The 72,089-nt window shown below is 38.2% G+C and overlaps 1 long non-coding RNA gene across 1 annotated transcript; it reads right to left on the bottom strand.

Moving 5' to 3' along the window:
* Positions 1-62,609: 62,609 nt before the first annotated feature.
* Positions 62,610-71,309, bottom strand: LOC133561397 (uncharacterized). Its single transcript, XR_009808674.1, has 3 exons — positions 71,248-71,309; positions 65,960-66,044; positions 62,610-65,579 (listed from the first exon to the last, which is right to left on the bottom strand). It is a non-coding gene; the product is annotated as an uncharacterized LOC133561397 (long non-coding RNA).
* Positions 71,310-72,089: the final 780 nt, after the last annotated feature.

Genomic DNA, 72,089 nt, shown 5'->3' with positions numbered 1-72,089 from the left:
GTAAACAAAATAAAAATATCACCAAAATACTGTAAATATGACAGAAAATACATGTAAACCAACATTTTAATATTAACAAAACACTGTAATTTTGCCATAAAATACATGTAACCAAAAATAAAAATAACAACCAAATGTTGTAAATATGACAGAAAATACTTGGAAACCAGAATTTTAATATTAACAAAATATTGTAATTATGGCAGAAGATAAATGTAAACAAAAAATATACATTAACGAAATACTGTAATTATGGCAGAAAATCCTTGTTAACCAAAATAATAATAATAATAACAAAATATTGTACTTAAGACTGAAAATGCACACAAACAAAATAAAAAATATCAAAATACTGTAAATGACAGAAAACACATGTAAATCAAAAAAATATACATTTGCAAAATACTGTAATTATGGCAGAAAATAAATGTTTACCAAAATAATGATAATAATAATATCAACAAAATACTGTAAATGTGACAGAAAATACATGTAAAACAAAATTTGAATATCAACAGCACACTGTAATTTTGGCCTAACTTACATGTAACCTAAAATAAAAATAACTACAAAATCTTGTAAATATGACAGAAAATACCTGTAATACCTACTTTTTAATATTAACAAAATACTGTAATTATGGCAGAAGATACATGTAAACAAAAAAATATATTAACAAAATACTGTAATTATGGCAGAAAATACATGTTAACCAAAATAATAATAATATTAACAAAATATTGTACTTAAGACGGAAAATACATGTAAACAAAATAAAACATATCACCAAAATACTGTAAATATGACAGAAAATACATTTAAACCAACATTTTAATATTTACAAAACACTGTAATTTTGCCATAAAATACATGTAACCAAAAATAAAAATAACAACAAAAAGTTGTAAATATGACAGAAAATACTTGGAAACCAGAATTTTAATATTGACAAAAATATTGTTATTATGGCAGAAGATACATGTTAACCAAAATAATAATAATATTAACAAAATATTGTACTTAAGACTGAAAATACATGTAAACAAAATAAAAAATATCAAAATACTGTAAATGACAGAAATTACATGTAAACCAACATTTTATTATTAACAAAACACTGTAATTTTGCCATAAAACACATGTAACCAAAAATAAAAATAACCAAATGTTGTAAATATGACAGAAAATACTTGGAAACCAGAATTTTAATATTAACGAAAATATTGTAATTATGGCAAAAGATACATGTAAACAAAAGATATATATTAACGAAATACTGTAATTATGGCAGAAAATACTTGTTAACCAAAATAATAATAATATTAACAAAATATTGTACTTAAGACTGAAAATACACGCAAACTAAATAAAAAATATCAAAATACTGTAAATGACAGAAATAACATGTAAACCAAAATTTTAATATTAACAAAATACTGTAATTTTGCCATAAAATACATGTAACCAAAAATAAAAATAACAACAACATATTGTAAATATGACAGAAAATACTTGGAAACTAGAATTTTAATATTAACAAAATATTGTAATTATGGCAGAAGATACATGTAAACAAAAAATATACATTAACGAAATACTGTAATTATGGCAGAAAATACTTGTTAACCAAAATAATAATAATAATGACAAAATATTGTACTTAAGACAGAAAATACATGTAAACAAAATAAAAAATATCACCAAAATACTGTAAATTTGACAGAAAATGCATGTAAACCAAAATTTTAATATTAACAAAACACTGTAATTTTGCCATAAAATATATGTAACCCAAAAAAAAAATAACAACAAAATGTTGTCAATATGACAGAAAATACTTGGAAACCAGAATTTTAATATTAGCATAACATTGTAATTATGGCAAAAGATACATGTAAACAAAAAATATACATTAACGAAATACTGTAAATATGGCGGAAAATACTTGCTAACCAAAATAATAATAATATTAACAAAATATTGTACTTAAGACAGAAAATACATGTAAACAAAATAAAAAATATCACCAAAATACTGTAAATTTGACAGAAAATGCATGTAAACCAAAATTTTAATATTAACAAAACACTGTAATTTTGCCATAAAATATATGTAACCCAAAAAAAAAATAACAACAAAATGTTGTCAATTTGACAGAAAATACTTGGAAACCAGAATTTTAATATTAGCATAACATTGTAATTATGGCAAAAGATACATGTAAACAAAAAATATACATTAATGAAATACTGTAAATATGGCGGAAAATACTTGCTAACCAAAATAATAATAATATTAACAAAATATTGTACTTAAGACGGAAAATACATGTAAACAAAATAAAACATATCACCAAAATACTGTAAATACATTTAAACCAACATTTTAATATTTACAAAAGACTGTAATTTTGCCATAAAATACATGTAACCAAAAATAAAAATAACAACAAAATGTTGTAAATATGACAGAAAATACTTGGAAACCAGAATTTTAATATTGACAAAAATATTGTTATTATGGCAGAAGATACATGTTAACCAAAATAATAATAATATTAACAAAATATTGTACTTAAGACTGAAAATACATGTAAACAAAATAAAAAATATCAAAATACTGTAAATGACAGAAATTACATGTAAACCAACTTTTTATTATTAACAAAACACTGTAATTTTGCCATAAAACACATGTAACCAAAAATAAAAATAACCAAATGTTGTAAATATGACAGAAAATACTTGGAAACCAGAATTTTAATATTAACGAAAATATTGTAATTATGGCAGAAGATACATGTAAACAAAAGATATATATTAACGAAATACTGTAATTATGGCAGAAAATACTTGTTAACCAAAATAATAATAATATTAACAAAATATTGTACTTAAGACTGAAAATACACGCAAACTAAATAAAAAATATCAAAATACTGTAAATGACAGAAATAACATGTAAACCAAAATTTTAATATTAACAAAATACTGTAATTTTGCCATAAAATACATGTAACCAAAAATAAAAATAACAACAACATATTGTAAATATGACAGAAAATACTTGGAAACTAGAATTTTAATATTAACAAAATATTGTAATTATGGCAGAAGATACATGTAAACAAAAAATATACATTAACGAAATACTGTAATTATGGCAGAAAATACTTGTTAACCAAAATAATAATAATAATGACAAAATATTGTACTTAAGACAGAAAATACATGTAAACAAAATAAAAAATATCACCAAAATACTGTAAATTTGACAGAAAATGCATGTAAACCAAAATTTTAATATTAACAAAACACTGTAATTTTGCCATAAAATATATGTAACCCAAAAAAAAAATAACAACAAAATGTTGTCAATATGACAGAAAATACTTGGAAACCAGAATTTTAATATTAGCATAACATTGTAATTATGGCAAAAGATACATGTAAACAAAAAATATACATTAACGAAATACTGTAAATATGGCGGAAAATACTTGCTAACCAAAATAATAATAATATTAACAAAATATTGTACTTAAGACAGAAAATACATGTAAACAAAATAAAAAATATCACCAAAATACTGTAAATTTGACAGAAAATGCATGTAAACCAAAATTTTAATATTAACAAAACACTGTAATTTTGCCATAAAATATATGTAACCCAAAAAAAAATAACAACAAAATGTTGTCAATTTGACAGAAAATACTTGGAAACCAGAATTTTAATATTAGCATAACATTGTAATTATGGCAAAAGATACATGTAAACAAAAAATATACATTAATGAAATACTGTAAATATGGCGGAAAATACTTGCTAACCAAAATAATAATAATATTAACAAAATATTGTACTTAAGACTGAAAATACATGTAAACAAAATAAAAATATCACCAAAATACTGTAAATATGACAGAAAATGCATGTAAACCAAAATTTTAATATTAACAAAAAACTGTAATTTTGGTATAACATACATGTAACCAAAAATAAAAATACCTACAAAATCTTGTAAATATGACAGAAAATACCTGGAAACCTACTATTTAATATTAACAAAATACTGTAATTATGGCAGAAAATACATGTAAACAAAAAATATATATTAACAAAATACTGTGATTATGGTAGAAAATACATGTTAACCAAAATAATAATAATATTAACAAAATATTGTACTTAAGACTGAAATTACATGTAAACAAAATAAAAAATATCACCAAAATACTGTAAATATGACAGAAAATACATGTAAACCAACATTTTAATATTAACAAAACACTGTAATTTTGCCATAAAATACATGTAACCAAAAATAAAAATAACAACCAAATGTTGTAAATATGACAGAAAATACTTGGAAACCAGAATTTTAATATTAACAAAATATTGTAATAATGGCAGAAGATACATGTAAACAAAAAAATATACATTAACGAAATCCTGTAATTATGGTAGAAAATACTTGTTAACCAAAATAATAATAATGTTAACAAAATATTGTATTTGAGACAGAAAATACATGTCAATTAAAAAAAAATATCACCAAAATACTGTAAATATGACAGAAAATACATGTAAACCAAAATTTTTATATTAACAAAACACTGTAATTTTGGTATAACATACATGTAACCAAAAATAAAAATACCTACAAAATCTTGTAAATATGACAGAAAATACCTGGAAACCTACTATTTAATATTAACAAAATACTGTAATGATGGCAGAAGATACATGTAAACAAAAAATATATATTAACAAAATACTGTTATTATGGCAGAAAATACATGTTAACCAAAATAATAATAATATTAACAAAATATTGTACTTAAGACTGAAAATACATGTAAACAAAATAAAAAATATCACCAAAATACTGTAAATATGACAGAAAATACATGTAAACCAAAATTTTAATATTAACAAAACACTGTAATTTTGCCATAAAATACATGTAACCAAAAATAAAAATAACAACAAAATGTTGTAAGTATGACAGAAAATACTTGGAATTCAGAATTTTAATATTAACAAAATATTGTAATTATGGCAGAAAAAACATGTAAACAAAAAATATACATTAACGAAATACTGTAATTATACTAGAAAATACTTGTTAACCAAAATAATAATAATGTTAACAAAATATTGTACTTAGATAGAAAATGCAGGTAAACAAAATCAAAAATATCAACAAAAAAACTGTAAATATGACAGAAAATACATGTAAACCAAATTGAAAATACTAACAAAATATTGTAATTTTGGCAGAAAAACATGTAAATAAAAATAACAACAAAATATTCTAAATATGACGGAAAAAACATGGAAACCAACATTTTAATATTAACAAAAATAACAAAAAATAAATATTGTACTTAAGACAGAAAATACACGCAAACAAAAATAAAAAATATCAAAAAAAATTGTAAAAATGACAGAAAATACATGTAAACAAAAAAATAGTAACACACAATACTATAAATATGGCAGAAAATACATGTAAACAAAATAAAAATAACAACAAAATGTTTAATTATGACAGAAAGTATATGTATACCGAAATAAATATATCAACAGAATACTGTACTTATGACAGAAATTACATGTAAACCGAAATAAAAATATTAACAAAATACTGTAATTATGGCAGAAAACACATGTAAACAAAAATATAAATAACACAATATCTTAATTATGACACAAAATACGTGTAAACCAATATATATGTATATATATATATATATATATATATATTTCAAAACAGATGGCGGCGCCCGGACGGGCTGCGCTCTCGAGGAGCTCCTGCTAAAGATGGAACATTTGGCAGAAATACCGGACAATTCCACAAACTTTATGGCTGGCTCACATCGTGGTCACTCCGTGATCACGTACGACCGCCAGACACTTCTGGATGTGGACACATCGGGCCGTTTTGGACCGATAGACACTTGCGTGCTAGACTTGCTAACTAGCATGGGATTACATCGGCGGCTACATCCAGCGGCCTGTGAAGCAGGGGAGTCTAGTAGCAGCGGGGGCCGTCTACGGAGCAGACGCCAGCGGTGTGATCGGAAACGCGGATGCCGAGCGGGGCTAAAAACAAAGCAGAAGGCTAATCCCCACAGAACACCACTTTCCTCCATCCCGAAGACGGATTTAGATGGAAAATGCGCGACTACTGGTCTGGGTAAGGAGTCTGTTAAATTAGAACAAGTTGTTTCTGCTTTGAGTGTTTCAGAGTTGGACATGTGTTTTACTGAGGTGGCTAACTATGATGCGTGCAGTTTATCAAAGCAACAAACAAACAATCGGAAAATCCCCGTTACTGAGGTGGCTAACCATGATGCGTGCAGTTTATCAAAGCAACAAACAAACAATCGGAAAATCCCCGTTACTGAGGTGGCTAACCATGATGCGTGCAGTTTATCAAAGCAACAATCAAACAATCGGAAAATTCCTGTCGTATCAATTCCTAGATATGGTCGTAACTATACTAAATGCACTGGGCATAATAAACACAACATTATTAATATTGCTACTACGGAAAATTTGATCAAAAACTCCCTAAAACAGCCCACTACCTATAATGTAGGTTTTTTAAACATAAGATCATTGTCTCCCAAAACGTTGTTAGTTAATGATATTATCAGAGACAACAATCTTAACGTCATCGGTCTCAGCGAAACCTGGCTTAAACCAAACGACTTTTTTGCGCTAAATGAGGCATGTCCTCCTAACTTTACACATGCGCATATTGCCCGTCCGCTCAAAAGGGGTGGGGGGGTCGCACTAATATACAACGAAAACTTTAACCTTAGTCCTAACATAAATAATAAATATAAATCGTTTGAGGTGCTTACTATGAGGTCTGTCACACCGCTGCCTCTACACCTGGCTGTTATCTACCGCCCCCCAGGGCCCTATTCGGACTTTATTAATGAATTCTCAGAGTTCGTTGCTGATCTAGTGACACACGCCGATAATATAATCATAATGGGGGACTTTAATATCCATATGAATACCCCATCGGACCCACCGTGCGTAGCGCTCCAGACTGTAATTGATAGCTGTGGTCTCACACAAATAATAAATGAACCCACGCATCGCAACGGTAATACGATAGACCTAGTGCTTGTCAGGGGCATCACCGTTTCCAAAGTTACGATACTCCCGTATACTAAAGTATTGTCCGATCATTACCTTATAAAATTCGAGGTTCAGACGCATGTTCGTCAAACTAATAATAATAATAACTGCTATAGCAGCCGCAACATTAATACAGCCACAACGACAACTCTTGCGGACCTACTGCCCTCGGTAATGGCACCATTCCCAAAGTATGTGGGCTCTATTGATAACCTCACTAACAACTTTAACGACGCCCTGCGCGAAACCATTGATAACATAGCACCGCTAAAGTTAAAAAAGGCTCCAAAAAAGCGCACCCCGTGGTTTACAGAAGAAACTAGAGCTCAGAAATTATTATGCAGAAAGCTGGAACGCAAATGGCGCACGACTAAACTTGAGGTGCACCATCAAGCATGGAGTGATGGTTTAATAACTTATAAACGCATGCTTACCTTAGCTAAAGCTAAATATTACTCAAATCTCATCCACCGTAATAAAAACGATCCTAAATTTTTGTTTAGTACGGTAGCATCGCTAACCCAACAAGGGACTCCTTCCAGTAGCTTAACCCACTCAGCTGATGACTTTATGCAATTCTTTAGTAAGAAAATTGAAGTCATTAGAAAGGAGATTAAAGACAATGCGTCCCAGCTACAACGGGGTTCTATTAACACTGACACGATTGCATATACGGCGGATACTGCCCTCCAAAATAGTTTCTCTCGTTTTGAGGAAATAACATTAGAGGAATTGTTACAACGTGTTAAGGGAATAAAACAGACAACATGTTTACTTGACCCTCTTCCTGGGAAACTGATCAAGGAACTCTTTGTATTATTAGGTCCATCAGTGCTAAATATTATAAACTTATCACTCTCCTCGGGCACTGTTCCCCTAGCATTCAAAAAAGCGGTTATTCATCCTCTTCTTAAAAGACCTAACCTCGATCCTGACCTCATGGTAAATTACCGACCGGTGTCTCACCTTCCCTTTATTTCAAAAATCCTTGAAAAAATTGTTGCGGAGCAGTTAAATGAACACTTAGCGTCTAACAATCTATGTGAAACCTTTCAATCCGGTTTCAGGGCAAATCACTCGACGGAGACAGCCCTCGCAAAAATGACTAATGATCTATTGCTAACGATGGATTCTGATGCGTCATCTATGTTGCTGCTCCTCGATCTTAGCGCTGCTTTCGATACCGTCGATCATAATATTTTATTAGAACGTATCAAAACACGAATTGGTATGTCAGACTTAGCCCTGTCTTGGTTTAACTCTTATCTTACTGATAGGATGCAGTGTGTCTCCCATAACAATGTGACCTCGGACTACGTTAAGGTAACGTGTGGAGTTCCCCAGGGTTCGGTCCTTGGCCCTGCACTCTTCAGCATCTACATGCTGCCGCTAGGTGACATCATACGCAAATACGGTGTTAGCTTTCACTGTTATGCTGATGACACCCAACTCTACATGCCCCTAAAGCTGACCAACACGCCGGATTGTAGTCAGCTGGAGGCGTGTCTTAATGAAATTAAACAATGGATGTCCGCTAACTTTTTGCAACTCAACGCCAAAAAAACGGAAATGCTGATTATCGGTCCTGCTAGACACCGAACTCTATTTAATAATACAACTCTAACATTTGACAACCAAACAATTAAACAAGGCGACACGGTAAAGAATCTGGGTATTATCTTCGACCCAACTCTCTCCTTTGAGGCACACATTAAAAGCGTTACTAAAACGGCCTTCTTTCATCTCCGTAACATCGCTAAAATTCGCTCCATTCTGTCCACTAAAGACGCTGAGATCATTATCCATGCGTTTGTTACGTCTCGCCTCGACTACTGTAACGTATTATTTTCGGGTCTCCCCATGTCTAGCATTAAAAGATTACAGTTGGTACAAAATGCGGCTGCTAGACTTTTGACAAGAACAAGAAAGTTTGATCACATTACGCCTGTACTGGCTCACCTGCACTGGCTTCCTGTGCACTTAAGATGTGACTTTAAGGTTTTACTACTTACGTATAAAATACTACACGGTCTAGCTCCATCTTATCTTGCCGATTGTATTGTACCATATGTCCCGGCAAGAAATCTGCGTTCAAAGGATTCCGGCTTATTAGTGATTCCCAAAGCCCAAAAAAAGTCTGCGGGCTATAGAGCATTTTCCGTTCGGGCTCCAGTACTCTGGAATACCCTCCCGGTAACAGTTCGCGATGCTACCTCAGTAGAAGCATTTAAGTCTCACCTTAAAACTCATTTGTATACTCTAGCCTTTAAATAGACTCCCTTTTTAGACCAGTTGATCTGCCGTTTCTTTTCTTTTTCTTCTATGTCCCACTCTCCCGTGTGGAGGGGGTCCAGTCCGATCCGGTGGCCATGTACTGCTTGCCTGTGTATCGGCTGGGGACATCTCTGCGCTGCTGGTCCGCCTACGCTTGGGATGGTTTCCTGCTGGCTCCGCTGTGAACGGGACTCTCGCTGCTGTGTCTTGGATCCTCTTTGGACTGGACTCCCGCGACTGTGTTGTATCCATTGTGGATTGAACTTTCACAGTATCATGTTAGACCCGCTCGACATCCATTGCTTTCCTCCTCTCTAAGGTTCTCATAGTCATCATTGTCACCGACGTCCCACTGGGTCATTATTGTCACCAATGTCCCACTGGGTGTGAGTTTTCCTTGCCCTTATGTGGGCCTACCGAGGATGTCGTGGTGGTTTGTGCAGCCCTTTGAGACACTAGTGATTTAGGGCTATATAAGTAAACATTGATTGATTGATTGATATATATATATATATATATATATATATATATATATATATATATATATATATATATATATATATATAAACAAAATATTTGACTTATGACAGAAATTACACGTAAACTAAAATAAAAATACAGTAATTATTGCAGAAAATATATGTTAACCATAAAAATTATATTAATAAAATATTGTAATTGTGACAGAAAATACATGTATACCGAAATTCAAATAATAACAAAATATTGTTATTATGGCAGAAAATAAATGTAAACAAAAAAAATACTGTAAATATGACAGAAAATACAGGTAAACTGAAATTAAAATATTAACAAAATACTGTAATTATGACAGAAAATGTGTGTAAACCAAAAAATAGATCCATCCATTTATTCCCTTTTGGGGTCGCGGGGGGCGCTGGGGCCTATCTCAGCTACAATCGGGCTGAAGGTGGGGTACACCCTGGACAAGTCGCCACCTCATCGCAGGGCCAACACAGATAGACAGACAACATTCACACTCACATTCACACACTAGGGCCAATTTAGTGTTGCCAATCAACCTTTACAAAATATTGTATTTATGACAGAAAATACATTTAAATTAAAATGAAAATATTAACAAAAATACTATAATTCAGTCAGAAAATACATGTTACCAAAAAAAAAAAATATTATAAAAAATGTTTAAATATGACAGAAAATACATGTAAAAAAATTAAAATAAAAAAATACTGTAATTATGACAGAAGATATATGTAAACCAAAACAAAAATATTAACACAATACTATAAATATGGCATAAAATACATGTAAACAAAAATTAATGTAATGGACAACATCAAAATGATGCTGGTATGGTCTTCATTTAGAAGAAGCACATGTGTTGTTCACTGTAATGGACATCATCAAACCGACACTGGTACGGTCTTCACTTAGAAGAAGTACATGTGTTGTCCACTGTAATGGACATCATCAAACCGACACTGGTACGGTCTTCACTTAGAAGAAGTACATGTGTTGTCCACTGTAATGGACATCATCAAACCGACACTGGTACGGTCTTTTCTTAAAAGTCGTACATTTGTTGTCCACTGTAATGGACATCATCAAACCGACACTGGTATGGTCTTCACTTAGAAGTCGTACATTTGTTGTCCACTGTAATGGACATCATCAAGTCGACAGTTTGTATGGTCTCTACTTAGAAATAGTACATGTGTTGTCCACTGTAATGGACATCATCAAGTCGACAGTGGTATGGTCTCTACTTAGAAATAGTACATGTGTTGTCCACTGTAATGGACATCATCAAACCGACACTGGTACGGTCTTCACTTAGAAGAAGTACATGTGTTGTCCACTGTAATGGACATCATCAAACCGACACTGGTACGGTCTTTTCTTAAAAGTCGTACATTTGTTGTCCACTGTAATGGACATCATCAAACCGACACTGGTATGGTCTTCACTTAGAAGTCGTACATTTGTTGTCCACTGTAATGGACATCATCAAGTCGACAGTTTGTATGGTCTCTACTTAGAAATAGTACATGTGTTGTCCACTGTAATGGACATCATCAAGTCGACAGTGGTATGGTCTCTACTTAGAAATAGTACATGTGTTGTCCACTGTAATGGACATCATCAGACCGACACTGGTACGGTCTTCACTTAAAAGTCGTACATTAGTTGTCCACTGTAATGGACATCATCAAACCGACACTGGTACGGTCTTCACTTAGAAGTACATGTGTTGTCCACTGTAGTGGACATCATCAAAGCGACACTGGTATGGTCTTCACTTAGAAGTGGTACATGTGTTGTCCACTGTAATGGACATCATCAAGTCGACACTGGTACGGTCTTCACTTAGAGTCGTACATTTGTTGTCCACTGTAATGGACATCATCAAGTCGACACTGGTATGGTCTCTACTTAGAAATAGTGCATGTGTTGTCCACTGTAATGGACATCACCAAACCAACACTCGTATGGTCTTCACTTAGAAGAAGTACATGTGTTGTCCACTGTAATGGACATCATCAAACCGACACTGGTACGGTCTTTTCTTAAAAGTCGTACATTTGTTGTCCACTGTAATGGACATCATCAAACCGACACTGGTATGGTCTTCACTTAGAAGTCGTACATTTGTTGTCCACTGTAATGGACATCATCAAGTCGACAGTTTGTATGGTCTCTACTTAGAAATAGTACATGTGTTGTCCACTGTAATGGACATCATCAAGTCGACAGTGGTATGGTCTCTACTTAGAAATAGTACATGTGTTGTCCACTGTAATGGACATCATCAAACCGACACTGGTACGGTCTTCACTTAGAAGAAGTACATGTGTTGTCCACTGTAATGGACATCATCAAACCGACACTGGTACGGTCTTTTCTTAAAAGTCGTACATTTGTTGTCCACTGTAATGGACATCATCAAACCGACACTGGTATGGTCTTCACTTAGAAGTTGTACATTTGTTGTCCACTGTAATGGACATCATCAAGTCGACAGTTTGTATGGTCTCTACTTAGAAATAGTACATGTGTTGTCCACTGTAATGGACATCATCAAGTCGACAGTGGTATGGTCTCTACTTAGAAATAGTACATGTGTTGTCCACTGTAATGGACATCATCAGACCGACACTGGTACGGTCTTCACTTAAAAGTCGTACATTAGTTGTCCACTGTAATGGACATCATCAAACCGACACTGGTACGGTCTTCACTTAGAAGTACATGTGTTGTCCACTGTAGTGGACATCATCAAAGCGACACTGGTATGGTCTTCACTTAGAAGTGGTACATGTGTTGTCCACTGTAATGGACATCATCAAGTCGACACTGGTACGGTCTTCACTTAGAGTCGTACATTTGTTGTCCACTGTAATGGACATCATCAAGTCGACACTGGTATGGTCTCTACTTAGAAATAGTGCATGTGTTGTCCACTGTAATGGACATCACCAAACCAACACTCGTATGGTCTTCACTTAGAAGAAGTACATGTGTTGTCCACTGTAATGGACATCATCAAACCGACACTGGTACGGTCTTTTCTTAAAAGTCGTACATTTGTTGTCCACTGTAATGGACATCATCAAACCGACACTGGTATGGTCTTCACTTAGAAGTCGTACATTTGTTGTCCACTGTAATGGACATCATCAAGTCGACAGTTTGTATGGTCTCTACTTAGAAATAGTACATGTGTTGTCCACTGTAATGGACATCATCAAGTCGACAGTGGTATGGTCTCTACTTAGAAATAGTACATGTGTTGTCCACTGTAATGGACATCATCAAACCGACACTGGTACGGTCTTCACTTAGAAGAAGTACATGTGTTGTCCACTGTAATGGACATCATCAAACCGACACTGGTACGGTCTTTTCTTAAAAGTCGTACATTTGTTGTCCACTGTAATGGACATCATCAAACCGACACTGGTATGGTCTTCACTTAGAAGTCGTACATTTGTTGTCCACTGTAATGGACATCATCAAGTCGACAGTTTGTATGGTCTCTACTTAGAAATAGTACATGTGTTGTCCACTGTAATGGACATCATCAAGTCGACAGTGGTATGGTCTCTACTTAGAAATAGTACATGTGTTGTCCACTGTAATGGACATCATCAGACCGACACTGGTACGGTCTTCACTTAAAAGTCGTACATTAGTTGTCCACTGTAATGGACATCATCAAACCGACACTGGTACGGTCTTCACTTAGAAGTACATGTGTTGTCCACTGTAGTGGACATCATCAAAGCGACACTGGTATGGTCTTCACTTAGAAGTGGTACATGTGTTGTCCACTGTAATGGACATCATCAAGTCGACACTGGTACGGTCTTCACTTAGAGTCGTACATTTGTTGTCCACTGTAATGGACATCATCAAGTCGACACTGGTATGGTCTCTACTTAGAAATAGTGCATGTGTTGTCCACTGTAATGGACATCACCAAACCAACACTCGTATGGTCTTCACTTAGAAGAAGTACATGTGTTGTCCACTGTAATGGACATCATCAAACCGACACTGGTACGGTCTTCACTTAGAAGTCGTACATTTGTTGTCCACTGTAATGGACATCATCAAGTCGACAGTGGTATGGTCTCTACTTAGAAATAGTACATGTGTTGTCCAACGTAATGGACATCATCAGACCGACACTGGTACGGTCTTCACTTAGAAGTACATGTGTTATCCACTGTATTGGACATCATCAAACCGACACTGGTATGGTCTCCACTTAGAAATATATGTGTTGTCCACTGTAATGGACATCATCAAAGCGACACTGGTATGGTCTCTACTTAGAAATAGTACATGTGTTGTCCACTGTAATGGACATCATCAAACCGACACTGGTATGGTCTTCAATTAGAGGAAGTACATGTGTTGTCCACTGTAATGGACATCATCAAAGCGACACTGGTATGGTCTTCACTTAGAAGTAGTACGTGTTGTCCACTGTAATGGACATCATCAAACTGACACTGGTATGGTCTACACATAGAAGTGTTGTCCACTTTAATGGACACCATCAAACCGACACTGGTATGGTCTTCACTTAGAAGAAGTACATGTGTTGTCCACTGTAATGGACATCATCAAACAGAAACTGGTATGGTCTTCACTTGGAAGTACAGTACATGTGTTGTCCACTGTAATGGATATCATCAAACAGAAACTGGTATGGTCTTCACTTAGAAGTAATACATGTGGTGTCCATTGTAATGGACATCATCAAGTCGACACTGGTATGGTCTTCACTTAGAAGTGGTGTCCACTTTAATGGACATCATCAAATCGACACTGGTATGGTCTCTACTTAGAAATAGTACATGAGTTGTCCATTATAATGGACATCATCAACGCGACACTGGTATGGTCTCTACTTAGAAATAGTACATATGTTGTCCATTGTAATGGACATCATCAAAGCGACACTGGTATGGTCTTTCTTTGTCGGAAGCCGCGTGATTGTTTCACTTTCTGACACGCGTGCTCTTTAATGATGTCCGGAACGACCATCGTTAATACCAAAACCTCCAAAGCGGCGTAGACTTGCTGGGTGGGCCTTCGGGGGCGTTGGCACCGGTTAGTTGAAAAGTTTCCATTGAAGCGTTCAACCTGTGGTCATGTGACTCAGCCGCCATTCTCTTCTTCATTCCTGAACGACTGGGAAAACAGCGACAGTTGCCGCAGGGAAAACACACACACACACGCTCAGTAATGAGATAGCGGCAAAGCGACACGTGGCCACAAATGGGTCCTGCTGTCACCGCCAGGGTGGGCCGACAGCAACACTGAGGGTCACATGACCCTCTCCTGATGACATCATCACCAAACAGACGGTAATAAAAGATGTCATAACCGACGTTGTTTGCAATAAAATGTTCCACACAAGCAAGTCATATATTTGTGACGACGACATAAAAATAAATTAATCTCTGAATCAATCTAAAACACAACATGTGGCTGCAATGCATTCTGGGAATAAGTCGCACTCAATGGAAGTCAACCTCGACCCCTACAGGCGGACATCGGTGGTGCAACTTGTTGTGTTTTGGTACATTTTCCAACCGATATTCTACAACACAACAACGTTGAAACAACATGCTTTTTGAGGATGTTTACTCAAAGTCGGGTTCTGGCGATGATTTGACCATTGAAATTTGATACATTTTCCTACCATTGATTGATTGAAACTTTTATTAGTGGATTGCACAGTTCAGTACATATTCCGTACCAAAACACAACATTAAAACAACATGTTTTGACAACCTTTAATCATTGATATTCTGTCGTTTTTTCCAACCAAAATTCTACAAAACAAATACAACATTAAAAAAAACCACGCTATTTAAGGACAGTTAATCAATGTCGGGTTCTGACGTTAATTTTACCATTGGAATTTGGTAATTTTCCCAACCAATATTCTACAACACTAATACAACAATAAAAGAACCTGCTCTATGAGGACGTTTAATTAATGTCGGGTTCTGACTATGATTTGACCATTGATATTTGGTAATTTTTCCAACCAATATTCTACTACACAAATACAGCGTTAAAACAAAATGCTTTTTGACGACCTTTAATCATTGATATTTGGTCATTTTTCCAACCAATCTTCTACAACACAAATACAACCTTGAAACAAAATGCTTTTTGACGACGTTTAATCAATGTTGGGTTCTGACGATGACTTTACTATTGAATTTTGGTAATTTTTCCAACCAATATTCCAGAACACAAATACAACGTTAAAACAACATACTTTTTGATGACGTTTAATCATTGCCGGGTTCTGACGTTGATTTGATCATTGGAATTTGGTCACTTTTCCCAAACAGTATTCTACAACACAAACACAATGTTGAAACAACATACTTTTTGAGGGTGTTTAATCAATGTCGGGTTCTGACGTTGATTTAAACCGTTGAAATTTGGTACTTTTGCCTGCCAATATTCTAGAACACAAATCCAACGTTACAAAAACATGCTATTTAGGGATGTTTAATCAATGCCGGGTTCTGACGTTGATTTGACCATTGAAATTTGTTCATTTTTCCAACCCATATTCTACAACATAAATACAACATTCAAACAGTATGTTTTTTTACGACGTTTTATTAATGTCTGATTCTGACTTTGATTTGACCACTGAAATGTGGTCATTTTCCCAATCAATATTCTACAACACAAATACAACCTTGAAACAACATGCTTTTTGACGACGTTTAATCAATGTTGGGTTCTGACGATGACTTTACTATTGAATTTTGGTCATTTTTCCAACCAATATTCCAGAACACAAATACAACGTTAAAACAGCATACTTTTTGATGACGTTTAATCATTGTCGGGTTCTGACGTTGATTTGATCATTGGAATTTGGTCAATTTTCCCAAACAGTATTCTACAACACAAATACAATGTTAAAACAACATACTTTTTGAGGATGTTTAATCAATGTCGGGTTCTGACGTTGATTTAAACCGTTGAATTTGGGTCATTTTGCCTGCCAATATTCTACAACACAAATACAACGTTAAAAAAACATGCTATTTAGGGATGTTTAATCAATGCCGGGTTCTGACGTTGATTTGACAATCGAAATTTGGTCATTTTTCCAACCACTATTCTACAACATAAATACAACATTCAAACAATATGTTTTTTTACGACGTTTCATTAATGTCGGATTATGACGTTGATTTGACCACTGAAATTTGGGCATTTTCCCAACCAATATTCTACAACACAAATACAACCCTGAAACAACATGCTTTTTGACGACGTTTAATCAATGTTGGGTTCTGACGATGACTTTACAATTGAATTTTGGTCATTTTTCCAACCAATATTCTACAACACAAACACAACGTTAACACAACATACTTTTTGATGGCGTTTAATCAATGTCGGGTTCTGACGTTGATTTGATCATTGGAATTTGGTCAATTTTCCCAACCATTATTCTACAACACAAATACAATGTTGAAACAACATACTTTTTGAGGATGTTTAATCAATGTCGGGTTCTGACGTTGATTTAAACCGTTGAAATTTGGTCATTTTGCCTGCCAATATTCTACAACACAAATACAACGTTAAAAAAACATGCTTTTTAAGGGATGTTTAATCAATGCCGGGTTCTGACGTTGATTTGACCATTGAAATTTGGTAATTTTTCCAACCCATATTCTACTACATAAATACAACATTCAAACAATATGTTTTTTTACGACGTTTTATTAATGTTGGATTCTGACGTCGATTTGACCATTGAAATTTGGGCATTTTCCCAACCAATATTGTACAACACAAATACAACCTTGAAACAACATGCTTTTTGACGACATTTAATCAATGTTGGGTTCTGACGATGACTTTACTATTGAATTTTTGTCATTTTTCCAACCAACATTCTACAACAGAAATACAACGTTAAAAAAACATACTTTTTGATGACGTTTAATCAATGTCGGGTTCTGACGTCGATTTGACCATTGAAATTCGTTCATTTTTCCAACCCATATTCTACAACATAAATACAACATTCAAACAATATGTTTTTTTACGACGTTTTATTAATGTTGGATTCTGACGTCGATTTGACCACTGAAATTTGGGCATTTTCCCAACCAATATTGTACAACAGAAATACAACCTTGAAACAACATGCTTTTTGACGACGTTTAATCAATGTTGGGTTCTGACGATGACTTTACTATTGAATTTTTGTCATTTTTCCAACCAACATTCTACAACACAAATACAACATTGAAACAACATACTTTTTGACTACCTTTAATCAATGTTGGGGTCTGACAATGATTTATTTGACCATTGATATTTGGTAATTTTTCCAACCAATATTCTACCACACAAATACAACGTTGAAAAAACATGCTTGGCTGTCCCCCCCACGCCCAAACTTCAACACACCCACCCCCTCCCGCCTGAAAACACAGATTTTACTCAACAGACCAGCAACGATGCGAAAAATATCGCCCATTTTAATAATAATTTCGCTCACAAATACGCCTCCTTGTGTAATGGATGCCAGTCAATTTCAAGTAAGACTGTCTGTGCTTTTAGCTCAGTAGTAGTAGGAAGAAAAAACATCCACGAACACCAATCATTGCATTCCGCCGTCAAAATCGGGGGCCCATGCATTAAGACGGCCTTGGTTGGGAAACAACTTATTTATTTATTTTTTTTTAATTGACTCGATCATTGACTTGATTGTCGGCGTCACACGCAACAGCGTGGCGAGGGCCTTAAAGGGCCGGAGCGTAAATCTTCGGACGGCCACACTTTTCTCCTTATGGCCGACAACTGTGCAGGGAGATCACACGGCTCGCTCGGCATTCCTCGCATTGCGGAGATGTTAAAGGTGTGCGCCATTGTCTACATACACACATGTGCACACACACACAAACACAGACACACTAGGCTGTCTCCAAGTCTTGCTGTTCCACCTGGACTCATTTGCTCAGGGAGCTGAAACACACACCCTGGTGTTAAAATAACCTCTGTTGTGTTATCATAAGGTGTGTGTCAGAAGCCCAGACTGCGCACACACACACACACACACACACACACACACACACACACACACACACACACACACACACACACACACACACACACACACACACACACACACTCGTGTACTTCTGAACTTCTGAAGACCTGAGGAAAAAAGCCTCTCTTCTTTAGGACTAGCCTTTCTAGATATATAAAGATGTGTATTTACAACATTAATGATATATACATACTATGCAAATATAAAAAAGCTTGTTGTGGAAAATGAGTTGGAATTTCACAAGAAAAAGGTCACAGTTTCGCAAGAAAATCTTAGAATTTTAGCAGTATTGTAATAAGTCGTCATTTTACGCAACGCAAGTCAAAATGTGACAAGAAAAACAGAAAAATTGTGCAATATTTTGATAAAAGTTGGAATTTTACTCAATAGCAGTCGTAATTTTACAAAAAAGCTTAAAATATTGGTAGTTGTAAACTAGTAAACACACATGCACGCATGCACGCACGTACACACACACACCCACGCACGTACACACAAACACACACACACACACACACACTTATGTTTTTCTGAGCTTGAGACCTGAGAAAAATGCCTCACACTTTAGGACCAGCCTTTCTGGATATATAAAGAAGTGTATTTACAACATTAACAATATATACATACTATGCACATATAAAAAAAAAAAATAGTTGTGAAAAATTAGTTGGAATTTTACAAGAAAAAAAGTCACAATTTCACCAGAACTATTTAGAATTTTGGCAGTATTATATAAAAAGTTGTCATTTTACCTAACGCAAGTCAACATTTTACAATAAAAACTGAACATTTGTGCAATATTATGATAAAAGTTGAAATTTTACTCAATAACAGTCGCAATTTTACAAGAAAAAGCTTAAAATGTTGGCAGTTTAATGAAAAGAATCGTAATTTTACTCGACAAAAGTCACAATTTTATAAGAACACTTTCAAATTTTGGCAATATTATAACAATAATCGGAATTTTACTTGGCAAAATGATGACAAAAGTTGTAATTTTACTCCAAAAGTGTCACTGTTTTACAAGAAGAACAAAAAAAATTACTATATTGTGATACAAGTTAGAGTTACATACCACATATGTCACCATTTTGCGTTAAAAAGTAATCATTTAAAACAAAAAGTAATAATGTTACGAGGAAATATTGCAATATTACAGTAACAGAAAGATTATGAGAAATTGTTCCCAATTTTATAAGAAAAAAGTCGACACACTGTAAGAAAAAGACAGCTTTTAGTTCATTTAATTATTATTTCTTTTTGTTTGTAATTGCTTTTTAATCTACATGATTTACTTCAAGATATTACAGTATGTCTCTATATACATATTTATTTCATTTTTTTTTTCATTTATTTTGACCAAAGGGGGGCGCATTTCCACTTCAAATTTCTCACACACAGTTGTTATTTCATATGTTGGACAGAGGGGGCTCACTTCACATTTTTACACACACTTTTTATTTCATATGTTGACCAGAGGGGGGGCACTTTTAAAAGCGACACAGTCAATTTGAAAAATCCCTCCTTTTCGGGAACACCCTCATTTTGATAGATGTCACCACCAGTGGTGCAAATGAGACATTCTCTGTTTTGTTTTTTGTAATGTGCTAAAAGCTGATGACAAAGGTGTCAGGGACCACAGATGGCCCCTGTGCCGCACTTTGGGCAAACCAGCTGCAGAAGCTAATTGCTAACGGCCACCATTGTCTTAGTAGCGTAGTGTATTTGTTCATCCTATGGTCATATATGGCTTGTCTTATGTCCGCACCGGAAGTCATAAAATCAGCCATTCATCTGGCCGGGTTTTTTTCGGGGATGAATAGGGAAGTCCTTCTTTAGCTGCCGTCTTGTTTGATCATATATTGCTGCCTTGGCACCTGTCAATGTTTACTTTTATATGCACATTAAATCAAAAAAAAAATCCTGACTTTGGAGCAATGTTCTCTGACTCTAGTATATTGCCCTAAATTGATGAAGTAATGTGCTGATCATACTTACTGGGGACCTTGTGGAAAAAGAGTTAATATGTTTCATGGGGACCAAATTGAAATCATTTTGCATAATTCACACAAATGTGTCCGTGACTACTGAGGACCATTTAAAAAAAAAAAGGAAAAAAAGTTAAAATATGACACGATCCTCAGAATACAGAATGGATCCAAATATCGTTTAAAAAGTTTTCCCTTTAGGAGACCTTTTTTTTTTTTTGGTCCTCATACCGTCGGAAGTCCCCTAAATGTGACTGTGTAAACAGAGTGATGTCCCCATTAAGTCAGCATTGTCAGAACACACACACACACACACACACACACACAGACACACACACACACACACACACACACACACACAGCCTCAAGAAGCACCCTGAATAAGCAGAGTGCGGCAAGACCAGCTTTCACAGTGTCAGCGGGTCAAATACAGTAACACAACACACACACACACACACACACACACACACACACACACACACACACACACACACAAACAGCGACACGAAGCCAGCCGCATTGTCCTGCGCCGTTGACGAGACGCCGGCAGCTGTCGTGAAGATGAGACAATGGAGCGAGTACCGAAACGAGACCCTCTTCCTTCATTTAAGAAATGGAGCCGAGTCGATAAGGCCAAAATTGTGGTGATAAAATATGAAATTAAATAACGATTCTAGTTAAAAGACACGTGACATCATCAAATGTTGACCAGTATCACACACAGGTCCTGCAGACATGTGACTTGGGACAGTGGTCCCCAACCTTTTTGTATCCGCGGACCGGTCAACGCTTAATAATTTGTCCCGCGGCCCGGTGGGTCCTTTTTTCTTCTTTGTCATGAAAAAGGGAGGTTTTTGTGGTTGGTGCACTAATTGTAAGTGTAAGTGTATATTGTGTTTTTTATGTAGATTTAATAAAAAATAAAAAATAAAAATTCTTCTGCGGCCCGGTGGTTGGGGACCACTGACTTGGGATACATTGGAACCGATACGGTAAAATTTGTCGGTACCTGGTAATCGATACCAGTATTACAATTTTTTCGTGTGTTAATTAGTTTTTTTGTTTTTTTTTTCATGTAATATTTAAACATTTGTGTATTTTTTTTTTCCACTTTTCAAGAAATCGGGTTCAGCGGAACCTGCCCGCTTGACGCAACTGTCGTCCATTGTGTATATGTATCTCAATGTGTGTGTAATCAGAGTTCACGTGTGTGTGTGTTTTAATTTGTACGTATTTGTCTCGGGGTGGAAAATTTAAAACAAAAATCTGCCTGTCCGTATTTCCTCTATTGGCTGTTTTACACACACACACACACATTGAGATACAGACGCACACTTTTGTACACACGGACACAGCAATCAGATTACAGACGCACACATTTGCAAGTAATTTTGCTACAAAAATATTTCTATTACAAGGTTCCCAATGGCTAATGTCAAATTATAACACTTTAAATCAGAGGTCCCCAAACCTTTTGGCTCAGGGGCCACATTGTGTTGGCCGGGCTGTATGTATGTATATATATATATATATATATATATATATATATATATATATATATATATATACATACATATATATATATATACATACATATACTGTGATGAGGTGGCGACTTCTCCAGGGTGTACCCCACTTACCGCCCGAATGCAGCTGGCTCCAGTGACTCCCAGCAACCCCAAAAGGGACAAGCGGTAGAAAATGGATATATATATATATATATATATAAAAATCAATCAATGTTTAGTAATATAGCCCTAAATCACTAGTGTCTCAAAGGGCTGCACATACCACCACGACATCCTCGGTAGGCCCACATAAGGGCAAGGAAAACTCACACCCAGTGGGACGTCGGTGACAATGATGACTATGAGAACCTTAGAGAGGAGGAAAGCAATGGATGTCGAGCGGGTCTAACATGATACTGTGAAAGTTCAATCCACAATGGATCCAACACGGTCGCGAGAGTCCAGTCCAAAGCGGATCCAACACAGCAGCGAGAGTCCCGTTCACAGCGGAGCCAGCAGGAAACCATCCCAAGCGGAGGCGGATCAGCAGCACAGAGATGTCCCCAGCCGATACACAGGCAAGCAGTACATGGCCACCGGATCGGACCGGACCCCCTCCACAAGGGAGAGTGGGACATAGAAGAAAAAGAAAAGAAACGGCAGATCAACTGGTCTAAAAAGGGAGTCTATTTAAAAGCTAGAGTATACAAATGAGTTTTAAGGTGAGACTTAAATGCTTCTACTGAGGTGGCATCTCGAACTGTTACCGGGAGGGCATTCCAGAGTACTGGAGCCCGAACGGAAAATATAGCCCGCAGACTTTTTTTGGGCTTTGGGAATCACTAACAAGCCGGAGTCCATTGAACGCAGATTTCTTGCCGGGACATATGGTGCAATACAATCGGCAAGATAATATATACATATATATATATATATATATAAATATATATACATATATATATATATATATATATATCCTATAAAAACAGTACCACTTTTTATATTTTCCTTTGTTTTTTATTGTAGCAAAATGGTGGTTAAAGTTTTGGAGACTTGTGTATCCGTGTGCATGTTAATATATATATATATATATATATATATATATATATATATATATATATATATATATATATATATATATATATATATATATATATACATATATATATATATATATATATATATATATATATATATTCCTCGTGCACTAATTGAGCACACACTTGCCGCTGATAATATCAAGTTATCGATGGGAAAATAAATTTTTCGACAATATGATTTTCCTGAGCGGCTAGGAGAGCAAAATGGATTAGAAAGAACAGATTTAAAAAAAATTCAAAACAAAAATAAAATAATGTAATTATTAATGTTTTTTTTAACTTGGGACTTCGCGCGGGCCGGATTTTGGATGCTGACGGGCCGTAGTTTGTGGACCCCTGCTTTAAATGGAAGAATTAAATATTTTTATTATGTTTTTGCCGCAGATGTTACATATACTGTAATATTGTACATGGTAATTGTATATATTTTATAAAAATATAATAATATACCGGCATATAGTGAATTATATATAGTGCATTTCTCTAGTGACTCACATAGTGGCTCATTAGTGCCGCCCTAGTGGCTCTATAGAGCATCTATAGACGACAACAATGTTTTTGTTTTAGTATGTTTTTTGTTTTAGTACCAACATGACACAAACCTTCCCAATTGTTAGTAAGCCCACTGTTTAATATGTTTGTGTGTATGCTTCACTGATGACACTATTCGGTGAGCGCCGTTTTGTCCTACTAATTTTGTTGGTTCGTGAACTCACCATAGTGTGGACAGTTTGTTTACATGTACATTCTTCCACTACTTCTTTTTCTCATTTTGTCCACCAAATGTTTTATACTGTGCCTGATTGCACAAAGGTGCATCAACAACGGTGCGCTTTGTTGATGTTATTGACTTGTTGGAGTGCTAATTAAGCATTTTTGGTCTGCACATGACAGCAAGCTAACAAATACTAACATGCTATTTAGGCTAGCTGTATGTACATATTGCATCATCTTGCCTCATGTGTAGGTAGTATATTCGAGCTCTTTTAATATCCTTTACTTTCATCATCTTTGTATGTAATTTAGTTTCACATGTATCATGACACGTTATCTGTATGTCAATCAATCAATCAATGTTTACTTATATAGCCCTAAATCACTAGTTTCTCAAAGGGCTGCACAAACCACAACACAAACCACTACGACATCCTCGGTAGGCCCACATAAGGGTAAGGAAAACACACCCAGTGGGACGTCGGTGACAATGATGACTATGAGAACCTTGGAGAGGAGGAAAGCAATAGATGTCAAGCGGGTCTAACATGATACTGTGAAAGTTCAATCCATAATGGATCCAACACAGTCGCAAGAGTCCAGTCCCAAGCGGATCCAACACAGCAGCGAGAGTCCCGTTCACAGCGGAGCCAGCAGGAAAACATCCCAAGCGGAGGCGCATCAGCAGTGCAGAGATTTCTCCAGCCGATACACAGGCGAGCAGTACATGGCCACCGGATCGGACCGGACCCCCTCCACAAAGGAGAGTGGGACATAGGAGAAAAAGAAAAGAAACGGCAGATCAACTGGTCTAAAAAAGGGAGTCTATTTAAAGGCTAGAGTATACAAATGAGTTTTAAGGTGAGGCTTAAATGCTTCTACTGTAATATTGGCTGCATTTCAGATACAAACCCTGTTTCCATATGAGTTGGGAAATTGTGTTAGATGTAAATATAAACAGAATACAATGATTTGCAAATCATTTTCAACCCATATTCAGTAGAATATGCTACAAAGACAAAATATTTGATGTTCAAACTGATAAACATTTTTTTTTCTGTGCAAATAATCATTAACTTTAGAATTTGATGCCAGCAACACGTGACAAAGAAGTTGGGAAAGGTGGCAATAAATACTGATAAAGTTGAGGAATGCTCATCAAACATTTATACGGAACATCCCACCGGTGTGCAGGCTAATTGGGAACAGGTGGGTGCCATGATTGGGTATAAAAGCAGCTTCCATGAAATGCTAAGTAATTCACAAACAAAGATGGAGTGAGGGTTACCACTTTGTAAGCAAATTGTCGAACAGTTTTAGAATAACATTTCTCAACGAGCAATTGCTAGGAATTTAGGGATTTTACGATCAACGGTCCGTAAAATCATCAAAAAGTTCAGAGAATCAGGAGAAATCACTGCACGTAAGCGATGATATTTCGGACCTTTGATTCCTCAGGCGGTACTGCATTGGAAACGGACATCAGTGTGTAAAGGATATCACCACATGGGCTCAGGAACAATTCATAAAACCACTGTCAGTAACTCCAGTTGGTCGCTACATCTGTAAGTGTAAGTTAAAACTGTACTATGCAAAGCCAAACCCGTTTATCAACAACATCCTGAAACGCCGCCGGCTTCTCTCGGCCTGAGCTCATCTAAGATGGACTGATGCAAAGTGGAAAAAAATTCTGTAGTCTGACGAGTCCACATTTCAAATTATATTTGGAAACAGAGGACGTGGTGTCCTCCAGAACAAAGAGGAAAAGAACCATTCGGATTGTTATAGGCGCAAAGTTCAAAAGCCAGCGTCTGTGATGGTATGGTGGTGTATTAGTGCCCAAGGCATGGGTAACTTACACATCTGTGAAGGCCCCATTAATGCTGAAAGGTCCATACAGGTTTTGAAGCAACATATGTTGTCATCCAAGCAACGTTATCATGGACGCCCCTGCTTATTTCAGCAAGACAATGCCAAGCCACGGGTTACAACAGCGTGGCTTCGTAGTAAAAAAGTGCGGGTACTTTCCCTGGCCCACCTGCAGTCCAGACCTGTCTCCCCAGCAAACATGACCTATCTCTCCAAAGATTTTAATAAATCTATCATAAGAAGACAGGCTGCAGTTTCCTTTAACTTGGACACAAACTAATGGTTTCTAATGTTGTAAAAATGTGTAGAATAAATATCATATTTCAACATTTCTGTCATTGAAGATTTGTGTCAGCCTGCGACACACAGTCATTTTGATAATAGGCTAATATAGCTAATATGGACACTTACATCATGTGTTGCCTTCAATATAACATTTATGTAACGCTTTTCGTTTTAGCGGCTCCAAACAGATTAGTTTTTTGTATTTTTGGTCCAATATGGCTCTTTCAACAACCCCTGACATAGTGGAACCCAATATCTAAGTTATATTTAAACCACTGCAAAGTGTCTTTCCCAAGGACACAACGGCAGTGACTAGGACTGCGGAATCAGGGATCGAACCTTTTGGTTGCTAATAAAAAAGCCTTGCCTGTACCGGAAGTAGCAGACAACGTGCGCGTGACGTCACCGGTGTGAGGGCTCCTCACATCCTCACATTGTTTATAATGTGAGCCACCAGCAGTAAGAACAATTTGGACAGAGAAAGCGATGATATCCCCATTAATTTGAGCGAGGATGAAATATTCGTGGATGAGGAAAGTTAGAGTGAAGCAAGGAAAAAAAAAAGGAGAAAAAAAGAAAAGGCGGCGACAGTGGAAGAGTTTCAGATGTAATTAGACACATTTACTAGGATAATTCTGGACAATCCCTCATCTGCTTATTGTGTTAATAGTATTTTAGTGAGATTATAAAGTTTTACCTGAAAGTCGGATGGCTGCGGTGAACGCCAGTGTCTATAAGAAAAGCCGAGGAGCCGAGATCACAGCTGCCTTTTTGAGCTGCAGGATGAGGTCGCGTAATCCACTCAAGTCTCCGGTAAGAGCCGACTTAATATCATAATTTCCCATTCAAAAACTTGCTGGTTGACGTAGAGAAACCTGTTCGCTTGACCGCCCTGTGTTAAAGCTTCACAACAAACAAAGAAACGCCGGCTGTGTTTCGGTGCTAAAGGCAGCTGCAACCAACAGCATTCTTCTTTGACATCTCCATTATTAATTGAACAAATTGCAAAAGATTCAGCAACACAGATGTCCAAATTACTGTGTAATTATGCGATGAAAAGAGACGACTTTTAGCCGTAAGTGGTGCTGGCCTAATATGTTCCCTCCAACCAATAACGTCACAAACACGCGTCATTATTCCGCGACGTTTTCACCAGGAAACTCCGCGGGAAATTTAAAATTGTAATTTAGTAAACTAAACCGGCCGTATTGGCATGTGTTGCAATGTTAATATTTCATCATTGATATATAAACTATCAGACTGCGTGGTCGGTAGTAGTGGGTTTCAATAGGCCTTTAAGTCTATTTAATACCTGTATTAATTAACCTGTCCATCCCGACCCTTTCCATCCTTTAAAACTGAGCTACTGTGTGGAACAATTTCAATTGGGGACGGCGTGGCGAGGTTGGGAGAGTGGCCGTGCCAGAAACCTGAGGGTTCCTGCTTCGATCCCCAGCTTCTACCAACCTCGTCACGTCCGTTGTGTCCTTGAGCAAGGACACTTCACCCTTGCTCCTGATGGGTTGTGGTTAGTGCCTTGCATGGCAGCTCCCGCCATCAGCGTGTGAACGGGTGTGTGAATGGGTGAATGTGGAAATAGTGTCAAAGCGCTTTGAGTACCTTGAAGGTAGAAAAGCGCTATAGAAGTATAAGTGAAATGAAGTGAATTATATTTATATAGCGCTTTTCTCGAGTGACTCAAAGCGCTTTACATAGTGAAACCCAATATCTAAGTTACATTTAAACCAGTGTGGGTGGCACTGGGAGCAGGTGGGTAAAGTGTCTTGCCCAAGGACACAACGGCAGTGACTACGATGGCGGAAGCGGGAATCGAACCTGCAACCCTCGAGTTGCTGACACGGCCACTCTACCAACCGAGCTATGCCGCCCCCTATAACCCATTTACCATTCCCTTGTGGATCAATAAAGTTAGTCTAAGTCTAAGACCTTCAAAACACACACACACACACACACACACACACACACACACACACACACACACCTCTGTCATCTTCTGTGTCTGTTACCGGGATGATGGTCCTGATACTGATGCCTCTCTGGGTCACAGATGAAAGGCTTCAGGTAACCTAAGGAACTAAAGAGACACACACGCACGCACGCACGCACGCACGCACACACACACACACACACACACACACACACACACACACACACACACACACACACACACACACACACACGCACACACACACACTCACACACACACACACACACACGGCTCCCTTTAAAAGAGTATCTTTGTCATGACACTGACTTGTATCTCATGTGAAATCAACTTTCGGCTGAGTGAGGACCGAGGCATGTTACACTTTGAAGTAACACACACACACACACACACACACACACACACACACACACACGTGGTAGATTTACGTCTAAATGTGGGGGGAAATATTAGTCAAGAGTGTAAACTACGACAACACTGATCGTTATTCATTCCGACCTATGGGGGGGGAATTTTCACTTAAGCCTCGGTTGCCATGGCGACGGGCCGACTGCGTCTGCTCGGCGACAAACTCGGAAGACTTCTCTTTTTGGGATGTCTCAAGCTGACTGACCTACAGGCTGGGAAAGCACCCAGAAACCCAGTGCAGCACACACACACATTTGACCTACACACACACACACACACACACACAGACAGACACACACACACACACAACAGTTGTCTACACAACAAAGCGTCTCAGGTGAGAGTGGTTTCTTCCGACCTGGAAGTTGCCGGTCCAATTCTCAGACAATCGACACCAGAAGTCTCTCTTTGACCCACTTGTTGTGTGTGCATGATTACAATGACCTTGTGTGTGTGTGTGTTTGTGTGTGTGTCTGTGTATTCTACCCTTCTTGAGACATCAACAAGGAAAAGTACCTTCCATATGAGGAGGTGTGAACAAGTGAGGACATAAATGATGGTCCCAATACTGAAAACCATTGCATTTAATAGAAAGCTAAATACTAGAGTCCGTGAACATTGCTCCAAAGTCAGGATTTTGATTTAATGGGTATTCAAAAGTAAACATTGACAGGTGCAATATATGATAAAACAAGACGGCAGCTAAAGAAGGACGTCCCTAGTCATCGCCGAAAAAACTATAGTGGACATTAACAATTTGCTTCTACAGCTGGGTGGCCCAAAGTGCGGCACAGGGGCCATCTGTGGTCCCTGACTCCTTTGTCATACAAAAACCAAAAATAGAGATCTCATTTTCACCCCTGGTGGTGAAATCTATCAAAATGAGATTAGTCCCAAAAAGGAGGGGGTTTTCAAATTGACTGTGAGCCGGTTTAAAAAAAAATGCTCCCCCTCTGGTCAACATTTGAAATAACAAGTGTGTGGAAAAATTTGAAGTGCTCCTCCTCTGGCCAACGTATGAAACAACAAGTGTGTTTGAGAAATTGAAATGCGCCCCCTGTGTGTTTGATTACATCGGCGTAAATATAACTGTAAAAACCGTTAAAAGTACACCTCTGCACGACACTGTATCCTCAACACTAAAGGGAAAAAGAATAACACCAAAGAATAAAAGTACTAAAACTTAATGGATTTGGTCGACTTTAAAAAAATGTACCGTATTTTCAGGACTATAAGGCGCACTTAAAATCCTTTCATTTTCTGAAAACTCGACAGTGCGTCTACCGTAAAGCAATTCGTCTCCCGTAAAAACCAATGTTGTGACACTCTTAAACAGGACAATATTGCCATCTACTGTGCATGCAGATGGTTAGAAAAACAAGGATGGACAGTTCAACCCTTAACTCAAAAATGAGTAGATGAGTGTTATGTGTGTGTAAATGTGTACATAAATTAACACTGAAATTCAAGTATTTATGTATATATATATATATATATATAGATAAATATATAAAATAAAATAAATGTATATATATATATATATATATATATATATCGCTAGAATTCACTGAGAGTTAAGTATTTCATATATTTATACATATATGTATATATATATATATATATATATAAAATACTTAACTTGGTGAATCTAGCTGTAAATATACTCCTCCCCTCTTAACCACGCCCCCGACCACGCCCCACCCCTGAAATCAGAGGTCTCGAGGTTGGCAAGTATGCTTTAAGTCATATCTTAAATGTTGGCGTTGAGCGAGACAGGTAGACTCTTCTCAAGGATAAGGTTATCACTTTTGCATTCTGAAGTCCGAATTAGCGATATATATATATATATATATATATCTATATATATATATATATATATATATGTATATATATACATATATATATACATATATGTATATATATATATATATATATATATATATATATATGTATATATATATATATATATATACTGTATATATCGCTAGAATTCACTGAAAGTCAAGTATTTCATATATATATATATATATATGAAATACTTGACTTTGCATTCTGAAGTCCCAATTAGGGCCTCTTTTCCTACAAGAAGTGATCCAATCCACCTGTGGATATCAAACTAAGGGGCCTTGTCTTATAATGCGCTCAAACTGAAATACCACTGTTTACTTAAACTCGGTGGTTTGCTTTCTCCGAGGTGAATATAAACATTTACCATATGTACAACATAATAGTCATTTCAATATAAAACACCCCCCCAGGTACCCCCGGGGGTCACGCCCCACTGTTTGAGAAGGAGTGCTTTAAATGAAAGAGTAAAGGACTTCACACCCTCTCATTCCTGCGCCGCCACACTTTGCTGGACACTGACCACATCACATGCAACACCCACCCTACACACACACACACACACACACACACACTACGTGTGTGTTTATGTTGGACGCCCAGCAAAACAAAAGTGTGACAGAGCAATAAAGCATCAGGTCTCAGTGAAGCCACATCAGAGTGGGGTCGGCGGCATCAGGGCGAGGAGGAAGTGGGTTAATTGGAGCAAAACAAGTCCGGCGCACATGTGTGACGGCCAAGGCCAGAAAACCAGTTATGATTAGCCGTGGCGTTTACAAAGAAATACTTCTGACAGTTTCAATGTTTGACTCATAAAAAGTTGGCTGAAGACAAATGACATCGATCATCATTACATCATTTATGTTATCTAAATCAATTATATCACTCATATGTACATTATTTACATGATCTAAATCAATTATATCACTCATGTGTACATTATTTACATTATCGAAATCAATTACATCACTCACATGTACATTATTTACATTATCTAAATTAATTATATCACTCATATGTACATTATTTACATGATCTAAAACAACTATATCACTGATATGTACATTACTTACATTATCTAAATCAATTTTATCACTCACATGTACATCATTTACGTTATCTAAATCAATTATATCACTCATATATACAGTATTTACATGACTGACATCATTTTTAATATTTACATGATTTACATTATCTATATGAATTATATCACTCACATGATCTATATCAATTGTCACTCGCATGTACATTATTTACATCATTCAGATAGTTTACGTTACCTATGTTATTTAGATTACTTACATCATGTTCATTTACATCATTTACAGTATTTGCTTTATTTAAATTATATCAATTATATCACCAAAATGTATATTATTTACATGAGTTATTAAATTGAGATATTTTACATTGTCTACATATTTTGCATTAGTTATATCATTTTTAACATTTACATCATTTGCACCATTTACATTATCCATATGGATTACATCACTTACATTATTTACATCTACTTCATTTAGATCTTTAATGTTTATCAGTCACATCATTTGCATCATTAGCTATTATCTATATCAATATCACTTACATGTACATTATTTACATCATTTAGATATTTTACATAATTTAGATGGTTTACATTATTTGCATTTGTTTCATCATGTTTAATATTTACACCATTTATATTATCCATATCAATTACATCACTCACATGTACCTTATTTACATCTACTTCATTTATATCTTTTAGATTACTTACATCATATTTACATAATTTGCATCATTCACAGTATTCACTTTCCCTACATCATGTTTATTAATTACATCATTTACATTATTTGCTGTACATTATATACAATACATTATTTACATAATCGACATCACGTTCACCATTTACATTAGTTACGTCATTTAGATATTTTACATTATTTGCCATGCTTACATCATGTTCCATATTTACATCATTTGCACCATTTACAATCTATCACTCAGATGTACATTATTTACATAATTTACTTCATTTAGATCTTTTACATTATTTACATGTATTATTTACATCATTAATTATATCACTTACATGTACATTATTGGCATCATTTAGATATTTCGCATTACTTTACATTACTACATTATTGACATTATTTACATTACTTACATCATGTTTAATATTTACATAGTTTGCATCATTTACAGTATTACATTATTTGCATTACTTACATCATGTTCAATAGTTACATAATTAACATTTACATCATGTTTAATATTTACATCACTTACATTATTTCCATCATTTGCATTTACATAATTCACTGTAAATTATTGACAATATTTACATAATTTACATTACGTAAATGATGTTATTCATGTTATTCAAAGCATTTACGTAATTTACAACATTTACATCAACAACATTTGACCTCATTTCAGTTCCATCACGGGTGCGTTTCCCAATGTTTATCATATTGAACCCCTTAGATGTTATGGTAATGCTACTTTTTGGAAGTATTTATATAACAATGTGTCAGAATAATTACATATAAGTTACAACACAACTCTTTTGCTTAAAGGCTGTTGCTCTAGTTATTATTTAATGTGCTCAAGTTGTACTTTTTATTTTCGTGCAAAGGCACACAACTTGTTATCTTCCACTGCAAGTTAGGAATTGCCTCGCCGCAGCTGTTTGTGTTTTTCAGCCTGCTAACAGCCAAGGACAGACCTCAAGTACCTCAACGAAGATAAAGCAGAGCAGAGACAGGGCGATATAACGAGGCTCAGTACATTTCCATTCTGAATTATTACGTATTGTGTCTACTGAGCTGTTTGCATAATATGTGACCCCTCCCTTTAGAAGCAGCTTCAGCGATATAACTAGGGAACTACTGAATAAAATGGGGGGTGAGGCGGCTGTTCCTCAGAGCGTTGGGGGTAGACTGTAACTGAGTGCGCAGGTCCATGCGTTCTCCTCATGAACAAAATTGAACTCCGTCTCCGCCTGATTCTTTGCCTCTTGTTCTGTTTAATAAATAGTTCGGTGCTTAAACCTGACACAATTGTGTTCAATTTGTGCGTCAAAAGGTCTATCAAATTAAAAAAGGCATTGCTTTAGAACTTTCCCGTGTTCTTGGTTCGGCACGAGGACCGTGTCAAAAGTACATTTTGGCAAAGGTCGAATCCATTGAACTAATCGTCTCTCGACGTGTCAATTAGAATTCAGCTCTTTGGTCTGCTCTGAGGTTTTTGGTTCAAAGTGGTCTGCTGCTAATCAGCACCAGCCGCCTGTAAAGTCACCAGAATTGGGACCACACACACACACACACACACACACACACACAAACACACACACACACACGCACACACACACACACACGCACACACACACACACACACACAAACACAAACAAACAGACACACACAAACACACACACACACACACACACACACACACAAACAGACACACAGGTTATCATTTGGAATGGGGACCAAGTTGTTGATTGTGACTTGTGGGGACCACATTTTCTACAGGTTGTGGAAGCATTAAAAAAATGTTGGTAAAAATGGCCACTAGCCAGTTAGCTCATACACGTCTTTAAATCTCTGGTTTGATGAAGTAATGTGCTGCTTATACTTACTGGGGACCCTGGGGAAAAAAAGAGTTCATATGGTTCATGGGGACCAAATTTAAATAATTTTGCATAATTCACACACATTTGTACGTGACTACTGGGGACCATAAAAAGAAAGTTCAAATTAAATATATTAAAAATCACTTAGGCATCTTCAGAATGGATCTGACCATCATTTTAAAAGGTTTCCCTTTAGGGGACCTGTTTTTCTGGTCCCCTTACCGTCAGAAGTCCCCTAAAGGTGTGTAAACAGAGCGATGTCCCCATTAAGTCAGCATTGCCAGAAGACACACACACACACACACACACACGCATGACTTCCTGCGACCAGGCTGCTGTCTCCGTCGACTTCCTGTGAGTGTGACTGAATAAGCGAAAGCGTTCACGTTTAAGTCACTTTCACTTCTGCAGGCCGAACAAGACAAGAGGAAAAGTGGACAAAGTTCATTCGACGCAGATTTGAGCCAAAGATCATACACACTTTCAGATTCTAATGATGCAAACTGCGAGATGCAGCATTGATGTTTTTTAATGGAATAGTTGTAGGTATGTTTGTTTTGAAAAAAAAATATGGGATCCATTATTTAAATGTATTTCAACTATTAAATGAACCTAAAATATGGTTTAATTTATCTTTGCGGAAAACATTGGACACAATGTGTTGTCTAGCTTATGAGATGTGACACAAGTGTAAACACTGTGACAGTACTTTTCATTTTTTAAATGTTTATTTTTTTTATAAATGGCTGCGATGATAATGTAGAGTCGTGGTCAAAAGTTTACATACACTTGTAAAGAACATAATGTCATGGCTGTCTTGAGTTTCCAATCATTTCTATAACTCTCATTATTTTTTTGTGATTGAGTGATTGGAGCACATATTTGTTGGTCACAAGAAAACATTCATGAAGTTTGGTTCTTTTATGAATTTATTATGGGTCTACTGAAAATGTGAGCAGATCAGCTGGGTCACCAGTATACATACAGCAATGTTAATATTTTGTTACATCTGACACCACATGGTCAAAGATAAGACCTTCTCGAGGAAAGTTCTGTCGTCAGATGAAACAAAAAGTGAGCTGTTTGGCCACAATACCCAGCAATTTGTTTAATCCAAGGAACACCATTCCTACGGTCAAGCATGGTTTTGGTAGTATCATGCTGTGGGCCTGTTTTGCTGCTAATGGAACTGGTGCTTTACAGAGAGTAAATGGGACCATGAAAAAGGAGGATTACCTCCAAATTCTTCAGGACAAGCTAAAATCCTCAGACCAGAGGTTGGGTCTTGGGCGCAGTTGAGTGTTCTAACAGGACAATGACCCCAAACACACGTCAAAAGTGGTAACGGAATGGCTAAATCAGGCTAGAATGAAGGTTGTACAATGCCCTTTCCAAAGTATTGACTTTAAATGTGTGGACAATGCTGAAGAAACAAGTCCAGGTCAGAAAACCAACACATTTAGCTGAACTGCACCAATATTGTCAAGAGGAGTGGTCAAAAATTCAGCCAGAAGCTTGGAAACTCAAGACAGCCATGACATTATGTTCTTTACAAGTGTATGTAAACTTTTGACCATGACTGTAAATGAGGGACTTCTAAATCACTGCTATGTTGGAATTATTATTAATATTGATACTGTTGTTGATATTATTTATTTTTGTTGGACTACTTTTGGATTGTTTTGTGTCATGTTTGTGTGTCCTCTCAAATACTCTGTTGATTGCTATTATGAATGTTAATTGGTTTTGGAACTGTAATTGTATTATTATGGTATTATTGTGTATTATTTTGTTGGACTGATTCATAGTAATAATAATAATAAAAAATCAAATATGGCACAATTTTGATACGTTACATTGCAAGTGTAGTGTTATTTTGCACAGAATGTGTATTTGTGAAAAAAAAATAAAGCGACATGACATTAAGTTTGAGGGAAGAGAGATACTCCATTTATATCGTTTAATATCGGCATCTGTAATGAAGTGATGGACGATATCGGCATATTGGGTATTGGTAAGCAAGTGAAGACCATAGACGTTGATTCAGAGAGCCATAACATCGGTATCATGGTCTAATCCAGGGGTCCCTAAACGTTTTGTCTCGGGGGGCCGCAATGTGTTAAAAAAATTTTGCCGGGGGCCAGGTTGTATGTATGTGTATAAAGATGATCTCTCATACAGTGCATGTCCACTGTATGAGACATAACCTAAAAAGAAAAACCCAGAAATCACAATCGATCTTTTAACAATTTATTTTTGTGATAAAGCTGAAAATAAGTATTTCAACACCAACAATAATATTTGGTAGAGTATCCTTTGTTTGCAATTACAGAGGTCAATTTTTTCCTGTAGACTGCAGGAGGGATTTTGGCCCACTCCTCCACACAGATCTTCTCTAGATCAGTCAGGTTTCTGGGCTGTCGCTGAGTAACACAGACTTTCAGCTCCCTCCAAAGATTTTCAATTGGATTTAGATCTGGAGACTAGCTAGGCCACTCCGGAACCCTGATATGGTTCTTACGAAGCCACTTCTTGGTTTTCCTGGCTGTGTGCTTTGGGTCATTGTCATGTTGGAGGATCCAGCCACAACTCATCTGCAATGATCTGACTAAGGGAAGGAGGTTTGTGGCCAAAATCTCACAATACATGGCTGCAGTCATCCTCTCCTTAATACAGTACAGTCGTCCTGTCCCATGAGCAGAAAAACACCCTCAAAGCATGATGCTACCACCCCCATGCTTCACAGTAGGTTGGTGTTCTTGGGATGGTACGCATCATTCTCCTTCCTCCAAACACGCATAGTGGAATTCTGACCAAAAAGGTCAATTTTGGTCTCATCTGTCCACAAAACTTTCTCCCATGACTCCTCTGGATCATCCAAATGGTCATTGGCAAACTTAAGACGGGCCTTAACGTGTGCTGGTTTAAGGAGGGGAACCTTCCGTGCCATGCATGATTTCAAACCATGACGTCTTAGTGTATTACCAACAGTCACCATGGAAACAGTGGTCACAGCTCTTTTCAGGTCATTGACCAAGTCCTGCATTGTAGTCCTGGGCTGATTCCTCACCGTTCTTAGCATTATTGAGACCCCACGAGGTGATATCTTGCATGGAGTTCCACTCCCATCGAGATTGACCGTCATGTTTAGCTTCTTCAATTTTCTAATGATTGCTCCAACAGTGGACCTTTTTTCACCAAGCTGCTTGGCAAGTTCTCTGCAGCCCTTTCCATCCTTGTGGAGTTGTACAATTTTGTCTCTGGTGTCTTTGGACAGCTCTTTGCTCTTATCCATGCTGAATGTTTGGGTGTTACTGATTGTATGGGGTGGACAGGTGTCTTTATGCAGCAAACGACCTCACACAGGTGCATCTGATTCAGGATAATACAGTGGAGTGGAGGAAGACTTTTAAAGGCGGACTAACAGGTCTTTGAGGGTCAGAATTCTAGCGGATAGACAGGTGTTCAAATACTCATTTTCAGCTGTATCACACAACTAAATTGTTAAAAAATCATAGATTGTGATTTCTGGATTTTTTCTTTTTAGGTGATTTCTCGTCGAGTGGACATGCACCTACTGTGAAAATTCCAGACCCCTCCATGATGGGAGAACTTGCAAAATAGCAGGGTGTTCAAAAACGTATTTTCTTGACTGTATATATATATATATATATATATATATATATATATATATATATATATATATATATATATATATATATATATATATATAAATATATACATATATATATATATATATATATATATATGTATATACCTATATATATATATATATATATATATATATATATATATATATATATATATATATATATATATATGTATATACCTGTGTTGTAACAAACTTAAAAGTAAGTAATAGTAGTATTATTTAAAGGAAACATTCTTGGCACTTTTTGTATATTTGTGGGATATAAAAGTGTTAAATTTAAGTCATAAAAATTTTATAAACTATCAACACTTAAATCTTAAGATCCATTTCAGATTTATATGTTGATTTTATATTTGTTTTTTTGGTTGTTAGTTTTGTGCCCTTTTTGTCAAAGAAAATATTGTTTTGTATATAACAAACAGAAAATATGCAACATTTCCCACGAAAACATTTTCAAAGTGGAATTTTTAATGTGAAGTAATTGGAACCTTATAAAGGTCAAATAATTCATAACAACATTGATTTTGATTCTTTATTTTTTTCTGAGTAATGACAATTTTAAACATGGCAGCTGTGTGTTGTTAGAGTAAACATTGCAACTTGTTCTTGTTATATTTCACCTGTTTGCTCTTTTAATCCACTTTTTTTTATGTTTTAATTATTTGTTTTTTCTTTTTGTCAAAGAATATTTAGTTTTTGTATGGCAAACACACAAAATATGCAACATTTTCACCCAGAAAATATTTCAAAGTAGAATATTGGATGTGAAGTAATTGGAGCCTTGAATAGGTCAATTATTTGATTTGGATTCATTATATTTTGAACAAGGACAGCTTAAAGACACAACTCCAAAAGGGTCCCACTTAAAAAAGTTTTAAATATAAGTCATACATTGTATTTATAAACTATCAACACTTAAGTCTTTAAATCCATTTAAGATGTATATGTGGATTTTATATTTAAAAAAAAAGTTTTTGGGGTTGTTTGTTTTATGCCCTTTTGGTCAAAGAACACATTTTTTAAATGGTAAACACACAAAATAAGCAATGTTTCCCCCCAAAAATATTTCTAAGTGGAATATTGGATGTGAAGTAATCGGAGCCTTAAATAGGTAAATTATTTGATTTTGATTCATTATTATGTTTTGAACGATGACAGATTAAAGACAACACTTTAAAAGGGTCCCACTTGTAAAAGTGTTAAATATAAGTCATACATTTTTTATTTAACTATCAACACTTAAGTCTTTAGATCCATTTAAGATCTCTTTGTCGATTTTATATTACTTTTAAGAAAAAAGTTTTTTTGGTTGTTTGTTTTATGCCCTTTTTTGTCAAAGAACACATTTTATAAATTGCAAACACAAAAAATTAGTAACGTTCCCCCCCAAAAAATATTTCAAAGTGGAATATTGGATGTGAAGTAATCGGAGCCTTGAATAGGTCAATTATTTGATTTTGATTCATTATTATTTTTTGAACAATGACAGATTAAAGACAAAACTCCAAAAGATTCCCACTTAATAAAGAGTTAAATGTAAGTCATACATTTTTTTTATAAAACTATTAACACTTGAGTCTTTAGATCAATCTGAGATCTTTACGTCGATTTTTATATTATTTATAAAAATGTTTTTTTTGGTTGTTTGAGGTTGTGTGGTGCACAAATTGTTGATATAAACATTTATTTGTTTGTCTAAAACTGATGTCCTTTGTTTTGCTCCGAATGTAATCATGATCAACAAATTTAGGTTAAAAATCCCCAAATTTATGGAGCTGGAAAATTGTCTGAGTGAAAAGTGTCTGCATTGGTATCAGCACTGCTGGCCCTGTATCAACTTGGTATCCGATGGTCAAAGAAAGAGCAGAACAACGGCGGTGAAGTATAGCGTGTGAAAAAGAGAAACGACTCATCAATGGTGTGAGAAGATTCCGGCGAAAAGCGAAGAATTAACCAGGCTTCGGTGACAGGAAGTGATTGACAAATTGTGAAGAGTGAAACTTGGTTGTGTTGCAAGGCACAGATGTTTTTTTTTTTGCTTTGCTCCTTTCTCTGCGTTGACACAGACCCCGGCTTTCGAAAACCTCGTCAGCGCCGTCAGTAAGTGGGTCAGTTGTCGCCTCTTGCGTGCGAAAAAGAAGGAAGTCTTGGGAATGACGTTACTGTCACAAAGACAAACTCAAATAACCGGAGTTGTATTTTAGACGGCTGCTCTCCCAGGGAGAAAGCAGAAGTGTGTGGTCGAAGACGTTGGTGAGTCACGCCATGTTGTTGTTGTCTGTACACGCGCCGCTCTTTTAGGCCAAACATTGACCAGCAAGAAGATCGACACGCAATAACAAAGCAAGCGCTGAACTTTTAAAAAACACAAAAAATTGTTGATCTTTTAAGAAACACACAGTGTTGATCTTTTAAGAAACACTAAATGGCAATCACAAAGCAAGGGTGAATCTTTTGCGAAACACTAAGTGTTTGGAACAATTTTCCTGGTTGATCAATAAAATGTGTCTAAGTCTGAGTGTAACACTAAAAGTGTTGATCTTTGAAGAAACACTAAAATTGTTCATCTTTTAAGAAACACCAAACAACAATCACAAAGCAAGCAGTGATCTTTTAAGAAACACAAAAAGTGTCGACCAGTTAAGACACACTAAAAGTGTTGACGTGTTAAGAAACACTTAAACAAGTTGATCTTTTAAGAAAGAGTAAACAACAATCACAAAGCAAACATAGAACTCTTAAGAAACACTAAAAGTTTTGATCTTTTAAGGAACACTGAATGGCAATCACAAAGTAAGCTGTGACCTTTTAAGGAACACTAAAAGTGTTGACCTGTTATACACTAAAAGTGTTGATCTTTTAAGACACACTGAATGAGTTCATCTTTTAAGACACACTAAAAATCTCGATCTTTGAAGAAACACTACTAGTGTTTATCTTTTAAGATACACTAAAAGTGTTCATCTTTTAAGATACAATAAAAGTGTTCATCTTTTAAGAAACACTAAATGACGATCACAAAGCAAGTGCGGATGTTTCAAGAAACACGGAGTGCTCATCTTTTAAGGAACAATGAAATTGTTCTTTTAAAAAACACAAAAAATGTTAATCTTTTAAGAAACACTAAAAGTGTTGATCTTTTAGGAAACACTAAATGGCAAACACAAAGCAAGTGTGAATCTTTTGCGAAACACTAAGTGTTTGGAACAATTTTCCCTGTGGATCAATAAAGTTTGTCTAAGTCTAAGTGTAACACTAAAAGTGTTGATCTTTGAAGAAACACTAAAATTGTTCATCTTTTAAGAAACACCAAACAACAATCACAAAGCAAGCAGTGATCTTTTAAGAAACACTGAAAGTGTCGACCAGTTAAGACACACTTAAGTGAAGTGAAGTGAAGTGAATTATATTTATATAGCGCTTTTCTCAAGTGACTCAAAGCGCTTTACATAGTGAAACCCAATATCTAAGTTACATTTAAACCAGTGTGGGTGGCACTGGGAGCAGGTGGGTAAAGTGTCTTGCCCGAGGACACAACAGCAGTGACTAGGATGGCTGAAGCGGGAATCGAACCTGCAACCCTCAAGTTGCTGGCACGGCCACTCTACCAACCGAGCTATACCGCCCCTTAAGCTATACCGCCAACACTTAAAGTGTTGACGTGTTAAGAAACACTTAAACGAGTTGATCTTTTAAGAAACAGTAAACAACAATTTCAAAGCAAACATAGAACTCTTAAGGAACACTATACGTTTTGATCTTTTAAGGAACACTGAATGGCAATCACAAAGTAAGCTGTGACCTTTTAAGGAACACTAAAAGTGTTGACCTGTTATACACTAAAAGTGTTGATCTTTTAAGACAAACTAAATGTGTTGATCTTTTAAGACACACTAAAAGTCGTGATCTTTTAAGAAACACTATTAGTGTTCATCTTTTAGGATACACTGAAAGTGTTCATCTTTTAAGAAACAATAAAAGTGTTCATCTTTTAAGAAACACTAAATGACGATCACAAAGCAGGCATAGATCTTTCAAGAAACACGAAGTGTTCATGTTTTAAGGAACAATGACATTTCTCTTTTAAAAAACACTAGAAATGTTCATCTTTTAAGAAAAATTAAAAGTGGTTATTTTTTAAGAAACACTAAGCAAGCACAGATCTTTTAAGAAACACTAAAATTGTTGATCTTTTAAGTAACACTAAAAGTGTTGATCTTTTAAAGAAACACTAAAAGTGTTGATCTTTTAAGAAACAAACAACAATTGCAAAGCAAGCGCAGATCTTTTAGGAAACACTAAAAGTGTTAATCTTTTAATAAACACCAAACAACGATCGCAAGTAAGTGTAGATCTTTTAAGAAACACTAAAAGTGTCGACCAGTTAAGACACACTACAAGTGTTGACGTGTTAAGAAACACTTAAACAAGTTGATCTTTTAAGAAAGAGTAAACAACAATCACAAAGCAAACATAGAACTCTTAAGAAACACTAAAAGTTTTGATCTTTTAAGGAACACAGAATGGCAATCACAAAGTAAGCTGTGACCTTTTAAGGAACACTAAAAGTGTTGACCTGTTATACACTAAAAGTGTTGATCTTTTAAGAAACACTAAATTTGTTCATCTTTTAAGACACACTAAAAGTCTTAAGAAACACTGAATGACGATCACAAAGCAAGCGTGGATCTTTCAAGAAACACGAAGTGTTCATCTTTTAAGGAACAATGACATTTCTCTTTTAAAAAACACTAGAAGTGTTCATCTTTTAAGAAAAACTAAAAATGTTCATTTTTAAAAAAACACTAAACGAGAATCGCAAAGCAAGCACAGATCTTTTAAGAAACACTAAAATTGTTGATCGTTTAAGTAACACTAAAAGTGTTGATCTTTTAAAGAAACACTAAAAGTGTCGATCTTTTAAGAAACAAACAATAATTGCAAAGCAAGCGTAGATCTTTTAGGAAACACTAAAAGTGTTAATCTTTTTTTTTTTTTTTCCAAGATGGCGCTGCTGTAGTGGCTGCTATAGGCAGGGGCTCTGTGCTCTTGTGTCATCCTTTTGTGTTTCCCTCTTGTTTTCATGTGTTATTATATTTCTTTGCCTTTTGGTCTGGGACCCTTTGGGACTGTGTGACAAGGGGTGCCACTTTTGTGACCTCTGTGGTGCTTTTTTTTGTGGACTTCTGGATCTGCCTCCCGGGAGCCTTTTGGCCATGGAGACCAGCTGTTGGGTCTCTGCCACACCGGAGTCCGTTTGGAGGGACTGGCGGAGATGCGGATGAGGGGACAGGGCTGCGGAGCTGGCACTGAGCGCTGGGACGGAGAGGCTTCGCGGTGTCTTGGCTGGGTGAGCAGGTGTCGGACACCTCAGTCACCTTGGACGTATCCTCGCTCATCCATGCGGACTGGACACTGCCGAGAGTGGAGTCAGCTGTCTTGGTTTCTTTGTTGGGTCTGCTTCTGTCTCTGGCCATGCTCCCTCCTCCCCAGCGGACGATGGCGTGGATCACCGCAGAGGCCACCACAGTGGATATGTTTCTTTTACTTTTTATTCATAGCTGTATGTAGAAGTGTCTGCTTGTATCTGCTGCTTTAATGTCTTTAATGTCCTCTGTGTTCTTTGATGTTTGATGTTTCCCTCTTACACACATGGAAGAGGGATGTGTACTATGGCTATGAGTTGTTGTTGTTTTTGTTTTTTGTTTTTTTCCCTTGGCCTCAGTCTGCACTCCAAGGCCCAGGCTAAGACCGATTTTTTTATTTCATTTTAATCTTCTATTTCCCCCCCCCTTGTTTACCTGTATTTCATCTTTTTTTGTAAGGGGCGCTGGAAGCCGGCAGACCCGTCAGCGATCCTGTTCTGTCTCCCTGTAATGTTTGTCTGATCTTGAATGGGATTGTGCTGAAAATTGTAATTTTCCTGAAGGAACTCTCCTGACGGAATGAATAAAGTACTATCTAATCTAATCTAATCTAACAACGATCGCAAGTAAGCATATATGTTTTAGGATACACTAAAAGTATTGATCACACTCCTCAGCTTTCCCGGTAAGGTGTACTGGAGAGGAAGCTACGCCGGATAGTCGAACCTCGGATTCAGGAGGAACAGTGTGGTTTTCGTCCTGGTCGTGGAACTGTGGACCAGCTCTATACTCTCGGCAGGGTCCTTGAGGGTGCATGGGCGTTTACCCAACCAGTCTACATGTGCTTTGTGGACTTGGAGAAGGCATTCGACCGTGTCCCTCGGGAAGTCTTGTGGGGAGTGCTCAGAGAGTATGGGGTATCGGACTGTCTTATTGTGGCAGTCCGCTCCCTGTATGATCAGTGTCAGAGCTTGGTCCGCATTGCCGGCAGTAAGTCGGACACGTTTCCAGTGAGGGTTGAACTCCGCAAAGGCTGCCCTTTGTCCCCGATTCTGTTCATAACTTTTATGGACAGAATTTATAGGCGCAGTCAGGGCGTTGAGGGGTACCGGTTTGGTGGCCGCAGGATTAGGTTTCTGCTTTTTGCAGATGATGTGGTCCTGTTGGCTTCATCTGGCCGGGATCTTCAGCTCCCAATGGATCGGTTTGCAGCCGAGTGTGAAGCGACCGGAATGAGAATCAGCACCTCCCAGTCCAAGTCCATGGTTCTCTCCCGGAAAAGGGTGGGGTGCCATCTCCGGGTGGGGGAGGAGACCCTGCCCCAAGTGGAGGAGTTCAAATACCTAGGAGTCTTGTTCCCGAGTGGGGGAAGAGTGGATCATGAGATCGACAGGCGGATCAGTGCGGCGTTTTCAGTAATGCAGACGTTGTACCGATCTGAGCCGGAAGGCAAAGATCTCAATTTACCGGTTGATCTACGTTCCCATCCTCACCTATGGTCATGAACTGTGGGTCGTGACCGAAAGGATAAGATCACGGGTACAAGCGGCCGAAATGAGTTAAGGATCTCCCTTAGAGATAGGGTGAGAAGCTCTGTCATCCGGGAGGAGCTCATAGTAAAGCCGCTGCTCCTCCACATCGAGAGGAGCCAGATGAGGTGGTTCGGGCATCTGGTCAGGATGCCACCCGAACGCCTCCCGAGGGAGGTGTTTAGGGCACGTCCAACCGGTAGGAGGCCACGGGGAAGACCCAGGACACGTTGGGAAGACTATGTCTCCCGGCTGGCCTGGGAACGCCTCGGGATCCCCCGGGAAGAGCTAGACGAAGTGGCTGGGGAGAGGGAAGTCTGGGCTTCCCTGCTTAGGCTGCTACCCCCGCGACCCGACCTCGGATAAGAAGATGGATGGATGGATAGATAAAAGTATTGATCTTTAAAGAAACACTAAAAGTGTTAATCTTTAAAAGATACACAAAAAGTGTTGATCGTATAAGAAACACAAAGTGTTATTTTTTTAAGATACACTAAAAGTGTTGAACTTTTAAGAAACACTAATAGTGTTGATCTTTTAAAAAACACTAAAAGTGTTGATCTGTTAAGAAGCACTAAAAGTGTTGATCGTTTAAGAAACACTAAAAGTGTGGATCTTTTAAGAAACACTGAAATTGTTGATCTGTTAGGAAAAACTAAAAGTGTTGGTCTATTAAGAAAAACTAAACGACAATCACAAAGCAAACATAGATCTTTGAAGAAACACTGACGGTATTAATCTTTTAAGAAACACTTAACGACTATCACAAAGTAAACGTAGAACTTTTAATTAACACAAAGAATTGTTTTTTAAGAAACACTAAACGAAAATCACAAAGCAAACATACCTTTTAAGAAACACTAATGGTATTGATCTTTTAAGAAACACTAAATGACAATATCAAAGGAAACGTAGATCTTTTAAGAAACACTGAATGACAATTACAAAGGAAACATAGATATTTTGAGAAACACTAAAAGTGTTGATCTTTTAAGAAAGACTAAAGGACAATTACACACCAAGCAGTGATGTTATAAGAAACACTGAATGGCAAACAGAGAACATTTAACAAACACTAAAAGTTTAGATTTTTTATGAAACGAAAAGCATTTTTTAAAGGCCTAGTGAAATGGGATTTTCTTATTTGAACGGGGATAGCAGGTCCATTCTATGTGTCATACTTGATGATTTCACGATATTGCCATATTTTTGCTGAAAAGATTTAGTAGAGAACATCCACGATAAAGTTTGCAACTCTTGGTGGTAACAGAAAAGCCCTGCCTTTACCGAAAGTCACAGACGATGATGTCACATGTTGATGGCTCCTCACATCCTCATATTGTTTTTAATGGGAGCCTCCAACAAAAAGAGCTTTTCGGACAGAGAAAACGACAATTTCCCCATTAATTTGAGCGAGGATGAAAGATTTGTGTTTGAGGATATTGATAGCGACGGACTAGAAAAAAAAAAAACGCGATTGCATTGGGACGGATTCAGATGTTTTTAGACACATTTACTAGGATAATTCTGGGAAATCCATTATCTTTCTATTGTGTTGCTAGTGTTTTAGTGAGTTTAACAGTACCTGATAGTCGGAGGTGTGTGTCCACGGGTGTCTTGATGCCAGTGTCTCAGGGAAGTCGACGGCAGCTGCACGGACGGCGCAAGCTCAGCTGATCACCGGTAAGAAGCGACTTTTTACCACATTTTTCTCACCGAAACCTGCTGGTTGACATTCGGTCGGGATCCATGTTCGCTTGACCGCTGTGATCCATAGTAAAGTTTCACCTCCGGGAATTTTAAACAAGGAATCACTGTGTGTTTGTGAGGCTAAAGGCTAAAGCTTCCCAACTCCATCTTTCTACTTTGACTTCTCCAATATTAATTGAACAAATTGCAAAAGATTCAGCAACACAGATGTCCAAGATACTGTGTAATTATGCGGTTAAAGCAGATGACTTTTAGCTGTGTGTGTGTGCAGCGCTCATATTTCCTAACAGTCCGTGACGTTACGCGTGCACGTCATCATTACGCAACGTTTTCAAGAAGAAACTCCCGGGAACTCTAAAATTGCAATTTAGTAAACTAAAAAGGCCGAGATCATTATCGATGCGTTTGTTACGTCTCGTCTCGATTACTGTAACGTATTATTTTCGGGTCTCCCCATGTCTAGCATTAAAAGATTACAGTTGGTACAAAATGCGGCTGCTAGACTTTTGACAAGAACAAGAAAGTTTGATCATATTACGCCTGTACTGGCTCACCTGCACTGGCTTCCTGTGCACTTAAGATGTGACTTTAAGGTTTTACTACTTGCGTATAAAATACTACACGGTCTAGCTCCATCCTATCTTGCCGATTGTATTGTACCATATGTCCCGGCAAGAAATCTGCGTTCAAAAGACTCCGGCTTATTAGTGATTCCTAAAGCCCAAAAAAAGTCTGCGGGCTATAGAGCGTTTTCCGTTCGGGCTCCAGTACTCTGGAATGCCCTCCCGGTAACAGTTCGAGATGCTACCTCAGCAGAAGCATTTAAGTCTCACCTTAAAACTCATTTGTATACTCTAGCCTTTAAATAGACCTCCTTTTTAGACCAGTTGATCTGCCGCTTCTTTTCTTTTTCTCCTATGTCCCCCCCTCCCTTGTGGAGGGGGTCCGGTCCGATGACCATGGATGAAGTACTGGCTGGCCAGAGTCGAGACCCAGGATGGACCGCTCGTCGGGACCCAGGATGGACCGCTCGCCTGTGTATGGTTGGGGACATCTCTACGCTGCTGATCCGCCTCTGCTTGGGATGGTTTCCTGTGGACGGGACTCTCGCTGATGTCTTGGATCCGCTTTGGACTGAACTCTCGCGGCTGTGTTGGAGTCACTATGGATTGAACTTTCATAGTATCATGTTAGACCCGCTCGACATCCATTGCTTTCGGTCCCCTAGAGGGGGGGTGTTGCCCACATTTGAGGTCCTCTCCAAGGTTTCTCATAGTCAGCATTGTCACTGGCGTCCCACTGGGTGTGAATTCTCCCTGCCCACTGGGTGTGAGTTTTCCTTGCCCTTATGAGGGTTCTTCCGAGGATGTCGTAGTCGTAATGGTTTGTACAGTCCTTTGAGACATTTGTGATTTAGGGCTATATAAATAAACATTGATTGATTGATGATGTGTTGCAATGTTAATATTTCATCATTGATATATAAACTATCAGACTGCGTGGTGGGTAGTAGTGGGTTTCAGTAGACCTTTAAGAAACACTAAAAAAGTTGATCATCACAAAGCAAGAAGTGCACTTTTATATGAAAACCTAAAGTGCAAAAAAATTTAAACGACAAGTTTTGTTATTTTAAACGACAAGGCACATTTTGTTATTTTAAACCTACAAGAAGCACTTAACAGCAATGGCAACACAAGCTAACGACAATCACAAAGCAAGAAGAGAAACTTTCAAGCTAAATACTAAACCACACTCAAGAACTACCAACAGCAGGGATTGATACCTTCCACATTTGGACCGACACCGCAGCTGAGAATCAATGCCAGAACACAACGGTACCAATTTTCGGTACTTTTGTGTACACAACGGGCAACCGTTACCGAACCACGGTACTGTTGGATTTACGTGAATCAGCGCCCGGTAGGACCGGCAGGGCTCGTTTGGTGCCAATAAAAGGACCAGATTCGGTACCCATGGCTATGAAGAATGTCAAATTCACAGTTTGTGTGTTTGTGTTGGAACTAAATTAGCTAAATGTTGCAATTATGTTGCAGTTTTAGTTTTCACTTCATGACTCATTTAATAGCTTGTGGTAATTGAGCTAAACACGAATATCATAATCCTTGCTTGATGACTCAGTGTTAATGCAGGCTCAACTATGGGAACATTATAGTGTGAACGTGTGTATTAAAATAATTTCGCCACAACTCATGTGTGTGGGACAATCATTGGTGCTTTAACTTTTTTAGTGTTGTCCCGATACCAATACTTTATTATTGTATGTCTTACATTTAGCCTGTCAAAACATAGGATCTGCTTAAAATAGAACAGAAAGCTTTATTGACATTGTATTAAATAATTCATGGTTTATTGTTGCCACTCTTGATCTGTGCTTTTAGGCAAGTATAATCATTACCGTATTTCCTTGAATTGCCGCCGGGTATATAGAATTACTGCCGGGTCAAACTCGTTTCGCAAAATAATTAGCGCATGCTTAGCATTATCGCCGGCTCTGGAAAAACGCCGGGTCAAACTCGTTTTGCAAAATATTATTTTTATTAGCGCATGTCTAGAATTTCCGCCGGGTCAAACTCGTTTCGCACAATAATTAGCATACGCCTAGAATTTCCCCCGGGTCAAACTCGTCACGTCACGAGTGACACTTCAATTTAAAAATGGAGGAGGCTGATTTCAATCATTTGAAATCGCATAAAGAGAAAAAGATTAAAAGCTATTCAGTAGGATTTAAGGTCAAAGCTATTGAATATGCTAAAAAGAACAGTAAGCAGCTATGTTTTATTAATATACCGTAGCTGCGTGTGTCAAATATGAGTCATTAAACGACTCCCGCCTCCTTGTGGTAGAGGGCGCTAGTGATCCTTCTTGCGACTACTCGGCTGTGGAAGAAGTGACAACAAGCAGCAAGAGTGAGCAGCAATCGTTTATTTTTTCCTCTCGCTTGCACTTTTAACATGGAGGATTACATATCTAAAATAAAACAGTTTTCTAAACTGGACTTTCAATCAAAGCAGGAGGTAATAAAGGAAGATCTCCATCGAGACAGAGAGACTTTTAAAACTGAAGAAAGATAAGGAAGACTTCTATAAACAACTTATCAATGCTTTTGATCAGAAGGAGCTGCGTATGGACTTCATTTATAAGTAAAGGTAAGACTATAATAACGTTTTTTTTTTATCAAATGTGTTTTTCATGATAGTATCCTTACATCACACTCAAATTTATAAGAGCAGGCCTAAATTTACCACATGCCTTTGGTAAACGCCGGAGTGAGAAGAGTTTTTAAAATAACTACCACCCCGTCGGCAATTCAAGGAAATACGGTAATAAACATAAAAACAATACTACGACTTAGGGTTGTACGGTATACCGGTATTGGTAGAGTACTGTGATACTGATGAATAATTGTCGGTACTATACTTCCTCTAAAAATTACGGTTAAAATGGAAACAAACGCCATTGGCAGATCTACACCTGACAACCACTGTAATGATACCAAGTACAGGGGCATATCTGGTCAATATGGTGATTACATCGATATTTTTGAGCATCACAGAATATTTTTTCCTTTTTTTAAATGTATATTATGTTCATAAACTCAGAAAATACGTCCCTGGAAACATGAAGACTTTGAATATATAATGTATGATCCTGTTCGATACCTAAATTTATGGTATCATCCAGAACTAATGTAAAGTATCCAAACAACAAAAGAATAAGTGATTATTACATTTTAACAGAAGTGTAATTGGAACATGTTAAAAGAGAAAGTAAGCAGATATTAACAGTAAATGAACAAGTAGAATAATAATTCATTTTCTACCGCTTGTCCTTAATAATTTTGACAGAATAGTAAAATATAAATGTTACTACATACGTCAGCAGCTAAATTAGGAGCCTTTGTTTACTTACTTACTACTAAAAGACAAGTTGACTATGTTCACTATTTTATTGAAGGACTTGCAGAAAGGAACATATGTTTAATGTAGTCTAAGATTTTTGGCTGAAATAAAGCCAATAATGCAATTTTTTGTGGTCCCCTTTATTTAGAAAAGTATCGAAATACACTTTGGTACCTGTACCCGGTACCAAAATATTAGTATCGGGACAACACTACCATGACTGAAAGTCCACAGATTAGACATGTAGCTAGTAAAACACATATTGTTAAAGATAAAACACAAATTGTAGGAATTTGTTACAAAATTCAGTCATTGCACTTGCATTAGTTTGCGCTACGTCGGCGGTATGGACTGCGCAAATAAATGGCAACGAGCCAAGCAGCTGTGTATTGTATATGCGTAGATCTAAATGTTTGTTTTTAAGTTGTTTTGCTAACGAGCCAAGCAGCTGTGTATTGTATATGCGTATATCTAAATGTTTGTTTTTAAGTTGTTTTGCTAAATTTAAAACAGAAGTGGTAATTTTGTATTGCCACTTTTGATGAGGCATGTTTTAAAGCACTGTGTTTAAACCCTCATCTTTATCGATAGCACAGATGCCTTTTTATCAACAAGTAGAATTGCCGTTTTTTTGCCACTCTTCCTCCCCACACTGTTTCTGCTTGCATGCGCTATGTGTGTAAGCGTCGAGTCACTCAACATGAGTCTCGTTACGTCAAAAAAAAAGTACCGGTATTTTTCCAAGGCAGTAGAGTATTGTTTTTAATTTGTTAATACGGCGTTACTTTAATAGTACCCGTATACCGTGTGCATTTGAGTGTATTGACAAATAGATTTGCGTCGTGTGGGAAAGCTTTCAGAGTTAATCTAGTCGTGTTGACACAGGCGATGCCGTTTACGCACGAGAATTTTCCTGAGGTGCAACCGGCCGGGCTGGAGGAGAGTCAGGTTGGAACAAGACGATGGCTAACATGCTAGTTAGCCTGACTCTCACGAAGCTTGTCCAGAAGCCAGTAAGACACAAATGAGGCTTAACTTGCTAGAACAGGGCTCTTCAACCACATAATGAAGAGGGCCATAGTTTGAAGGGCCCAAAGGCTCAGGGGCCGGACATCGACATTTGGATGTTTCTTCAGAAAGTCCCTATCACGGTTTGTCATGCACCGAGCGCAGCTCCGAGAGCAACAGCAGCGAACAGCTGCAATCAATCTGCACACCTGGAGATGATGATCAGACCTGCCTTTAAAAGCCTGCACAATCTGCCATCCCTCGGCGGAACATAACCTTCTGTTAAGGTCCGGTAAGCGATCGTTAGCTCTTTGCTCTCCTTGTTTTCTTCCCTGTGCTATTTTTGTCCCGTTTTCTCCCTTGTGCCCATGGTGTTTTCCTTCCGTTGCCTTGGATTTGAGCTGTGCGTTTCGCTTCCTTGGACCTCTCCTCCCCCGTATCTTGACTGCCTCCCTTGATCCTTGACCCCCGCTCTGGACACGGACCTCTTGACGCCTCTTTCTGCCCCACGTACCTCGCTTGGATCACGGACCCCCTTTTGCCTATAGCCCCTTTGGATTTGTCTGCTTCCTCATCCAAAAATGATGATAATCCTCAACAGCTAATTATTCATACACAGTCTTCAACCATACACCCCTTTTGGATCTAGTTCACACACGCCATTCATTTGTTGTTTAATTAAATTATATTGTTAATTATTTATTATATTATATTATTGATATATATAATAAATACATACAGCAATATTGCCCCCTTGTGGTTGTGTACCGTCACAACTCCCTCTTCCACCCATAACAGTGCCCCCGCAGGTTATATTCCGTTTACTTTATTGCAAAGTAAACACATCGGCTTTCACACTGCACTGTCAATGGACTCATAATCCTGCCCAAGCTACTCATATCCAGCGTGTGCAGCTACACAGATACTTAACAGCATGAAGACACACAAGCTCTGGGATTGATGTTATTTCTTTTGAATGATTTCCCATCCTCAGTTTTATTTCCTAACACTTCTTCCTTGATTTAGGTTTGTAAGACTGACAATATAAACATAAAATAAATAAGGTATTAGCGTCCATCATTTATTTTACATGGATAAAATAGAAGGTTTAGCATTAACCCCTTCACACAATAAACTACAGATATGTATGCATATAGAAAATAACATTTACATCAAACATTGCACACAATGTGTCTCAGCACAATTAAACCTGAAGTGTAGCATTATTGCCCTCTACTGGTCAGATTTAGCGCTACATGTATTAAACAAGATTTGATTGCCAGAGTTACTCTCAGACAAACAACACAAATACAAAAGACATCACAAAGTCAGCAATTTCAATACAAAACAAACTAAATATCTTCATGCTCAATACTTACAAATGTTTGACCGAGTTTTGTGGTGAAGATTACGAATGTGGATTGCTACCGTTGTTGCTGCTTGTCTAGAGACAATGTGTCCGCCGCTTAAAAGGTCCGCCAGGAAACAATGACTCGAGCCCTGGCTCGAGGCAGAACATTCATACTTATTTGTCCAGTCGCTGTTAAAAGTTTTGATTTCCGCAATTTATTTTGATTTGTTTTCAGAGTTGAATGAGTCTTCTACCCACCCCACTGCTGCTTCATTGTGACACATATGCCCCGCTGTTTCCCCCTGCGGATTGGCGGGAGTACTGCATTCACGATCAAACCTACCATATTTTCCGGACTATAAGGCGCATTTAAATCCTTCTTTGTTTTTCTCAAAACTTTATAACCCGGTGCGCCTAATATAAGGAATAAGTTTGGTTGAGCTTACCCACCTCAAATTAATTTTATTTGGTACATGATGAAGTGATAAGTGTGACCAGTAGATGGCAGTCAAACATAAGAGATAAGTGTAGGCTGCACCGTTTGATGTGCTTCAACATGCGAGTATTATTATTGTGTAAAAAGGTAAGACATTTTTATTATCTGGCATTTTGTTTTGCAATATTATGCAAAAGCAACTTTTTTAGCTTCTGGTACCTGCTGATCTGTAATTGGGATCTGCGGAAATCTTGAAAAATTGCGCGTGTCCGCCTCGATAAGCTCCTTCTTTTCCTCTATTTTCTTGTTATGGGACATTCATCTTCCGCTGTTACCATTTATAATATAAAGTAGTGTAAAGTTTGTACTTATATCTGTCAGTAAACTCGCCATAAAAGCGCTAAAACATACCGGTATAGTGAGTTTACATTATTCACCCTTCACCCAAGGGACTTTAGTTATCAGAGTTCCGGTCGGACGGATTTTCACGGGACACATTTAATACAATTGTTGTTGTTTCCCGTATGAGGAGATGCTGCTCAGTTATTGACTGAATCAAATTCTGAATGTCATTAAAACAGTTAGCGCCATCTCTTGACACTTTTTCCACTCCCGTCCTTGCACGCTACACCGCTACAACAAAGATGACAGGGAGCACACGCTGTTGAAGTGAAGGCTCGTAAATAAGACCGTCCACAAATCGGTGAATCCGGAAGGGACGGTCAGAAAGCGGCTTGAAGATGATGTGTAAAACATCATCTATGCGACATTTTGACCAAAGAACTACCATTACATGTTATGTAGACCACAAGGATGTGTTTTACATTTAGAAAAAAATCATAATAATATGACTCCTTTAACGCGCCCTATAATCCGGTGCGCTTTATATATTAAAAAAAGATTTAAAAAAAACAGACCATTCATCGGCAGTGCGCCTTATGTACTGAAAAATATGGTAGTTTGAATGGTTTCATCAAGCCAATTTGGGCGATATTCGGTGGGCCAAATGAAAAGCTTTGTTGAATACCCATGCGCTTAACTATACGGGTGCCAACTTATCATGCTTTGAAAATGTTTTTTAACATCCCCCAACACGCTAACATGGATGTCAAATGGCTGCCAGACAGCAAAAGGAGACGCGATGGAGGACAGGAAGTGGTGGGACGCGTCTTGGTGGCGAGCTCGCCACTCTGTGCCTGCATGTGTGTGTCTTCTGGGCACTGACGTGTGGGCTCGTTATGGTCTTCACAGGCCCGGAACAACCCAGGAGGAAGTGAGAAAGTTGGGAGTGGAGGGAACCCCCGAGACACACACACACACACTTTTGTGTACTTCGTACCTTCTTGAGACCTGAGAATAATGTCTCCCTCTTTAGGACCAGCCTTTCTAGATATATAAAGATGTGTATTTACAAAATTAATAATATATACATACTATGCAAATATAAACCAGCTTGTTGTGAAAAATTTGTTAAAATTCCAAGAGAAAAACTCAGAATTTTGGCAGTATTATAATAAAAGTCGTCATTTTACTCAACGCAAGTCAAAATGTTACAAGAAAAAAAAAACATTTGTTCAATATTATGATAAAAGTTGGAATTTTACTTAATTTATTCAATTTTTAACGGTTTTTTAACTCAATTTTTTCATTTACAATTTTACAAGCTTAAGAATTTGGCAGTTTTATGAAAAGAGTCGTAATTTTACTTGACAAACGTCATAATTAAAAAAAAAAAACTTCAGCATTTTGGCAATATTATAATAATAATAATCTGAATTTTACTTGGCAAACTGATAACAAAAGTCATAATTTTACTCAAAAAATTTCACTATTTTACAAGACCAACCAAAAAATGGGCAATACTGTGATAAAAGTCCAAATTTTATGACAAATTTTATCATTTTGCTTTAAAAGGAAATCATTTTACATTAAAAAAAAGTAATAATTTTAAGAGAAAATATTGCAATAAAACAGAAACATAGAATATGAGAAATTGGTCCCAATTTTATAGGAAAAAAGTTGACACAATGTGAGAAAAAGACTGCTTTTAGTTAATGATTTTTTTGTTTGAATTGTTTTAATATTCATTGTTTACTTCATGTTATTACAGTATATCTCTATATACATATTTATTTTATCAATTTTGGCCACAGGTGGCAAATTCCAATTCCTCACACACACTTGTTATTTCATATGTTGACCAGAGGGGGAGCACCGACACACAGTCGATTTGAAAAATCCCTCCTTTTTGGGACCACTCTCATTTTGATACATTTCACCACCAGGGGTGCAAATGAGATCTCTGTTTTTATTTTTTTGGAATGTGCTTAAGGCCGATGACAAAGGAGTCAGGGACCACAGATGGCCCCAGTGCCGCACTTTGGGCAACCCAGCCGTAGCATCTAACTGTGAATGGCCACTGTAGTCTTAGTAGCATAGTGTATTTGTTCATCCTATGGTCACATATGGGACGCGGGTTGTCTTACGTCAGCACCGGAAGTCGTAAAATAAACCGTTCACATAGCGTTTTTTTTTCGGGAATGAATAGGGAAGTCTTTCTTTAGCTGCTGTCTTGTTTGATCATATATTGCTGCCTTTGCACCTGTCAATGTTTACTATTGTGTGCACATTAAATCAAGAAAAAATAATGACTTTGGAGCAATGTTCACGGACTCTAGTATTTGGCTCTCAATTAGATACAATGTTTTTTTTTAGTATTGGGACCATGATTATGTCCTAACTTGTTCACACCCCTTCGTATGATAGTTACTTGTCCTTGTTGATGTCTCAAGAAGGGTAAAATACAAGAACACACACACCTTCAGTAGCAAGAGAAAAAAAAAACGTCTTTGGAGCAATGTTCACGGACTGAAGTATTTGGCTCTCTATTAGATAGAATGGTTTTCAGTATGGGGACCATGATTTGTGTCCTCACTTGTTCACACCTCCTCGTATGGAAGCAACTTTTCCTTGTTGGGGTCTCAAGAAGGGTAGAAATACAAGAACACACACACACCTTCAGTAGCAAGAAAACAATTATGACTTTGGAGCAATGTTCACCAACTCAAGTATTTGGCTCTGTTTTAGATGCAATGGTTTTCAGTATGGGGACCATGATTTGTGTCCTCACTTGTTCACACCTCCTTGTATGGAAGCTACTTTTCCTTGTTGATGTCTCAAGAATAGGAGAAATACAACACACACACACACACACACACACACACACACACACACACACACACACACACACACGCACACACACACACACACACACACACACACACACACACACACACACACACACACACACACACTCAGTAGCAAGAAAAAAATTATGACTTTGGAGCAATGTTCACCGACTCTAGTATTTGGCTCTCTATTAGATGCAATGGTTTTCAGTATTGGGACCATGATTATGTCCTAATTTGTTCACACCTCCTTGTATGGAAGCTACTTTTCCTTGTTGATGTCCCAAAAATAGGAGAAATACAAGAACACACAAACACCTTCAGTAGCAAGAAAAAAATTATGACTTTGCAGCAATGTTTACAGGAATTTAGTATTTGGCTCTCTAATAGATGCAATGGTTTTCAGTATGGGGACCATGATTTGTGTCCTCACTTGTTCACACCTCCTTGTATGGAAGCTACTTTTCCTTGTTGATGTCTCAAGAATAGGAGAAATACAATACACACACACACACACACACACACACACACACGCACACACACACACACACACACACACACCTTCAGTAGCAAGAAAAAAATTATGACTTTTGAGCAATGTTCACGGACTCTAGTAAGGGTTGGAATTGGGGGTTAAATCATAAATGATTCCCAGGCGCGGGACCGCTGCTGCCCACTGCTCCCCTCACCTCCCAGGGGGTGATCAAGGGTGATGGGTCAAATGCAGAGAATAATTTCGCCACATCTAGTATGTGTGTGACAATCATTGGTACTTTAACTTTAACTTTATTTGGCTCTGTATTAGATGCAATGGTTTTCGGAATGGGGACCATGATTTGTGTCCTCACTTGTTCACACCTCCTTGTATGGAAGCTACTTCTCCTTGTTGATGTCTCAAGAAGGGTAGAAATACAAGAGCACACACACACAGACGCACACACCTTTAGTAGCAAGAAAAAAATAATGACTTTTGAGCAATGTTCACGGACTCTAGTATTTGGCTCTCTATTAGATGCAATGTTTTTTTTTAGTATTGGGACCATGATTATGTCCTCACTTGTTCACACCTCCTCGTACAGAAGCTACTTTTCCTTGTTGATGTCTCACACACTCACCTTCAGTAGCCCCCTCACACCACTGGAGGGTGCAGGACCACCCAGACAGACGCCATGACGCAAAATGAAATAGGTTGAAATATTTTAATAAAACTCCTTGACTGCCAATCCAACCCTAAATATAACCAACAATGCACGTGGCTACACCCCCTTGGGAGAACATGCCAGAAAAACATTAAACCCCCCCCCCAGTGTGGCCGGACACATGGTGGACAGGTTGCGGCAGGACTTGAATGAGCGGGATGATCAAAGGGCAAACGGCGAGACAAAGAAACATCCGGAAGAAATTAAGTAGGATGGCGTCCATGCCGGAGGAAAGCAAAAGCTCGCCGTTGTCTTTTTTTTGAGGAACAATGGCGGTTTGTGTTGACCGAGGCCTGTTTCCACTCTCGGAGGGTGATCCTTGTCCCCCGTCACCAGACTTTGCGCGTCCTCATCGCGAGCGTGGAGAACGACAGGCGTCCTCGTGCGGAGGACAAAGACGCGCTGTGTTTGGCCGCTTTTTTTACGACCCGGCGTGACGCCAAACCCGCTCATCGAGCGGCGACACACGGACCGTCAAAAACCGGCCTTCCTGCCCGCCAAACAAGACCCTGGGTGGACGTCACGCGAGACCGCAAGATGCTGACTCACGGTCCAAAGTCCTAAATGTCCTATTTTAGAACGGGGGGTGCGAGAGGTGGAAAGTCCCTCCTTACTTCCACATGGCCGTGCGTCTGAGACGCTGACTCAAAATGTCATCACACGGGTCAGGTGACCGAGACCTGAAGAAGAGTCTAAGTCCTGCAAGACCATCAAGTGTCCTCAGAACCCGGTCCGTTGTTTCCTCTGTCGGGCAATGCAGCTCAAGGTTTTGTTGTTGTTTTGTTTTTTTCCAGGATTGTGTTGGCTGCTGGTCGCAGGAGCTCTGCACTCTTGTGTTTCCTCCTTTGTGTTCTTGATGTTTCCCTCTTGTTTGTCGTGGGTTCTTTGCCTTTTGAATCGGAATGACGGAAAAAGGAGGTGGCGGTTTTGCTTTTTCAATCTGGGGATGAGCACCCTACACATTTGAACCGATACGGTACTCGGGAATACTCAACGGCACCAATTTGTGTTACTTTAATGTGTGTTAAAATGTTGTTTTTGATATTAAAATCTCATTGTATTAGCTGATTGTGATAACGTCTGACCAGTTGTTGTATTGTCTTTTTATGGACCGAATGTCCCTTTGGGACAGAGGACACTATTGTATTTCTACGGTTTTATTATTATTATACCGCTGCCTCTTTGAGCTGTAATTTGACCCCCTTAACATGCTTCAAAACTCACCAAATTTTACACACACATCAGGACTGGCGAAAATTGCCATCTAATAAAAAAACCCCCAAAAACCAGAAACTCAAAATTGCGCTCTAGCGCCCCCTAGGAAAAAATACAGACAAAACTGCTTGTAACTTCCGTTAGGAATGTCGTAGAGACATGAAAGAAAAACCTCTATGTAGGTCTAACTTAGACCTACATTTCATAAAATGACATCCTTCAGCAAACATTAACAGGAAGTTGGCAAACACCCCTTCAAAACAAAAGTTTCCTGTAATTTGACCCCCTTAAAATGCTTCAAAACTCACCAAACCGGAGACACACATCAGGACTGGCGAAAATTGCGAATTAATAAAAAAAAAAAACCCCAAAACTTAAAATTGCTCTTTAGCGCGCTCTAGGAATAAAACACAGACAAAACTGCTCCTAGGAGGAAAACACAGACAAAACTGCTTGTAACTTCTGGTAGGAATGTCGTAGAGCAGGGGTGTCAAACTAATTTTAGATCGGGGGCTACATGGAGAATAATCTACTCCCAAGTGGGCCGGACTGGTAAAATCACAGCACGATAACTTAAAAATAAGATTCTGTTTTCTTTGTTTAAAAATAGAACAAGCACATTCTAAAAATGTGCAAATTATGTTTTTTTACACGTACATGTTGCAGTTAATAGTATTCTACCTTTATTTGTCGTTATTCATACTTTCTGAATAAATTATGTGATAATGTTCATCAGTCAACTCATTGGTGTTAATTTCCGTGCATCGGTTGAGGTGGGCGGGGTTTGGTAGTCGCGGAGTGTATAATGTAGCCCGGAAGAGTTAGGGATGCATGGGATTCTGGGTATTTGCTCTGTTGTGTTTATGTTGTGTTATGGTGCGGATGTTCTCCCGAAATGTGTTTCTCAATCTTGTTTGGTGTGGGTTCACATTGTGGCGCATATTAGTAAGAGTGTTAAAGTTGTTTATATCACAACCCTCAGTGTAACCTGTATGGCTGTTGAACAAGTATGCCTTGCAGTCACTTTTTTGTAAAAACAGAGGCCGCAGATTACATGTGACCGGCCGGCAAGTAGATAGCAATGTGTGAAGGCGGGAGGGATGACATGTTTCAGAGAGCGCAAATTTTGACACGCCATCAATATTGTCGTCCAGGTGAAAATTGTAGAAAGTTTTCCCTGGGAGAGGCACTGAAATCCGAAAATCTTCTGGAAAGATCGGGGGGGTCGGCAAGTATGCGGCTGAGCCACATCAGGCTCCGGAGCCGCGGGTTGCCGACCCCTGATCTACAGATACAAAGAACAGCAGTTTCTTTCATTCAAAAATGTCGGCTCATTTTTATACTTAGCAAACTCATCACGCGGGCCGGATAAAACCTGGTTGCAGGCCTAATCCGGCCCATGGGCCGTACGTTTGACACCCCTGTCATAGAGACATGCAACAAAAACCTCTATGTAGGTCTCACTTAGGCCTACATTTCATTAATTGACATCCTGCAGCAAAAATCAACAGGAAGTTGGCAATTACCCCTTAAATACAAAAGTTTTGTAAAAACCTGTCATCTTTTTTCAAACATTATCTTCTCTGAGCGCGTTTGTTGTGTCGGCTTCAAACTCGCACAGGAAAGAGATTGAACCCTTCTGATTAAAAGTTGTGCAAAGAGTTTTTCTAACTGCTCCAGTTTTGATTTTACGAGCATTCAAAGAACCTCTGCGCTGATGCTTCCGAGCTGCTGCCGTCTCAAAATGGCAGCTTAAAAGCAGGAAACACCAGCGTGACCACACAATGCAGAGAAAGTAGGAACTGTGCAGGTAAAGACATGTTAACTGGGTGAAAGAAGGAGGCACCAGTTTGACTCCAGGATACAGAGAGGGTATGTAATGTGAAGGTGAAGATATGATGTCTGGTTGATGGCAGGAAGCACCAGCATGTATGGGTGAAAGAAAGAAGCACCAGTGTGACCCCAGGATGCAGGGAAGGTAGATAATGTGCAGGTAAAGATATGTTGAATGGGTAAAGGCAGGAAACACCAGCAAAAGTCGGTCCCGTCCATCGCTGCTTGCAGCTTTAATTTTTAATTACCTTTCTGAGTGTTTTTTCTTTGTTGGTATTGAAAATTGCCCGCTGTCAGTGCTGCTGGAGTGACGGTTAAGTGTTAGCGTTTGGGATGTCCAAATATGAACGTTTTATGTCACGGATAATTTGACCAAAATTAGCGATTGTGATTCATTGGCGGTCACCCGAACGAGTATGACGATCCTCCTGGTAGGGGGGTGTATCCCTTTATGGAGGATGCCTGTGCGTAACTTAGTTTAACGTGGGGAGACTGGTGCACAGACAGTCACCTCCCGATCCTGGACAGAATGTGGTCAGGGTCCAGTGGCATGGAGTCCAAGACGACCAGGGATCCTTTTCTGCTGCAGCCTTCTTCGCCATCGCAGTCGTTGTGGTAGTTCTTAAATCTACCGTCTTCACTGTATCCCTGGTGAGGGGGAAGTCAGGTACTAGGCCTTTGCCATGGACTATCTGGGGTAACAGTAGTAAAGGATAGAGGAGCCTCCACTTGCGGATGCACTTTGACGTCATGCCCAGGACGCAGCGATTGTGATTATAACCACAATATTGTTCAAATGGTAATGGTAATTGTTAAAATTTAAAAACATGCACGTTATGTTCAATTTGTACTAAAACGTTCATATTATGATGTTGATTGCATTATAAAAACATCCACGTTTTTTGCTTTTTGAAATAAAAACATGTAAGTTGTGATCATTTTTATATTCAAATATGCATGTTATGGTAATTGTATAATAAAATAAGCATAATATGGCAATTGCACACTAAAACATACATTTTATGTTAATTGTGCAATTAAAACATGTTATGTTCTTTGTATAATAAAACAATCAATGTTATGGTAATTTTCGGTACTTTTTTGTGTGCTAAGAAATTTTTTGATGAACAAAATCTAATTTTATGAACTGATTATGGTAACGTTCGACCAGTTATATCGTGTTATTTTTCAATTTTTAATTACATTTCTGAGTGTATTTCTTTGTTGACATTGAAAATGGTCCGCTCTCAGTGCTGCTGGAGTGGCGGCCAAGTGTTAGTGTTAGGGATGTCCAAATATGAATGTTTTATGTCATACATATTTAAATTTTGACCAAAATTAGCAGCATGATTATAACCACAATTTTGTTAAAATGGTAATGGTAATTGTGAAATTAAAAACATGCACATTATGTTTGATGGTTAATAAAACATGAATGTTTGTTCCCATGTCTAGTAAAAACAGGCATGAAATTGTTAATCATGTTATAAAATAAACACAATGTTTATTGCATATTAAAAACGTTGATATTATGATGTTTATTGCATTATAAAAACATCAACATTATTTGCTTTGTGGAATAAAAACATGTCACTTATCATTTTTATATTCAAACATGCATGTTATACTAATTGTATACGAAAATATGAATAATATAATAATTGCATACTAAAACATGCATTTTATGGTAATTGTGAAATAAAAACATGCATGTTATTATCAAAGTTATGGTAATTTTCTGTATTGTTGTGTGTGTTAAGAAATATTTTTGTGCAAATATATTTTATTAGATTTTACAGTTAAAATGACAGTCACATCCACTCATACACACACACACACTTGAGGAGAGAGGTGCACATGAACTTTAACAACTCAAGGTTTACAGTACAGACATTATTAGAAAATATACCCAAATATTGTATATATATATATACATACACACACACATATATATATCCATACATATATATATATATATACATATATATCCATCCATCCCGCTGCGGCTCACGATCAGCAGGCTATCGAGATCACAGCAAAATGGATGAACATACCTCAGCATCAAGGATCCTCAGGAAGTGTTCACAAGATCACCTCCCGAGGGCCTGTCCACCGTACACACTTAGAGGGAAAAAAAAAGGAAAAGTTACAGGGCTTGATCAAATACAAAACAATAATCACAAAAAAAAAAAACAGAACAAAAAAGAAAGTAAACCATGACAAAACCATATCAAAAGTGACACAAGAAAAACAAATGTAGTGTTGAATCAGTACAAAAGATAATAACAATAAAAATAAAAAATAAAAAAGGAATACAACTACAAAAAAATGGCAGTTTAGTTTTCCTTTAAATGTCTATAAGTTATGCTTCAATATATGTCAGTAAAGGTTTCCAGGTTAATTCCCATTTATTCATATTTGTAGAGTTTATAAATCTTATTTTTTCAAGAGTCATTACATTCACAAGTTCATTTAACCAGTTCCTGAAGTTGGGTGCAGATAGAGTATTCCAGTCTCTGAGAATGAGTCTTTTGGCCAAAACCGTCCCAAGCAGCAACACAGTTCTAATATGTTTTGGAAGCTTTTGTGTTTCTGAAGACCACCCAAATAAGATCATATCCCTATCAGGGACAATTTTTCTCTGATATACCCCCAAGTAAAAAAAGAAAATGCTGGACCAAAATGGTTGAATAATTGGACATCCCCAAAACGAGTGAGACAATGATCCTTCAGCAGATTTACATTTATCACAAAGTGGAGATGTATCAGGATAAAATTTGTGTAATAAAACTTTAGAATAGTAAAAACGATGAATCACTTAAGAAATATTTTTGATAATAAAATCTCATTTTATGAGCGGATTATGATAATTTCTGACCAGTTATATCGTGTTTTTTTTCCAATTTTTTATTAAATTTCTGAGTGTATTTCTTTGTTGGCAATGAAAATTGTCCACACTCAGTGCTGCTGGAGTGACGGCCAAGTGTTAAGTGTTCAGGATGTCAAAATATGAACGTTTTATGCCACGGATATTTTGATTAAAATTTGCGGTGTGATTATAACCACAGTATTGTTTAAAAGGTAATGGTTATGGTAATTGTGAAATTTAAAAACATGCACGTTATGTTTAATGTGTAATAAAACATGATTTTTTTTCTAATGTCTAGTAAAAACATGCATGAAACTGTTAATTATGTTATAAAACAAACACATTATGTGTATTGTCAATTAAAAACGTTGATATTATGATATTTATTGCATTATAAAAACATCAATGTTATTTGCTTTGTGGAATAAAAACATGTCACATATGATCATTTCTATATTCAAACATGCATGTTATGTAATTGTATAATAAAATAAGCATAATATGGTAAATGCACACTAAAACATACATTTTATATTAATTGTGCAATTAAAACATGCACGTCATGTTCATTTTATAATAAAACCGTCAACGTTATGATAATTTTTGATATTTTTGTGTGTGTTAATATAAATATTAATATTTTTTATGAAGAAAATACTAATTTTTTGAGCTGATTATGGTAACTTTCGACCAGTTATATATTATATTTTTTTTACTACGTACATTTTTGAGTGTATTTCTTTGTTGACATTGAAAAGTGTCCGCTCTCAGTGCTGCTGGAGTGACGGCCAAGTGTTTGTATTAGGGATGTTCAAATATGAACGTTTTATCCATCCATCCATCTTCTTTGGCTTATCCGAGGTTGGGTCGCGGGGGCAGCAGCCTAAGCAGGGAAGCCCAGACCTCCCTCTCCCCAGCCACTTCGTCCAGCTCCTCCCGGGGGATCCCGAGGCGTTCCCAGGCCATCCGGGAGACATGGTCTTCCCAACGTGTTCTGGGTCTTCCCCGTGGTTTTATGTCATATATATTTATATTTTGACCAAAATTAGCAGCGTAATCATAACCACAATTTTGTTAAAATGGTTATGGGAATTGTGAAATTCAAAAACATGCACGTTATGTTCAATCTGTACTAAAACGTTGATATTAAAATGTTTATTGCATTATAAAAACATCTACATTATTTGTTATGTGGAATAAAAACATGTAAGTTATGATTATTTTTATATTTAAACATGCATGGTATGTTAATTGTATAATAAAATAGGCATTATGTGGTAATTGCATACTAAAACATACATATTTCTATTTATTTATATATATTTATTTATTATATATATATATTTCTATATTATTTATATACATTTATATATATTTATTTAATTATATATGCACCTTATTGCTTTTTTTCCCTGCACTACCATGAGCTTATGCAACGAAATTTTATTCTTATCTGTGCTGTAAAGTTCAAAATTGAATGTCAATAAAAAGGAAGTCTAAGTCTAAAACATACATATTATATTAATTGTGCAATTAAAACATGAATGTTAAGTTCATTGTATAATAAAACCTTTCAACATTATGATCATTTTTGGTACTTTTATGTGTTAAGAAATAGTTTTCAAAATAAAATCTAATTTTTTAGCTGATTATGATCAATTCTGACCAGTTTTTATATCCTGGGTTTTTTTGTATTGCATTTTTGAGTGTTTTTTTCTTAGTTGGCATTGAAAATTGCTACATTACCTAAAACCGGCTTGGCCGAGTCCGCTCTCAGTGCTGCTGGAGTGATGGCCAAGCGTTATGGAGTACTAAGCTTTTGAGACTGGTTCGTGAGGACATTGACCACGTCGGTCATCAGTCGGACTCGTTGACATACGTTTTCCGGAGACTTTTATTTTGATGCATTTCTTCAATTTGGGTTAGTATCTGTAACACACAAGTACATAACTATCAATATTTCTGTTATCTACTCAAACAAATATCTGTATCGTATGCCTATCGATATGATATGATATTGATATGGTATTGTGGTCAAAAAGCTCCATTTTTGTTTCATCTGACGTCACATGGACAAAGATAAAACCTTCCGGAGGAAAGTTCTGTGGTCAAATGAAACAGAAAGTGAGCTATTTGGCCACAATACCCAGCAATATGTTTGGAAGAGAAAAGGTGAGGCCTTTAATCCCAGGAACACAATTCCTACCGTCAAGCATGGTGGTGGTAGTATTATGCTCTGGCCCTGTTTTGCTGCCAATGGAACTGGTGCTTTACAGAGAGTAAATGGGACAGTAAAAAAGGAGGGTTACCTCCAAATTCTTCAGGACAAGCTAAAACCCTCAGCCCGGAGGTTGGGTCTTGGGTGCAGTTGGGTGTTCCAACCGGACAATGACCCTAAAACACACAAGGAATGGCTAAATCAGGCTACAATTAAAGGCTTGCTGAAACCCACTACTACTGACCACGCAGTCTGATAGTTTATATATCAATGATGAAATATTAACATTGCAACACATGCCAATACGGCCTTTTTAGTTAACTAAATTCCAATTTTAAATTTCGCGCGAAGTATCCTGATGACGCATGCGCGTGACGTCACGGTTTTTAGCGGACATTTTGTTCCAGCCCGATCCCAGCTATAAGTGGTCTGCTTTAATCACAAAATTACACAGTATTCTGGACATCTGTGTTGCTGAATCTTTTGCAATGTGTTCAATTAATAATGGAGACGTCAAAGAAGAAAGCTGTAGGTGGGAAGCGGTGTATTGCGGCTGTTGTGATCCGGCTTCCGGATCACACATCTCTAGCATGTTTGTCTTTTTTTGTATTGTCCTACTAGGTTTTGATCATGTTTTGGACTCTACCGATCCCGTTTGTTAGCGCACTTCCTTATTTACATTCATCACCATGACAACTTATTTGCTCCTCCTGCATGGCTCATTCACACACCGGTTTGTAATTATGTTTTCTGTATTTAAGCCCCTCTGCTACCTAGTTCGCTCTCGCCAGTTTGTTTGCACCTGCAACCGTTACGTGAGTGGTCTCTGATTATTTTTCTGCTTGCTAAATGTAGCTTGCCTCCGCGCGCTTGGCTCGCGCTTTATGGACTTCGAACTCTGTCTTCTATGTATATTAGCATTTAGTTTTCTGTGCTCAGACACGCCTTTGATTTGCTCTTTTGTACCAGTGTTCTTTTGTAACTTCATATTAAAAGGCTGTTCATACCTTCATTCCTGCCTGCTGTGATCCTGCGCATCGAGAGGCGACACTCCCCGCGCATCCACGATGCCGCGCAAACGTAACAGAAACTGGCGAGCAGAAACGCGTCACCTCGCGCTGGATCCTCCAGGACACCGTTCCCGACAAGCAGCATACCCGACCAAGTACTCCTCCGCTCCAACCCAGGACTCTTCTCTACGGGTTGGTACTTTGTTCACTTCTCCCGTTCCCAGTCACCATGTTGCTATTCCCATTAGCATCCCACCATCTTCCGCCTTCCCTGTCACTCACAGTGACGTCACTCCGTTCACGCCCCCCTATGACGTCACCGTTAACACCTTAGTGGATTCCTCTGCACATTTTTTTGACCTTAGTGACGAGGAGTTTTTTGAAGATGAACTTTCTCCCATTCCACCCAAGGACCTAATTTTATATAAGAAAATTTTCAAGGATAATTGTAGCACATCCAAGCCCAGTCCCACCCCCAACAATGACTTTAATAATATAATTAATTATTACCAGGACATTTTCCGCCACTACTATGACTCTAGTCAGTCTTCACCCCCCATACCCGCTTCCCCCCCTCTCAAGTCTCGTTCTCCGCCTGAATCCGTGCCTTTTTCCACCTCATTTAGTGAGGATTTTGAACATTTTAGAGGGGAGGAGCCTGCCCTCCTCAAAACCTCCCACCGCCCGCCCTTACGGTCAGCCTCTGTCCAACTGGGCCCCGTCTGGAATCCGGGTCTTGAGGGGAGGGCCAGTATTACTACTAAGCCTCCTAGACCTCCACCACCGGTGTTTACCCCTGTTAAACCTGTTAAGCCACTACGGCCTCCTAGACCTCCTCCACCGGTGTTCTCCCCGGTCAAGTCACGCCCTCTTAGACCTCCTCCACCTGTGTTCCGTCCGTGCCCTAGTTCTAGTTTTAGTCACAGTCTCTCTCAGAGTTTGAGTCCCAGCCTTCTTCGTAGCCCATGCTCTAGTCCTACTCGTAGACCGACTTGTAGACTGAGTCGTAGTCCAAGTCCTGGTCCGAGTTTCCGTTCTGATTCTAGTTGTAGTCCTAGTCTTTCTCGTAGTCGTCGTAGTCCTAGTTCCACTCGTAGACTGATCCGTAGTCCGAGTCCTGTTTCGAGTCCGGTCCCGAGTCTTGTTTCTTGCCTTTGTAATATTAGTACTGATTCCCCTCGTGGTCTTAGTCCGAACCCTAGTCCTTACCCAAGTTCTTGTCCGAGCCCCAGTGTTACTGTAAGTCCTAGTCTTTGTCCTAGTCCTTGCCCGAGCACCAGTTTGATTGTTAGTCCCAGTCCTTGCCCAAGCCCTAGTTTGACCGTTTGTCCTAGTTCTTGCCCAAGCCCTGGTATGACTGTAAGTCCTGGTCGTTGCCCAAGCCCTTCTCAAAGCACTAGTGTGATTGTAAGTCCTGGTCCTCTCTCAAGTCCTTGCCCGAGTCATAGTGTTTGTCTTATCACTCATCATAGTCCTAGTCCTGCTCACAGCCAGTCCCCTAGTTCTCCTCGGCAGACCCCTGTGCCTGCTCCTCGGCTGAAGCCGACACCTGCTCCTCGGCTGAAGCCGACACCTGCTCCTCGGCTGAAGCCGACACCTGCTCCTCGGCTGAAGCCGACACCTGCTCCTCGGCTGAAGCCGACACCTGCTCCCAGTCTGGTTCTCACACCAGCACATGACTCTGACCTGGTTTTCACACCAGAAAATGTTTCTAGCCTTGTTCTCACGCCAGAGTCAGACTCTAAACTGGTTCTCACGCCAGCACAAACTCCAAGGCTGGAGCCCACTTTAGCACCAGTTCCTAAGCTGGAGCCCACTCCGGTACCAGCACCACGACAGGTACCGGTGCCAGCTCCGCGCCGCCAAGCACCGCCGACGACGGGGCTGGAGCCCACACCAGCGTCGACGACGGGGCTGGAGCCCACACCAGCGTCGACGACGGGGCTGGAGCCCACACCAGCGTCGACGACGGGGCTGCAGCCCACACCAGCGTCGACGACGGGGCTGCAGCCCACACCAGCGTCGACGACGGGGCTGGAACCCACACCAGCACCACCGACGACTACGCCTGCATTCACGTCGATGACGACTCCTGCGGCTCCCAGGCCGCCTCCGACGACTCCTGCGGCTCTCAGGCCGCCTCCGACGACTCCTGCGGCTCCCAGGCCGCCTCCGACGCCTTCTTCGGCTGCAGCACCCGCATCATCCTCGCCAGCTGCACTCGGGCCTGCTTTGGCTGCAGTCCCCGCACCCTCGTCTGCTGCTTCCAAGCCTGCTGGGATTTCGGTGCTGAGGCGTCGTCCACCACGTCGACCACGGGCGTGGCCTCTGCGAGGTCATCCTCCTCGCCAGATACTCCCTCCTCCATGTCGGCCACGGATGTGGCCGTGCCCGGGTCGTCCGCCTCGCCGGGCACCTCATCCTGCGAGGCGGCCACTAATGTGGCCTTTTCGAGGTCGCCCGCCAAAACTTTTTCGGCAGCAGCGTTCCACCCGCCGCCGCCACATGATGTGTCCTCGGTGGATTCGGGGACATGCGATCTGGCGACCCTCCACCGTGGACTCCCTCCGCCCTCCCTTCGTTTGTGAACTTTCTGGTTTTGGGAGGGGGTTCTCTTTATTGCAGTTTTTTGGGGGCATCTGGGATCTGCCCCTTAAGGGGGGGGTAATGTTGTGATCCGGCTTCCGGATCACACATCTCTAGCATGTTTGTCTTTTTTTGTATTGTCCTACTAGGTTTTGATCATGTTTTGGACTCTACCGATCCCGTTTGTTAGCGCACTTCCTTATTTACATTCATCACCATGACAACTTATTTGCTCCTCCTGCATGGCTCATTCACACACCGGTTTGTAATTATGTTTTCTGTATTTAAGCCCCTCTGCTACCTAGTTCGCTCTCGCCAGTTTGTTTGCACCTGCAACCGTTACGTGAGTGGTCTCTGATTATTTTTCTGCTTGCTAAATGTAGCTTGCCTCCGCGCGCTTGGCTCGCGCTTTATGGACTTCGAACTCTGTCTTCTATGTATATTAGCATTTAGTTTTCTGTGCTCAGACACGCCTTTGATTTGCTCTTTTGTACCAGTGTTCTTTTGTAACTTCATATTAAAAGGCTGTTCATACCTTCATTCCTGCCTGCTGTGATCCTGCGCATCGAGAGGCGACACTCCCCGCGCATCCACGATGCCGCGCAAACGTAACAGCGGCTGCCTTTAACAACACAAACACAGCCGGTGTTTCCTTGTTTACATTCCCGAAGGTGAAGCTTTACTATGTAACAGAGCCGTCAAGCGAACATGGTTCCCGACCACATGTCAACCGGCAGGTTTCGGTGAGAAAATTGTGGTAATAAGTCGGCTCTTACCGAAGGCATGAGCGGAGCTTGCGTCGTTCTTCATGCACCTGTCAAAGAGGCAGCTGCGGACTCTCTTGCCTCCACCTACCGGCTGCCCCTGAACGTGGGATGCTATCACCATGGAGGAAAGGAAAAAAAAGCTCAGCCCGGCCCGAACGGCTGCCTTCGCTTCGCCTCGTCGAGAAACGTGGCTTCCTTCAGAGACACTGGCGTCTGTCCGACTTTCAGGTACGACTACATAATCTCACTAAAACACTGGTAACACAATAAGAAAATTAGGGATTTTCCAGAATTATCCTAGTAAATGTGTTTAATAACATCGGAATCGCTCACACTGCCCTCGCCTTTTTTTTCCAAGTCCTTCACTCTCACTATCCTCATCCACGAATCTTTCATCCTTGCTCAAATTAATGGGGAAATCGTCGCTTTCTCGGTCCGAATCGCTCTCGCTGCTGGTGGCCATGATTTTAAACAATATAAGGATGTGAGGAGCTCCACAACCCGTGACGTCACGCGCACATCGTCTGCTACTTCCGGTACAGGCAACGCTTTTTTATTAGCGAACAAAAGTTGCGAACTTTATCGTCGATGTTCTCTACTAAATCCTTTCAGCAAAAATATGGCAATATCGCAAAATGATCAAGTATGACACATAGAATGGACCTGCTATCCCCGTTTAAATAAGAAAATCTCATTTCAGTAGGCCTTTAAGCTCAATGCAGCCATGACATTGTTATTTACAAGTGTATGTCAACTTTTGATCAAGACTGTATGTACTAGAGAAATAAAAATAAAGATCAAGAAATCAGCTGTCAAATAATATGTTGCAGTTTCACATTAGCATGTGTGAGCTAGCCACGTTAGCAGTAGCAATGCACTCCTTAACTCATGTTGGCCGGTAGCTTCTTAACAACACAGAGCCAATAATGTTCTTAAAACACCACTAAACATTACACAAAGACAGTAAAGTCTATTAAAAGTCTAAATTAGTCTTTTACAATCATCAGAATACTCACATCTTCAAAGACGAGGGCAGAAAGCAGCAGAGATAAAACAAGTTAGCGTACATTAACGCAAGTCAAAGCGGAAGCGGAAGTGACAAAGTCAAAAAAAGCTTAAAAATAAAAGTCTCTGGAAAAAGTATGTAAACATGGAGAATTCTTAACGAAAATGTTATGTTGACCGACACTAACGGCGTTGTAATGACATTATTGTTAAATGTGTTAAAAAAATTAAATAAATGTTCAATACTTATATTTGTTTTAAAAGACTAAAAATAAAGAGACTCGCTGTTAGAAAAGACACTATTTTGCATGAATGTGTTTCTTATGCTTCACTTATCGCAGGGGTGTTTTTTTAACGGCCCCATGGCACATTTTAAAAATACAATTGAAAAAAATTCAAAACATAAAAACTGGTGTAAAAGAGCAAACAGGTGAAATGTAAGAGGACAATGTTACAATGCTTTAATAACACAAAGCTGCAATGCAGGCTGTTTTTTTTATGTATATAATAATAATGAATCAAAATCAATGTCATTTCTAATTATTGACCTATTCAAGGCTTCAATTACGTCCCATTAAAATGTGAGTGTGAATGTTGTCTGTCTGTCTGTGTTGGCCCTGCGATGAGGTGGCGACTTGTCCAGGGTGTACCCTGCCTTCCGCCCGATTGTAGCTGAGATAGGCGCCAGCGCCCCCCGCGACCCCGAAAGGGAATAAGCGGTAGAAAATGGATGGATGGATAAATATTCCACTTTGAGATATTTTTGGGGGAAAATGTTGCATATTTTGTGTTTTGCCGTATAGAAAACTGAGCTGTTTTTTTTTTAAAGAAGGGCCTAAAACAAACAAACAAA

The sequence above is a fragment of the Nerophis ophidion genome, linkage group LG11 (assembly GCF_033978795.1).
Source record: "Nerophis ophidion isolate RoL-2023_Sa linkage group LG11, RoL_Noph_v1.0, whole genome shotgun sequence".
NCBI classification, from domain to species: Eukaryota; Metazoa; Chordata; class Actinopteri; order Syngnathiformes; family Syngnathidae; genus Nerophis; species Nerophis ophidion.
This window is presented reverse-complemented; position numbering and strand designations above follow the sequence as displayed.